This window comes from Symphodus melops (genome assembly GCF_947650265.1).
Source record: "Symphodus melops genome assembly, chromosome: 1".
In the NCBI taxonomy this organism is placed as follows: domain Eukaryota; kingdom Metazoa; phylum Chordata; class Actinopteri; order Labriformes; family Labridae; genus Symphodus; species Symphodus melops.
Genome location: NC_136691.1, coordinates 48,593,159 through 48,662,818, shown reverse-complemented (window position 1 = coordinate 48,662,818; position 69,660 = coordinate 48,593,159). Strand labels below are relative to the sequence as shown.

At 40.1% G+C, this 69,660-nt stretch overlaps 7 protein-coding genes across 10 annotated transcripts in view; 5 read left to right on the top strand and 2 right to left on the bottom strand.

The window, feature by feature from the left end:
- Window positions 1–2,202, top strand: part of rassf2b (Ras association domain family member 2b) — a 12,639-nt gene extending 10,437 nt beyond the window's left edge. Inside the window, exon 11 of the mRNA XM_079338521.1 lies at window positions 17–2,202. Coding sequence (XP_079194647.1) covers window positions 17–86 — 70 coding nt within the window. The 3' untranslated portion in view covers window positions 87–2,202. The remainder of the gene's footprint in view (window positions 1–16) is intronic.
- Window positions 2,203–2,425: 223 nt separating this feature from the next.
- On the top strand, window positions 2,426–4,818 carry sprn2 (shadow of prion protein 2). Its single transcript, XM_079338535.1, has 2 exons — window positions 2,426–2,646; window positions 4,265–4,818. The coding sequence occupies exon 2, from the start codon at window positions 4,277–4,279 to the stop codon at window positions 4,811–4,813; it is 537 nt and encodes a 178-aa protein (XP_079194661.1). The 5' UTR covers window positions 2,426–2,646; window positions 4,265–4,276; the 3' UTR covers window positions 4,814–4,818.
- Window positions 4,819–6,664: 1,846 nt separating this feature from the next.
- LOC306820177 (uncharacterized protein) lies at window positions 6,665–16,680 on the bottom strand. Its single transcript, XM_079337942.1, has 3 exons — window positions 16,590–16,680; window positions 14,530–15,951; window positions 6,665–10,708 (listed from the first exon to the last, which is right to left on the bottom strand). Exons 2-3 carry the CDS (start codon window positions 15,942–15,944, stop codon window positions 9,610–9,612), a joined length of 2,514 nt encoding a protein of 837 aa, XP_079194068.1. The 5' UTR covers window positions 15,945–15,951; window positions 16,590–16,680; the 3' UTR covers window positions 6,665–9,609.
- A 2,029-nt stretch (window positions 16,681–18,709) lies between these two features.
- On the bottom strand, window positions 18,710–29,647 carry letm2 (leucine zipper-EF-hand containing transmembrane protein 2). Its single transcript, XM_079338471.1, has 11 exons — window positions 29,374–29,647; window positions 28,660–28,728; window positions 27,114–27,660; window positions 24,439–24,582; window positions 23,431–23,574; window positions 23,081–23,284; window positions 22,609–22,728; window positions 22,323–22,442; window positions 21,650–21,736; window positions 21,303–21,371; window positions 18,710–19,780 (listed from the first exon to the last, which is right to left on the bottom strand). Exons 2-11 carry the CDS (start codon window positions 28,704–28,706, stop codon window positions 19,724–19,726), a joined length of 1,539 nt encoding a protein of 512 aa, XP_079194597.1. The 5' UTR covers window positions 28,707–28,728; window positions 29,374–29,647; the 3' UTR covers window positions 18,710–19,723.
- A 1,401-nt stretch (window positions 29,648–31,048) lies between these two features.
- nsd3 (nuclear receptor binding SET domain protein 3) lies at window positions 31,049–55,165 on the top strand. 4 transcript variants are annotated; one of them, XM_079361469.1, is made up of 25 exons: window positions 31,049–31,651; window positions 33,955–34,811; window positions 35,977–36,222; window positions 36,318–36,480; window positions 36,955–37,109; window positions 38,390–39,079; window positions 39,166–39,328; window positions 39,423–39,523; window positions 40,671–40,716; window positions 40,829–40,959; window positions 41,145–41,270; window positions 41,352–41,478; window positions 41,569–41,769; window positions 43,049–43,228; window positions 43,868–44,014; window positions 45,793–45,949; window positions 46,593–46,795; window positions 46,900–47,012; window positions 47,149–47,295; window positions 47,387–47,509; window positions 48,316–48,432; window positions 48,532–48,673; window positions 48,784–48,890; window positions 49,056–49,260; window positions 50,230–55,165. In XM_079361469.1, exons 2-25 carry the CDS (start codon window positions 33,999–34,001, stop codon window positions 50,505–50,507), a joined length of 4,881 nt encoding a protein of 1,626 aa, XP_079217595.1. In that variant the 5' UTR covers window positions 31,049–31,651; window positions 33,955–33,998; the 3' UTR covers window positions 50,508–55,165. The 4 variants fall into 4 exon arrangements, with proteins under 4 accessions (XP_079217595.1, XP_079217596.1, XP_079217594.1 ...); XM_079361470.1 differs by having other exon boundaries at window positions 35,974–36,222; window positions 43,991–44,014; XM_079361468.1 differs by having other exon boundaries at window positions 35,974–36,222.
- Window positions 55,166–55,869: 704 nt separating this feature from the next.
- Window positions 55,870–63,170, top strand: plpp5 (phospholipid phosphatase 5). The gene is made up of 8 exons (XM_079352137.1): window positions 55,870–56,031; window positions 57,296–57,441; window positions 57,554–57,662; window positions 58,763–58,853; window positions 58,952–59,015; window positions 59,116–59,240; window positions 59,544–59,714; window positions 60,167–63,170. The coding sequence occupies exons 2-8, from the start codon at window positions 57,371–57,373 to the stop codon at window positions 60,334–60,336; spliced, it is 801 nt and encodes a 266-aa protein (XP_079208263.1). The 5' UTR covers window positions 55,870–56,031; window positions 57,296–57,370; the 3' UTR covers window positions 60,337–63,170.
- A 736-nt stretch (window positions 63,171–63,906) lies between these two features.
- cdc45 (CDC45 cell division cycle 45 homolog) lies at window positions 63,907–69,014 on the top strand. Its single transcript, XM_079358417.1, has 18 exons — window positions 63,907–64,115; window positions 64,262–64,321; window positions 65,139–65,231; window positions 65,328–65,465; window positions 65,657–65,803; window positions 65,895–65,953; window positions 66,045–66,093; window positions 66,261–66,322; window positions 66,494–66,544; window positions 66,644–66,763; window positions 66,875–67,006; window positions 67,121–67,219; window positions 67,313–67,474; window positions 67,620–67,758; window positions 67,854–67,937; window positions 68,018–68,136; window positions 68,366–68,442; window positions 68,659–69,014. The coding sequence occupies exons 1-18, from the start codon at window positions 64,065–64,067 to the stop codon at window positions 68,721–68,723; spliced, it is 1,707 nt and encodes a 568-aa protein (XP_079214543.1). The 5' UTR covers window positions 63,907–64,064; the 3' UTR covers window positions 68,724–69,014.
- Window positions 69,015–69,660: the final 646 nt, after the last annotated feature.

The window sequence follows — 69,660 nt, the reverse complement described above, 5'->3', positions numbered from 1 at the left end:
CCTCTGCTTGTATTAGGTATACTTACCTGCGGTGTATAATTGAGAAGCAGCTCAGGTGTCTTCCAGAGGGGCCGACATGTATGTGATCGTCACATCCAACTGAAAAATCTTTCCCACATCCCCACATGCTGCCCCCGGACTGACTATAAACCAGCTGACAAGAAGTCAGTGTATGTGTTTCAACTTTTATCCTGCTCCGTGGAGCTCCTGCGTCGTACTCTGCATGGGTTTCTATTTTTTAAACCTTTCAACAAAACATACCAAACTTTCACAGGCTAAAATGTGTGCATGTTTCATGTGCCCCTTTCAGACTGGAGTTATGACAGCTTATACATTTTTGTAAAAAGTCTTCAGACCAAATGACTTTCTTCCTTATTTTTCACGTGTCAAACATTCCTCTCCTCCATTTTACTTTACTAAATGAATCTGAAATAAACGGTCCTGTTTGGTCTCTACCCTAAAGTTTGCAAGCTCACGTCCAAAATGAAGTCAAAGCACAAATTCAAGCGATGTGCGGCTCGTTGTAAAGTGCCTGTTTAAAGGTTTCTGAAAGCACAAAGACACACAGTGAAATTCTGTGTTTTAACAGGAGCTCCAGTGAAACCACAACAATCCTTAATGTGAAACAGTCGAGATCTGAGCAGTGGGTACAGTACAGCTCCCACATTGAACTGTGTGCCTTCATGTTCCGTTTAAGCATTTCATTATATTTCAGGGTAAGAAACTGAATTGACTCTCTTAAATGTATCTTGGCTTAGAAGTTCACAGCAGAGATTCATGCAGATTGTGTAAACAGAAATCCTGCAGTCATATTCTGAATGTGAAAGACATTTTAGGCATGAAGTTTAAGAAATGGTTTGATATTTTGTAGAAATTTCCTGACATAAATTAGTTCTCTGTGTTTGTTTTGTAATACCACCACCAGCTGGTTAGCTTAGCGTAGCACAAATAGTGGAAACGAGGGGACCCTGCTGGTTCAGTCTGAAGGTAATGACCAACACTTCGCACAGAGGGCGCACTCACACTAGGTTGTCCTGTACCGGACTTAAGCATGACTGTCCCCCCTCCCCTTCCTTTGCTGGCCTGCACTCACACTGCTCCAGGACTAACCGGGCCTGAGCAAAATGGATAATAATAATAAAGGGACCCGTGGTCGAATACGCATCCACACCTCGGAGAACATGACAGCTGCTTTGTGGCTTATTTTGAGTCATGTTAGTCAGATACAGTTATAACACTCTGGATGTCTTCATAATGAAGGCTGTCAGAGTGGTGCTCATGCATGAAGTGTACGGTGCTAAAGCACAGCTCTTCAAAGCATACCAGGCCAAGGAACTATACCGTGCTTGAGCACAAATCGGAGCACTCGCAAGTCAAACGGACTGGACGGTAGGGATTAATTGTGCTGAGTCATAGTACAGATTGTCTAGTGTGAGTGCGCACCTGTTCTCATCAAACTGAACAAAATGTGATGAGCTCATTCTTTTCAATGTCAAAGTGATTATTTTATAAAACCAAATAATCCGTCCTACATATAACATGTTACCTTTTTTTCACTGCCTTATGTAGAGTGTCATGTTGAGATTTTAAAGCAAAGAAAGGACGAACAGTTTTTTACAGTCCTTCACAGGATGACTCTGGGCAGGTGGGGAACGTTACGACTGGCTGTAGAAAAAAAAGGATTGTAGATAAAAGTGAATGAAAAGTGTGAACTCTTATCAGACTGTGAATAATGCTGCAGATCTTTGATGAAAGAATGTTGTAAGTGAATGAATGAGAAGTTAAAGCACAAGATTTTCCTCCTCGTCTGTTTGGTGGGTTGTTATTATCCAGATAAGTGACTGCAATATTTCAGACACAACCTTACGATTGACTATTGACTGGCTGGTAAATTTGATCACTTTACAAATTAAGTTTCATAACCTGGCGTACATTAATCCCTTCCGTTTGTTGTTTTACATACATCATTGTTGAAAATATCCTCAGGAGTGTGTGTGTATGTGTGTGCGATTCTGAGATTGTGCACGTTGGTCATTTTAGTGGCTCTTAAAGACTTGCCTGCTTTTTGTATTGTGTCTTTTACAAAATAATGAAGGAACTTTGGCCTTCAAGATGTGAGAAACTCATGCCACTATCTGGAAAATGTACAGGTTTTTTCCATCAATGATTGTTATTTAATAAAACAAAGTTATGATCAGTAAAGATGGGTATAAATATCTGTGTAATCTCCTTGTGTTTGTTCAGGTCACTGGGTTAAAAGCCTCCTGTGGCTCCTTTATATAATGATGGTTAAATCTGGTTGTATAATTTTACAGACCATGTTGTGGAAGCTTCTGGAGAGCTCGTTAAGTGTTCTGGACGATCCTCTCAGCGAGTGGTTAAATAATGGAGGTTAAATTAGAACCACACACTGGCAGGTATTTATGTGTGATGTGGTGAGTACAGAAGCTTACCATTCACTCAGCCAATGAGCAGCGTGAGACGCAGTGATCCACTCTGCCTAACAGAGATTGTCCATAGGACATCAGGTTGGCACTGAAACACACCTTTCACTGTCTGAGGAGTCTACGCTGTGAACGCACACATACAGTAGGTCTTTACTGTCAGAGGACGCATCATCATCATCTGAAGCACAACATTTAACAGGTGAGTCTTTTTTCTTTTTTCAACAGAATCAAATGGTTTACAATTATTACAGTATTTTATGTTTGTTTTATTAAACTATGAAAATGTATCCAGTTATTATATTATTTAACACACTGTAGTTACTGTATAGTGATAAGAAAATATAAAACAAGAAATCATTTTTCCTTTTTTTTTTTTCAGCTTCAGACAAATGTAACTATAATATTTTATAAGGGTGTTTCAAGGATTTTCAAGGGTTTTTATAATTCATGTAAGGACTTGTCCTCTTTTAAAAAAAAATGTTGCTCCATTTGTTTTATAAATGTTTGTTCTAAACGAAAACCTCACGTAAATTAAGATGGAAATATTTTTTTTTGTGAATGAATTTCTCGTATAATGGATATGATGCTTTTGAACATGTCTTCAGCTGCAGAAATGAGTGAAACCACAGTAATTTAAGAGTGAAGAACTGATGAGGAGCGCTCCATATTGATCAAATAGAATTAACTTAGTCCTTGAATCTTGTCTGTGAGTTTGACCCTGTAATCTGAGAGTGGCTGGATTATTCCCACTGACCCAGTGTAATTATAGATGTACTCATCTGTGAGGAGACAGATTAGACTGTTTGTTGACAGCACAGAAAATGATGTCATGCTGTTTACGTCAGGGGATGTCATAGGTGGAAAAGTATTCATTTTCATATTTTATTGATGAATATATACTTTTATTATAGAATTAGAGAAGAATTACTGTGGGGGGATTTCTTCGGGTGAATTCACTTTTTACTTCCTGATGCTGCTCAGCACTCATTCAATATTTTGTCACATTTTATAATAAATCGAATTTTGTCTAAAATTTAAAAGTGTGTGTGTGTGTGTGTGTGTGTGTGTGTGTGTGTGTGTGTGTGTGTGTGTGTGTGTGTGTGTGTGTGTGTGTGTGTGTGTGTGTGTGTGTGTGTGTGTGTGTGTGTGTGTGTGTGTGTGTGTGTGTGTGTGTGTGTGTGTGTGTGTGTGTGTGTGTGTGTGTGTGTGTGTTTTCTGGACATGTAAGATTTTAAAGATGGCGCTGTAGGTATTGTGATAAAAATGGTGTCTCTTCCGGGTGAAAAGTAAAAGTCTTGATATAATACCAAGAAATAGTCCCTTGTTGTTGCCAGTGTGTTTTACGCAGTCGGTCTCAATCTGGTGTCAGATCTCACAGATGGAGGGGCCTTTGAGGTTATTAAATCTGTCTGATCTCGGGTCAGCTGTAGAGTTAAACAGTGGCAACGCTTATGTTAAACATGTTTCTCAAAGCCAGATTAAGACTTAAGATCCGTCCAGCTCCTAACTCCTCAACAATGTAAAAATAACATGTTGCAGGACTAAAGCTGCAATGAGAACATCTCATCAGTCTGTCATGAGCACAACCTTCATATTCACAGTCTATGAATGTAACTACACTTCTATCTACACTCAGTGGTATTTGGGTTAGCCTAATAATGTGGGTCTTTCCATTTTATATACATTTCATTGTGTAGACCTACTTTCCCGTCTAGTTAACAGATTCAAAACTTTATTAACAAATAACAATCATCATTTTCTGTTTCAAAACTCTCCAATATCAAACTTCTTAATATTCCCCTTGTCTCTTTTTACAGGATAAAAACATCATGTCCCGCCTGCAGAAGCTCCCGTTCACGATGGCACTCTGCCTGCTGCTCCTCGCCACATTGGTACCCAACTCTGAGGCCCGACGAGGAGGTGGTGGCTTTGGTAGGGGAGGGGGAGGAGGAGGAGGCTTCAGCAGGGGCTGGGGCGGAGGTGGACGGCAGGGCTACAGACCTGTCCAGAGCAGCGGTCCAAGTGCAGGGAAAGTAGCCGGGGCTGCTGCAGCAGGCGCCATAGGAGGAGCAATGCTGGGGTCTGCACTGAGCCGCCCTGGGTATGGGTATGGTGGAGGATATGGGGGATTAGGTGGAGGGTACGGGGGATTTGGTGGGGGATATGGAGGAGGATATGGAGGTTATGGCTATCCTCGACATGGAGCTGGTTATGGCTACGGATCCAGGCCCGGATATGAGCAGGAAGGCTCTGGAGATATGGAGTACTATGCCGGGGCATCCAGTGGCCCAATCTACAACAGCATCATTGTGGTGATTGGCTCCCTGATGTCCCTGCTCATGGGACACTGGATGGCGCTCATGTAGAGCTGAAGAGAAAGACACAAGCTGAAACCCAAAACCTAACAAAGTTAGGCCAAAATTATGGTTTAAAGTAAAATGACCCTGGAATAAAGAAAAATGTTCTCTACACTCTATGACCCTCAATTAAAAAACAGGAGGCGGAATTAGACCTCTATCACCTCAGAGTGACCAAAGTTGAACTGAAGCACAAAGAGAAACTGTTCTTCTATAAACAGGATGAATAACGGCAGTTTAAATTACTATTCCTCCTTTTAATGTAGCTCAATTTTTTTGTACTTTTTAATAAAAGGAGCAATTGTGATTTATTGTGTTTTGTATTTCATAATCAACATATGAACATAGAAATAGAAATAAAGACTACAGATTAATTTGATTTGTAACCACATTAAGTCTACCTCAAGAAGTAAAATATAGCATTTAAGAGCAGCTACATATGATGATGCCATTTCTTGGTTTGTGTCATTAATAAAGCCCCTGGGAGGAACTTTTAGTTTGTGTTGATTTGGCGACCAGTGTAAGACCTTTCATCTTTTATTTTAAATGCCTGATAGAAACTTTACAATGAATCTTTGCAGTGGAAATAAAAAAGGCTATTCCAGCAGCATGCTGTTTATCATAACTTCTGACATATAATCTGTGTAGGCTTTAAAGGCACTATAAAAAATATTTAGTCCTCTCATGATGTTTTAGACATTTTTTTCATGCATTTTCAGTACATTGTTTGTAACTGTATATATAAAGTACACATTTGATGCCATTTTTTAGACTTTTATGTACGAGTTGACATGTGTTTCGATCTTTAATATCATCCACAAATAAAACAACTAAGTACAATCATTTGTAATGAATTTCCTTGTTTACGTAACAGTAAGAGCAGATTATCTGCACGACTAGTGATCCACTTGACTTGTTTAGATGCCTAAAATATATAAAGTTTAAGAAAAGCTGGACAAGTCTGGAGTCTGAAAGTTGATTTTGACTCAATTGCAGTTGCCTAAACATATTGTTGTCAAGAGCAAACTTCATTTACTACTGAATGCTTGTGAAACCAGACATTCAGTGATGTATTTAGCTTAGTTAGATGCATGCAATCACTACCTGTTAAATACGACTTTCAATAACAGTGTCAACATGCTTAGATCAATTGCTCAAAGGCTTTCACCCGGATCATCCGGATATGGAGATCCTAAGTTTGGCTACAAGGATCCGTCTTAACTTGATGTCCCTTTTTTCCTTCAAAGCTTCATCTTATCAGATCATTCTCGTCAATTCCGACGTTCAGGATTTCCAAGGTCATATCAGGAGTGCTCTTCATGAGACTCCATTTGACAGACGTTTACATGTCTTTACAGCATGCGGTCGCTATTCAAAAGAGCCGAAAACCATAATCGGGATCCATCTTCAGATGGTTGGTCTGACCACTCTTGGACTAATCATAAATGAATAAAAGCAAACAATTATTTATAATAATGTTGAAAAATCATATTGATTTGTCTAACAAGCAAACACCATCACATAAGACTGTTAAGATATTCAAAGATAAGTAAAGGGCAGTGTTTAAGGATTTAATTCCAAGCACCTTTAAACACTGTTTGAATCACAAGGTTTTTATTTTAGTTACAATATGACATCATCCACAAATTAATGGTAGGAGACACGTTTTCCAAAAATAAACCACATCATTTAGTAAACACATATAAGTAAAAGAAAACAGGGCCTTGGGGTACTCCACATAAAAGTGGTTCAGAGGAGAGGATATTTCAAAAAAGAAATTCTATCAAAGATCAGAACAGCCTGGGTGATAGGAGACAACCCCATGAAAAGCTTGTATCTTACTACCCACAACATATTTAGCCATCCAGATCCAGAGCAAAACCAAAATAATATCAAGCGTTCAAATCTTTAATAAAGAAACTTCCTTAAACATGCGTTAGAAAGACAAACGTTTGATGGACAAAATGCGGAGACCAAAAGTATTACTTTGTATCCTGAGGAAAAACATGGCTCTCTGAAAAAAACCTCATGGCAGTCCTTCAACATTTTTTATTTTCCATTTGGTCAATGTCATGTTTCTAACCTGTTGTTTCTGTAGCACTCAGAACAGTTCAATAATCACGCTTCATTACTCAGACCTTAATAGAGAAACACTGACACAGTCCATTTGCAGTTAATCATAAAGTAAGATCAAACACACTTGTTTTATTTTTTTTACTCCACATACCATATCCCCATTTTGATTAACAAAGGTTCATCTTGTCTTTAATCCTAACATTTATAAATGATAACTCAATTGAAGATTACACATGGATCATACATAAAATATTTCAAAACTAAGAAAAAAGAACATGTCAAGATGTATATCATGTGGTCTGTTTAATATAATAATCAGCTCTAAAGGGAATTCATTGTTGTCCATTAAAACCTTTAATGCACCTCTTTAGTAGTTCAGTTTTCTAAACATAATGAACACGTATCACCAAATAAAAAGTTTCACTCTGTATATTTATTTTACAATACAAACAAAAAGTGCAACTTTGACCCTCAGTATATCCAGTAGCATCAGCTAACAAATATGAAATGTTAATCGCCATCATAAAAAAACATTCCTATATTTTAAAGTGATACATATTCAAATACATTCAAAGACAGACACAAGATAATGCGATACATACAATATAAAAACGCATCAAAGGTACACTGTGGGGAGGGGGGGTTACACTTAGGGTCAGACCACTCTTGCGGTCTTGTGTTTGAGATTGTTCTGCAATCAATAATTACAAAAAGGGTTGTTGGAATAGTACTGTTGTGGTTGCTAATGAAATGAGAATCTTTTTTTTAATGCAACCATGGCTGCACACTAGGTCGATAAACCAAGAGAGAAATGTGGTATTGCTGAGCATAGGCAAAATACAAACCAACAAAGAGCTCGCTATTACAGCTTGTTGGGAAGTAATGTCGATGCTCAACATCTTCAGAGAAAAACTGGGTCTTGAAAAAAGTCATGGTCAAAACTATTACTAATCTAATGTGTTTTATCAAGAAATCTCTTGCATTAATTATTTTCTAAACTCCAGAGAGAACCTTCTGCTTCTGCCATTAGAGAAACAGAAGTACAACTCGAGGGGTGCAGGAAAACATTCAGAAAGTTTCAGAGATTAGTTCAGCTCAAAATTAGTACATTAGTTTCATGTGTTAAGAGCACTTCTGCAACCTCAAGTTAGACAGGCAAAGGAGAGGGAGGCAACACATCTGACAGAGGACAGGATGGAGCCACATACAGTATAAGAAAGACAATGAAATATATTACACTGTACAAAGAATGGCAGTACACAAGGAAAACTAAGAATAATGCACTTTGCTTTGTTTTAATTCAAGTGAATGATGTAAAGAGTGTCAGGACTGAAGCATGCTTATTGTCTTTTTATCCAAATAGAGTAAGTGTAAGAAGATATAATAGAGTTTCTATAGTACAACTTACCTTATGTGACAGAAGCTACACATACTAATTTTGTGAGTGTAAAGACTCTCAGTCTAAATATATTTTCTACAGTACATCAATAGGAATATTGGAGTATTTATAGTTAGTCTTGGATTCCTATTAGCTGTTTTCCAACTCTTGAAAAGGTCCTTGAAAAGCCCTTAAACATTCACCGGAGTTGATAGGATTGATAGCTTTTACACTTGCAGCACGAATCCATTATTGCAAAGCGGTTAACTCAGTTCAACATAATGACCGAGTGTACCAGACAAAAAGAGACGGCACAAACAAGAAGGGGACAAAAAAAGAAATATAACCTTGCCATTTCCCTGAACAAACCTTTATCTCTAAAACAATCACGCAGCGTCAACGTGGCCAGATGAGATGTTCAATTAAATCTAAAAGGTCAGGCTCCGGCTAAATTTTAATGAACACTCCATCTTTCAAAAGATGAAAGACTAAGTACCACTAATTGCAACACTGTGGATCTGAAGTCTGATTTGGCATTTACTTTCCTAATATTCCTAACTCGAGCCTACATGAGGATGAAATGCCTAAATCATAAGAAAACATGGAAGTAGAAAATCACATAACACAATTTTCACACAAAGTCAAATTTTCCTCTGATGGGAGTGAAAAGTGGGTGACTCACATGCTGTTATAATTTAGTTGTTGTGTGCATACTGTTTAAGGCAGAAAGTGGTATAAATGGCATGTTGTATGGTTCTAGGTAGATACGCTACTGAAATTTGGAGATACATCAGGCTATATTACAAGTTAAAACACAAATATTTGATACAGTTAATGAAATGTTAGCAATCTTCTACCAACCAGCTAATATTACCGTTAGCCAGGAAGTTACTGAAAGATAATACTACAATTTGGTAATTCTTTGTGATACAACAACAAAGGAGTTTTATGATTAAAATATTCTGGTGATAGGAAGGAAATTAATTTCAAGCCAACTAATGTTAACTTGGAATTGGTCTAATGCTAGCTGTTGTTTGGTAGCTAACGGGTTATCAAATACCGCATGTTGCTTTCCACTTTAATTTGGATTCCTCTCCAGACTTTTTTTCCATTGTGTTTTCACAAAGGAGCGGTGCAATTCTAAAGATTGTCGCACATCTTTAATTCATGCAACTTACCAACAGAAACACAGCAGTACAACATTATGATAGCATTTTAGATTCCCGACCTTAGCTTGACATCAGAGTAAATTGGCAGTCATGTCAATAAGGTAAATAACACAATTCAATAAAGGAAATAAATCATAATTCTGCCATCACATTCTTCATCATGTTTGCTGCGAATGAAGGCCTCAGTGCCGCAGTATTAGCATGTTGCTAATATGTAGCATCAGTAAAGTACTTGTGAACTCAGCTAAAAGCCCTCGCCAGCTCATCTTTAGTCCCTGCACCCCTCCAGACTGTCTCATCAAGTAATCATTAGAGTAGTCCATGTACAGCTCCAAACATCTCCTGGCCTTTATCTGCTCAATCAGCGCTGGGTATCCGATCTCTACAATGCCGACTGTATCATCATCATCGGGACTGGCTTCAGGCTGATTTATAAGACTTTGAGATGAAGGTGCCACGGTTGGGGAGTTTTCTGTTGCATTGGTGTTTGCGTCTGTTGTGTCATTGACTTTTCCGGTGTCTGGAGTTGTAGCGGCTGGTTTGTTGTTTGGCTTTGGATTCTCTGCAGGCATTAGGTCAGTTTTCTTCATGCAGGAGTCCATGTAGCTATCATAAGTTCCAGGGATTTGGCTGTACTTCTGTTCTCTGGCAAAGTCATTATTATGAGAAGACCTTGTCCCATGTTTCCTGTACATGTAGTGGTTGTAGTAATATTCCTCCTGGGGGCTGTGAAAGGGGAAGTGAGCTCGGGGGAATCTTCCTAACCCATAACCTAGGGCCATTCCTGCCATGGCGCCTCCAGCTGCTGCCATAACCGCACTGCGCCCAAACCCTCTGGACTTGTCACTGGGATACATGCCCATCTGCTGAACCGAGTAGGAAAAGGGAGAGCCACCCGAAGCCCTGTTGCCCATGTAACCCAAGGTGCCACCCAAGCGTGGGCTGAGGATTCGGTTATTTGGGTTGTGATTAATATATCCACCTGGATAACCTCCATAACTGCCCGGACCGCTGTAACCCCCACCATATGGTACGCCCCGTACTGGATACTGAGGGTATCCTCTGCCGGGCTGACGAGGGTAATCTCCAGGGTTTAGTGGTCTTGGCTGATTATTTCTCTGGCCTGTGTTGGTTTTACTTTGGGTGTTGCCTTTGTTGGACCACGTCTTCCTTGAACCAAAGCCTTTCCCAAAGCTTCCCCTCTTTGCCAGGGAAAAATGGGTACGAACCAAAAGAAGTGAAAGGCAGAAAAGAGAGACGGAAGTCAGCTTCATCTTTTCCCTGTGAGAAGGATCGAAGAAAGGGAGAAAAATAAGTTGAGAAATACAATACAACACGGCTCTTTTGTTTCTCATTTGTAACAATAAATCACTATGACACAAGTTAAAAAATGGGCCTGTAATATTGTCAAACAATTGAATTTAAACAAATCCCATTTTTGGGCAGAATTATAAATTAATGCATCATCGTTTTATGATATGACTGTTGTCAAGAACTCTGGGAAAAATACATACATTGTTTTACCCTGCTATGACTCTTAAGACACTAGTAACTAAAGAACGCTGTTCAACTTTAACTTAACAGCATATTACTTTTATTCTAAAGTTTTTAGTAGCACAATGTGTTGAGATCTCAATGTTACTGAAGATAATCACCAACTTAAACTGTTGCCAAGCCCTACACTCTATTTTAAATAGAAGGCATTAGTCTGTTACAATGAAATGACACTGAATTTATCAGCTCCACACAATATCGTATTATTATTATCATTATTCACTAATAATAAAGAGAAGAAACAGTTGGTGTTTATGCAGGTTATGACAGAATGCTGTAGCCATTAGGGTGGCTCGATTACAGCAAAAAACAATTATTTTTAAGATAAGATAATCCTTTATTCATCTCGCGAGCGGAGATATTCAGATCACGGTTATTGAACACGATCACTTGTTGATTTCACAACATCTGCATCACAAGCGTTTATCAAACTTAAAACACGACACTTTAACATTATGAACAATTTAAAAAACAAGCAAAAAAGAAAATAAATAGATGATAATGATGTAATGATAACAAACAAATAAACAACTAAATTAACTATTTTTGAGGTAGTGATGCTCTTGAGGACAGAATATAACAATCAACACTTTACCAGCACTTACAAAACAAAATGGATAAAATGAAGACACAATGGCATGCAGCACAGTCATAGTTTGATCTACAGTACATGATCTTATGTTCATGATTGCCAAAATGTTATTTGAAATGAAAACCACATTAATTGCCCAGCATACAGGGCTCTGGTATTTCTGGGTGGTAAAGATAGGGGGTTGTTATCAATTATTGCAAAAAATTAAGAGGAAATCAAATTGCATTAAATTATTGCAAATTAAAAGGAATGATTAACATTAATGTTTCTTTGTTGGAGACCACGTGTGATCTTATCAATAAGAGATCTAATTCGATTGCATTTTCAGACAGTATACATTTGTCTTTGACTTGGTGGTGCAATACCATTTAATACACAAAGCAATACATGTAAACAAGGTGGAGCATGAAAACCATTAAACACACAACATAGTCATAATGGATACAATGTTTTAAAAACCGTAGAAACAATAGAGATGCATTTAAGCATGTTACTAAAGATTTCAGAAGTCAACAAATAAGGTGAGATGCTTTAATGTGCAGGTAATACCTTGTTTAAATAATTTGACCTCACATAGAAAAACACAGTATGTAGCCTTCCAAAATAACAGGATGTCCTTTGGCACCTGCAGGCAAGCCAATCAAACGTAAACAAAAAACAGGTGTGGCAGAAGATTCAGGACATTAGACCTGTAGATGTAATAGTGATCGGAGAGATGATGTGTTGTCTGCAAAATGCAAAAATATCAACGCTTTACAAAGGCCAAATGACTGCTTCTCACGGTGCAGCGTCCACAATACTTGAGACAGACACAATAATGTCCTTGTTTTGTCATTTCCTTGAAGAACCCTGAAAGATGGCGCTGATCAGACTAAATGAACCGCGGAGATAGAGAGCCTGATGTTGCTGTATTAACACAGAGACATTGGTCCGAAGTAGGTTACCTCTAAGATGGTGCCAATATTTTATATTCCTCGCATTTAGTTTGAATAAGCTTACCTCAGTTTGTCACTGTTTATCTGCTTTCCCCGTTTAGTTCTGTTTCAGTTTCCCGCGTTGTCCTTTCTTTTGAATGTTAATACTGACAGGTTGTGATGGTTTCTGTTATAAGAATGAAAGAGACAACGGGATTTAGATGTGACGTAACACGTTGCGAGGTGTGACGATGGCATGGATGCTGATGATAGGGGGCGGGGCTTAATATAAACGAGCGCATCATCATCCTCCTCCACAATGAGATGAAGCCGACTTGATTCATACGGAAATACAAGCAGGGTAGTGAATGAATGTAAGAATTCATGGACATCCTCTACATGTATCCATTTACCCCCTAACAGTAAAAAGAAACATTTTTATTCATAGACATGCAATCACTAAAGAACACTCTTCACCTCCCCCTCACTACCATTAATCTTTTACCACGTTATTTCTTTGCTTATCAATATTTCACTTATAAAACATATTTGGAAATATCATGTTATGTTATGGTTAAAAAAAAAACAACTCACGATGAGTTTGATCATAAACCGCTTCTTTGTTAAGTAGATATTCTGAAAGGGGTCATTCTAAAAACAGTAGGCCTACTTTAACCTTGTTAATTAAATTATAAATAGCCCGATAGCTATTAGGAGCATTGTGATTGTAAACATACAGTATATATATATGTGTGTGTGTGTGTGTGTGTGTGTGTGTGTGTGTGTGTGTGTGTGTGTATATATATATATATTACTCCCATGATGCACACAAAGATATAAGCCTCTTGTTAAAAATATGAGTTGCTCACATTGGCGGCATCATGTTATATGGTAAAAGCTATAGTGTGAAGGGTTTCAAGGGGGTAACTGAGCTCTGGGAGAATAAATGAGAAAGGTTGCCTTTGGGTACCAGAATAGAGACGTTTGCATACAGTTGATACCTCCTTCTGGTCATTTAATGTCTTACATTCAGAAAATATGAAAGAAATAATAACCAAAAAGCATTCATGAAGTTTTAAGAATGAGCCATTCATTGTGAATTAAAGCATTTTCATAAACAGAATGCTACATTTTCCAATGCATATATACAGTATATTGTTTTGAAAATTCTTCCCAATACAATACAGGAGTGATATATGTTCATCGAAATAAAACATAATGTGTGTGATTTCACTTTCATTTATTTGTTATAGTGAAGGGTAGCATGACGTAAATTCAAGTATTGTAATAATATTGTAATAACTAGAAAATGTAACATTAAAATGTAACAGTAAAATGTTGACTGAAACACATCAGCTGGAGTGATGGCAGAGATGTGCTGAGGCACAGTAATATGTAGTATCAGTAACAACACAGACACAGTACTATTGTGGAGCTGCTTTACAAAAATGGCCACACATTTCTCTATACATGTGTTTAATAATAATTAAAAAAAAACCTCAATAACACAGATTATGTTTAGTATCAGTAAAAAGAACAAGAGAGGGACACAAATATAGAACAGTAAATGCCAAAACTTCAACATATAGTATTGACACAAAGCAGCCTGGTCATACAAACATAAGGAAACTGCATTCACCGCTTTGATATGAATACAGATGTGTTTGTGTACTACTCTGTATTTTACATATAGTGCCAAATAGCACTGAAAACAGAATATTTTTAAAAGCCAAAGGAACTTGAAATATATATAATTGGCTTGAACTAACCAACCAAATTGTCATTTAAACATGAAAGTCAAACATTTTGGCCTTTATTTGTTTCATCCTCTGGAGACAGGAGACACTTAAAATCTGTTGAAAATCCAATCAGCAGTTGCCAGGATCATTTCAATCTTTATATATGGACCAGCAGACTGGTGTTTTATTCATTATTCTTGGCTGTTCAATAAATTCACTACTCTAAAATGTACTTTGCTGTACACCTTTTAACTATTTCACCATGATTTTCACGGATGCAGGCGTCAGTGCAGCACCATTAACATGTTGCTGTTTAGCAGAATTAATAAAGTACTGGTGGCCCCAACTAAAAGCCCACACCAGCCCATCTCCAGCCCCTGCACGCCATCAGTAGGGCTAGGTTCGCTCTTTTTCTTCAAATATTTGTCAGAGTAAACCATGTACAGCTCCAAACATCTCCTGACCTTCAGCTGATTGATCAGTGCCGGGTAACCAATCTCAACAATGCTGACTGTATCATCATCATCACCAATGGTAGCCATTTCTTTGAGAACCTGTGCAGCTGGGGGCACAGAATTCGCCTCAGACTTATGTAGAGGATGAGGAGTTGAAGGTGCAGAAGTTGAGAAGTTTGCTGCTGCAGTGCTGTTGCTCTGAGTTGTGTTACTGCCATTAGTAGCAGCAGCAGCAGTCATTGCAGTAACAGGAGTAGTTGTGGTTGTAGCCGTACTCGTAGCTGGTGGTTTGTTGTTTGGCCTTGGATTCTCTACAGGGAGTAAGTCTGTTCTCTTCATGCAGGAGTCCATGTAGCTATCATAACTTTCAGGAGGTCTGCTGTACTTGTAGTCTCTGCTGTAGTCATTTTTATCAGTAGACTTGGTACCATATTTCCTGTACATGTAGTGGTTGTAGTAAAACTCCTCCTGAGGACTATGGAACTCAAAGTGAGGTCGGGGGAATCTTCCCAATCCATAACCAAGAGCCATTCCTGCCATGGCACCTCCAGCTGCAGCCATCACTGCATGCCCCCCAAACCCTCTGGACTTGTCACTGGGATACATGCCCATTTGCTGAACTGAGTGTGCAAAGGGAGAGCCACCCCCAGCACCATGGCCTCCATATCCAAAACTGCCACCATAGTGAGGACTTGGTATTCTGTTGTTTGGATTGTAGTTCATGTATCCCCCAGGATAACCTCCATGACCACCATAACCTCCTCCGTATGGGTAGCCCTGTGCCGGGTAATTTCCAACTGGATAGCCAGGCTGCTGAGGGTATCCTCCTTGGTTTGGGTATCCACCTTGATTTGGGTACCCCCCTGCTCTGCCTGGTTGCTGAGGGTATCCTCCTTGGTTTGGGTATCCTCCTTGATTTGGGTACCCCCCTTGGTTGGGGTATCCTCCTTGGTTTGGGTATCCACCTTGATTTGGGTACCCCCCTGGTCTGCCTGGTTGCTGAGGGTATCCTCCTTGATTTGGATATCCACCTTGATTTGGGTACCCCCCTGGTCTGCCTGGTTGCTGAGGGTATCCTCCTTGGTTGGGGTAGCTCCCTGGTCTCTGAGGGTTGTTGTTAATATTGTGTTTTGGAGTGGTCTTGGGGGTCTTCTTAAAAAGTTTAATTTTCCCCCCAAACCCACCGATTTTCCTGGCCAGGGAAACATTTATTTGAACCGAAAGAAGGAACAGACACAACACAGATATCACAGTCAGCCTCATCTTTGAACTGCAGAGAGAAAAAATAAGTGATGGGGAGAAAAGAAAGATATTTCATCATTACAGAATTTGGGAAACAAATGTTTAATTTAATTGCTTGAGATAAAAACATAGCACATATCATATACAATTAATAATAGGCTTAAATAACCACAATATATTTTGTAATGCTCTGCTAACCTGAAAAGTTCAAACAAATATTTAATAAAGTCATGTCCACAACACAGCCTTGATATTTGTTTGCACCACAAAGCCCAGTTTATCTATTACACCATGGGCTCAACATGAAGCTGTTGGAGGTCCACACATAGTTCCCAGGCTTAAAATAGCACCTCCTCTTTAGACTTTTAAGTTAGTGAAGGCGGACAAATGTTCCTTTGTAAATTTATGTTTATGATTTATAGTTATTTTTCTCTTGAGGCATCCATGATCAACACTGAAAGCAACTGCCTGTTTCTTTTAGCTTCTGTGTGAAACATAAACAAGTAACATTAAATCATGAAGCCTTAATCTAAACAATATTTCCATGACGCTCGGAAACTTCTAGGTTACTTTTAGACAGGCTGTCTCTTGAAAGAGACAAAGTTATTCCCAGTCGCCTTGCTCCTCCTCTGAAAAGTGAATATTGACAAATACATTGATACATACGCTTCTGTTGATCTTGTACCGTGGCCTCAAGTCTGCAGATCCTTCTGGACCATGTGATTTCCAAAACTTGTGTGTCCGCCCCTGACCAAACGGGGTCAACTATTTATATTCCCCCCACCAGAAACAAAACCTACGCACACCAACTACGCACCTATGAGTTTAAGTTACATTTGATAACAAACAAAAAAATGAAGAGCAACAGGGCAACTTCAGGGTTACTTTGTTGAAGTTGACTTTTTTGTGCAACTATTTAATATATAGTATACTATTTAAGTATATTGCAAGTAAGGGTATTTGTATTTGTTGTATGAAGGGTCCTGAACTCGCTGCATATTTCAAGTTATATTTTCATAGTCTGTAGGCCTAATATTAAATGACTGATTTGATTGCAGATGGCGAAGCTTTCAGTGAGTGGACCAACTCATTTTATAATCGTACGTCTATAAACTATTGACGGGGAAATGCAAAGCTTCCCAACCACTGTACGAAATAGGTATTCATATTTAATTTGATTTGGGTCCGGGTGTTACAAAAGTCTGTAGAGATAGTGTTTAGTCTGTAAACCTACCTAAAATACTTGGACTTGTACGCAGATGGATGGTGCCACCTGCTGGTCATGAAGAGACATAGCCTAAATTACTCTACTTCAATGAGCTTATTACCACGTCTTTAGAGTATAGAAAGTCATAAAATCAAGCCAACAGAATTCATAAAGTATATACATTTTTTCTTCTTCTAGAAATAGAATTAATTGTACATCTGCTACCTCTTCCTTCACCAACAAGGAGACCAAAAAGATTAAATAAATTCAATTTCACTATAATTTCACAGATGAAATATACAGAGAGATGCGACAAAGGTTAAGAGGGTTTCATGAATTTAATAGTGTATTCTTTTTTCATCACTCACTTGCCATGGTAAAGTGATGCATACATTTAATGCAGGGTCAGAAGTAACTGGACAGCAGTGCAATTTTAAACTGCATGAAAATAAGCCTGAAGACAGAGGACACATCATGATGTCTCTGATGTATGAACCATAGACAAACACTATCGACACACATACTTCAGGGCTGATGAATTAACAGGAAACAGACTGTTCAGAAACCAGGGAGGTTGTTTAAGATGCCAAGATGAAAATGAATTGTTCCCATATATCTATGTATGGTAAGTCATTAACCAGTCTAGTCATTCCTAGTATTTAAACCAATTCTCTAATCCTTAAAACAGTCTGTACTAGTTAACTGTTTTATTGACAAACACCTTCCAGTGGATCAAAACAGTACATCTGGAAACTTCAGCATCAACAGGTCAGTGACCACCACAGTGTAGCATAAATCAGTTCACTCCTACTCAAATGTCTTAGACTTTTTATAAATAAGACAACATCCCTAACCAGAGGATAAAGCAACTATTCTTTTTCTCTCGATTTCAGAGAGACAATTGATGTGAGGAAAGAATTCATTTTTGGTTTGGATTGATAGTCGAATCGAATGTGGGGAGGGAAAGAGGAGACATTCAAATTAAAAAGCCAAAACATGTGCGGCTGGAATCTTTCAACACGATGAGGTGAAGTTTCAAAACACAAGATGACAAAGGGTACAATATAGAAAATCTGTTCTCTGATGAAAATAACAACCACAATCACCCTTTAAAACTTTAGGCACATATGTAAAACACAATATAAATCTATGTTAGCAATTTTTTGCTTAAAAAATATTCTTTATGTAATCCTTCTGTCGGCTGTCTGTGGACAGATATCGATGAGAAACAAAAAGCATAGAGACAAAAACTTTCATCCAGATGTAATGAAATCAGTTACTCCAAACTTGTCAAATATGGGCCGGAGGATGGGAGGGTTACAAATCTATAGCATCGCCCAACACACAGAAACTGGATTAATAAAGTTTATGTGTTCAAATCTAGGCCAACTTTATAGGTCATATATTCAAATGTCAGGCGAAACAGTCTTAATGCTATATAATTAACTCTTGCCAACATTAACATTAATCTCAACTGTGGCTTTAGTTTCTCTCCAACATTGACACGTCAAGTATTTTTCTCTTTTAACTTTCAAGAAATTGTCGCGCCATAGTGTCAAAACACAATACATATACTCTATAAGCACTAACTCTGATTTTTATTGGTTTTACGGGTTGTTCATTCAGTGGTTTATAAGTGGAGGCAGAGTTCACTCTACCACAGTCACTTCTGGGTTTAAGGAGTGAGTTCTCTCTTAACAATAAGCACCTCTGTTTACAGATTACAGCAGAGGAAACAACACTTCGTCACCCTGCTCAGAAACAGGAGCACTGATAATCTGCAGGTCCACCTGCTGTGAAAATAAGATGACCTGTCTATATTTTTTTTCTACAGGGGGTTTCTGGGTCTTCCCTCTTGTGTTGGTTGTTTCAGCACATTAATCTGGTCTCAGATTACGGAGTAAAAATGAAGTTGGGACTGCAACTGAACCAAATGTTGAAGAAAAAAAAAAAAAAGATCTGGACAGGGGTGTCACTGTATCAAAGTAAAACAAAAATAAAACTGCTATAAGAGAAAAACTCTTCAGTTCTTGAGAGAAAATATGCCTTTGCATAGCAAAATGTACAACGCTGCTGCTGCTCTGATGACACGAACAAAAATATACAGGGTATTTACAAATTTACAGGAGGAGGAGGAGGAGGAGACCACCGGGACTGTAGGGAGACAACATAAGTTGAACAGGCTCTGCAGTGGGGATTCTGGGTGCAGCTTTCAGGACTGCCAATCAGACGAAATCTTACACTGGTTAGTTCAGCTGTAATGGAGAGTTACAAAGAACGGAGTGCACAAATGTGAAAGCAAAAAAAAAAGTAGATGTTAGAGAGAAAGGGACAAGGGACGAGCGGGACCCCTGGATGAGTGTAATCATCAAGCCAACACAGCGCTAAACGGAGACGCTGATGTCTCGTCCTCGTCATCCAAAGAGAGGCATGGCTTTTATGGAGGCGCTTTCAAAACTAATTCAAAGCTACTGAACTGTGAACCATCAATGGTCATCATAGACCACTACACTGTCTTCCCCTTTTTCCCCTCTGTAGGACACAGGTCTGTGCAAGGCCATCTACCCTTTAGTCCAAAGGTTCCAGCTCCTCTTTAAACACCGTTGGCACTCATCTTGCTCTTCTGGGACACTTCGGTTGCTGCTTTCGCCTGATGGGAGAGGTCACAGGTGTTAGTTTAACCTCACTGTCTCTTTGTTTAGCAGCTCGCTCACAGCATGTAAGTGAGAGACATTATGGCATTATGGCAAAGTGAGGGAGGGAGATAGGGTGATACAAAGGTCATCAGCGAGGCATGAACCACAAACAAGGGTTATCACAGTCACATGTTACTAGTCTCAGACTGTTCAGTGACACAGTCTCCATGCTGGCTCTTCTGAGTGCAGTGTTGTGTACATAAATGCAGAACACGTCTTTTCTTTGGTGCTTTTGTACATCTGAACAAGTTAAACAGGCATTGGTGCGTCACTTGACGGACCTCATTTGCCAAGTTAACTGAGCTCTAAATGAAAAATCACTGTATTGTCAGTTGCCTTGTAAACATTCAGGCGTCTCAGCAGGGGACCGATTTTAACTGTTTCATGAGAGAGACGGTATTCTGGAAATTGATTAATTTAATAACTGACTTGGAAATGCATTTACTCGACTCCTTCAGCCCGTGGAAAACAACCCATCCCAGCGAACGAGACCCATGTTTGTTTCAACATGTGCCTTTAGATGTGTACATAAAGGAGGAACACTTTGCATAATAGAACTGAAAGCATGTGAGATCAGGTCATTGTCAGAGTATTTAGTAAAACGGTGAAGCTTTGTTTATATCTGAACATAAAGCTCTGTTAGGTGTGTGTGTTACTTTGGTGCTTCTCTAAGAGACACTGAATCCCTTTGCATCGCAAATGCATTTATTGGTTGATCATTGGTTGATCTATTGATTTTGCTAGACGAATAATGCTTATCATTTTTTTTCTATTACAGATTGTAGAGTTCGGTTTGCTGTTGCGCTCTGAGTTCTGTTTTCTAAAAACACAATCTTGTTAATTGAGTTTAAATATCGTCTCTTTGAATATTTTTTGGTTGAGTTTTAAGAAGTTGAAAAAAGGCCCTTATAGGAAAGTTGTGGTGTTTATTGGTTTGCATACTTCAAACTTGTCACCTACTATCCACATTACTGTCTGATAAAAGGTGAGTGACATGGTAACAAAGTGAGCTTTTTTTATTCAAATCACTATGACTAAGCATTTGAAAAGTTTCTATATTCCATGAAGAACAACAGATTTAGATGTGGTGTCGTATTTCTTTCAATGACTCGTCTGTTTAAGAAGATCAGTGAGATGCGTGCCTGAGTGAAAGGTCTATATTTATCAGCTCTTTTTAAAGCTCACAGATTAACTTGAGACGACTTGTTCTAACTTTGCTGGAAGCTTTATGTTTTTTTTAAAGCTCTCTTTAATAACATCCACCGTATGGTTCTTTACAGATTCTCTGTTCGTACTCTGCTGCATTGAAATACCTTATGATTGGCAGATTAGCCGCTTTTCCATTACATAAAATGAGTCCTACTGTTAGAGATTAGCGTGTCATGTGAGAAATATCCAAGCCAGGAAGAACTAATTGGATTATCAAAGTGTGCGTAGCATCAAACCCCCAAGATGTCAGGAACAATGAGTGCTCACCTGAAGGACTTCAGCAGGAGTCAGAGGTTTTTCTGTGATCACAGGAGCTTTGTCTCTCAACTCCTCCACCTACACAAAAAAACACATGAACAACACTGATAATTAGAAAGTAAGGCTTTAATGGATCCTGCCTCTTCTCCGTGTGTATCTATAGCGTGTCGTTCAGAATTCATCAGTGTCTTTGAGTCATTCTTTCCTGAACGAGAGAAAACAATGCATCTTCACATGTTCCAGTGTTCAGAGGAAAGATTAACGCACACGATGAGGGATTCAGGCAATACTGTTTTGCGTGAAGTATTACTTTTGTGTTTTTGTGGAGACTTAGGTGTTGTGGTTTGAGGGCTGACCTGTCTTTCTTTGATGATGATAGCAGGGTCCACTAACACTGAGGTGGAGTTGGCTCCTGGGTTGTCCGCTGGAGGGGGAGTAGCTTTCTGTAAAGATAATTACACATCTGATAAGGTTTGTTTCCTGGTCAGTGGCTGTAGTTGTGCTGAATAAGGTACAATTTTGTTTGTTTTGGTTTATAAAGGAGGCGGTTTCTCTGCACTCGCTCTTTTGAAACTGACACAGAAAGATGAAGTACTACTATGTGACCACACAGGACATTTATCGTTTAGAATATAGGATTGTTATTTTTTTGCAGTTATTTTTTTACTTGCTTGATTTTTTTTTTTTTTTAATCATACATGATGGAAAATAAAATATATTTTTTTAATGACTTTTTTACTTTTGGCCCTTGAAGCTGTAAAGAGCATTTTAATGTAATGAAAATCATTTTAATTTGTCAGTATGTTAAGTTCTTTTTTTTTTAACAGGGAAACACAAGGACTGGTTTTAAAGCACCATGCTCCCTGTAAAAGATCTAACACAGAACGGACCAAAAATCAGTGACCCACATACCAGCTACTTAAACAGCATGAATGTTAATCTGAGCACAAATGTCTCTAATCTGTACAATCAAAGTGAATCTGTTACAGGGCGGTCTGTATGATTGAAAGCAAACTGTGAATGTCGAACCTCTAGCTTTGGAACTGGTGGGATGATAGGGGGTTTTGGTTTGATTTCGGTCAGATACATGGCTCTGGAGAGCAGCAGCAGTGATGGAGGAACGTTCTCCTTCAAGTGAAGATCCAGCCACTAGAGGGAGAAGAAGAATTACAGTATGAGAAAAAGCCACAAGATGTGACAGAATTATTTCTTTCTTTCTGTCTTATTCATGTGTGTAGAAATGAAAGTCTTCAAACTAAACTCGCTGTAAGTCAGGATACACACAACCAACAGAAGATAAAGAGCAGCTGCTCACCTGCTGCATCTGCAGGCGTAGCTGGTCGGTGGTGAGACCCAGAGATCTCATTCCACGACTACGACAAGCAGCCTGCAACTCTGACACACTCATGGCTGCGACGCTCTCTGCTGCAATCATCTGTGAACACACGGAGAGGCCAATCAGAAAACTGATGCACAAGGTGACAACACAATGGTACCTCAGAATCAGGAGGGATTGTAATAACCTCCTCCTCCTTGAGCATCAAGTAAATTAACCACAAATACCAAGTTCCTATATCTGACCAACAGAATCCCTGACTGTTTCATTTCACCAAGATATTAAAATTAAAAATTGGAATGTTGGGAAACAAACCAATATTTATACAAGGAAATACAACTTAATTAATTAATCTTTCAAGTATCTAAAAGTCAGTGTGGTGGTTTGTAGAAAATGTGTTGACCATCTTCTATTCCCTCGACCAGAGACACAACCCGGTCCTCCCTCTCACCTCATCGTCTGACTTGATGGTTCTGAGTTGCATCATCAGCTGAAAACGCAGCAAGTTATTTGTGCCGATGGGCTGCAGCTCCAGCAGCTTACACAGAGCCACCAGCTGCGGGCGCTCCAGATGCTCCAGCGTCAGCTCATCCTCAAAAAGCTTCGAGAAGCGGACGATGTCCTTCGTGGTGGGCTGCTCACCTGTGCCTCGAACCTGACAGGATCACACACGGTCAGAAAGTAGAATTCATGCAGATACAAACCTTCACTCTTAATGGTCAACTTTACCAAGGTACAGTCAAAGAAATGGACGAAATCTGAATTCAAATGTGCGTGGGCTACTATTGACTTTTTTCCTACCTGCTGAACATAAGTGGAGAAGCGCTGCGTCTCATCTTCCGTCAGAGCTTTTGCTTTATTCCTTCGAGCCATCTCAGCAATGGTCTCTTGGAGAAACTTGGCCAATTCCAGCTTAGCCGCCAGACCTTTCTTCTGCTTCTCCTCCTGCAGGACGTGAGGCATGGACACAGAGAAGTTATAAACCTAAAACACCTCAGAAATGGTGACAGTCTGGTGCTTTAAAATACAATGACTGGGCTCTGCACTACTGAACACCACTCAGAGTCCTTTTACATGTCACACCCACGCATTGATGGCAGACGCTGCTGCGTAAAGTGCTCAAAGTGCTGTCAGTACTAGTCCATTCACATGTCGCCGTCTATGCAGCGGGAGCAGTTTGTGGTTGAGTGTCTTGTCCAAGGACACTTTCATATGTGACTGCAGGAACAGGGGATCAATCCTCAACTACCAGATGAGAGCTGACTGACATGATCTACATTTTAATGCAAAAGGACGGTTTTATCTCCCACCCTGATTTAGTCACTATAATGCCGTCTACCATCACAACATGCCTTCCTAAACATTTCCTTCTTATGTTCACTCATATTTTCAGAGGTCGGACTCGCTGTCCAGAAGCACAAGGGCATATCTTTGAACCTTTCGACCAGAAACATCAGAGCCGACAGGCGACTGGACCAAGAACAGAGACCTGCTGCTTTTCTGTTACAGGAGATTACAAGTTAACAAAGGGAACGTCATGATATTGGTATATTACAATTATGGCAACAAAAGACTGCTTAATAAGCAGCTCTGAAAAGATCTGTTCTGGGGCTTGTGAGGCCTTTTGCATGTATGTTTATATTGCACTAATCTAAACAAGTAAATCACCTAGATTAGATAAAGTCATGTGCATGGACAGAGCGTCTCACTTCAGCAGCCTTATCTGAGAAGTTATATAATCATAATAAACTCTAGTGGGAGGTCATTCAGACGGCGTGTGTGTGTGTCTTTGTGTACATGAACACATGCCTTCTTGCTCTCTGTCTCGAAGGTGGATGGCAACATTTCTGGGAAGAGTTTGAGGAAGACTGGAAGAAGGAACTCCATGAAAGGAACGATGATGAACACGATGAAGGGCACCAGGCGGAACAGGTCGGCGCAGGTCCTCAGCAGCTGGAAACAGAACAGAAAGTCTTTGGTAATGACACAAACTGGGGACAAGAAAACGGACTGGCGTTCTCGTCCTGGCACAGTTATCAGCAGAAGACTCATACGAGGCGTGTCAACATGAAAGATAGATTACACGTGCGACGAAGTTCTGCCAGTTCTCTTTTAAAATAGACCTGATATAAATGTACCACAGCATGTGCACAACTTAGGTTACGCACACACACATATACATGATGTGCACGCCATGAAGTCTTTGGGACATGTATGAGAAAAAGCAATCAATCGATTGTCAATCAATCAAAGTTTATCACATTTAAAACAACCTTGGTTGACCAAAGTGCTGTACAGGCAGAAGTCACACTGTAAGAAAGACAATGATCAACCTGTGTGTCTTGAATAAAGGCTCAGAAACTCTGAGTGTAGACTATTTAAGAGGGCTATTCAAAATCAGCTCTCAGTTTTCAAGAATTAGATCAGCCGAGCGCAACATGTGATCATAGCTGTAACGTGCTTACATCACATTTCTATGCTGGCTTTCTAAAAACTGTTGAGTGGAAAGACAGAAGAAGCCATACTGAGGCTAGGATGACGCACTTGCCTCAGTAAGAGAGGACTTACTGTATCAAGTAACTATTGTGCTGCTATAATGGTTTTAACAACTGAGAAAAAGACAGGTTTTTTGGAGTTCATTAATAATTAATGACTAAATGAATCATTAAGGTGATAAGGTGACGTTTGCAGCCCTCATCCAAAATAAACGTGTTTGTTTACAAAATGTAAAGAAAGGCCAACAAAGCAGCATTTTAAGCCTATTGATTTTGAAGTTCTTTAAACAGGGCAGCTTGTACCAGGAGCAACACAAGGTGACCGAGGCAACCAGCGAAATCACTTTCAGTGTTGATTCTGGTCTTGGCGCGACAAACAAACGTGTAACTAAGATACTTGTCTATAGCTAACAGCTGCATCTGTAAATGTTCATTTTGGCTCTTCGAAAGTACCAAATCAAGAGACATTCAGTTTTCTATCACCTGAGACCAAACAAAGAAGATAATAAAGGGACCACCGAGGTAAATGAGTTTTATAGCTAACAGTTGCGTTGTGCATGGCAGCTGTGAAAATAAAACAATAAATAGTATACTAGTATACTATAAATAATAAACATCTGTCAACTGAATTATAAGATGGCCATAATTGATGTGTTACTCCTGCAGCACAGCATGCTGAATGGAGGGTTACATTATGACGGGGAACTCACTGTACACATTCCTGATTGACAGGTGAAGGTGTGAAACATACAAAGGGAACACTTAAAAGTCTGTGTGAAGCCTCACTTTTACAATGTCTGACTGCTGTGTGCTGACATCTTTCAAACTGAAACAGGAAAGAACCAATCACAAGATAGAGGGCGGGACATAATGTTGGGATGAATTTGATTGGATGGTTAGCGATGACAAAGCTTATTAAATGAGTGCAGGATGAGTTATCAGACATTTGAAACTTTTTTTTATTTTATTAAAAAGGTAGAGAAAATGTTTGTTGATTTAAAAATACAAAGAGATGCTATACTGGAATATATTTGGCATATAAATTAACATTATAAGATTGGAACTTAAACCGGGAAAATGTTTTTGTCATTTCTTGGGAACTTTAAGCCATAAATGACGTCCTGCTGATTTACTGTCCGACAACATCTTTAAAAAACGGGCTTTTGTCATGATAAACAGGAACCAGACAACTGTTAAAAAACCAGACAGACACCCTACTGTGATCTGAGGGCAATATAAGATCAATACAGAAGACCGGACCACTAAAACAGCCAAGATTTTAAATGTGAGTGTGTGAGGAAAGATAGTTCTCTGATGTTTGGGATGAAACTAAACGATCATATCTCATCAAAACTTCAGCAGGAAGGAACATTAGCCAGAAAAAGCCACAGTGTGGGGAAAGTCTCTTTATTTGTGATTAGTTCTTCTGGCTGGATGTTCAGACGTTACGTTATGATTTTCAGGAAAATCTGCTCAAATGTCACTGATGTGCTGCCTGTAACTTATACACATTTTTATATGTATATTTTTTTCATGTATAAAATGAAATCAAAATTCTGGAAAATGCTCCTCACAAACTCTTAAAACTTTGTGTGACATTCAGGGCTGTTGGCCTTCTCCAATCAGCAGCTTTAAACCTTCAACTTACACACGAAAACGATTCAAGATTTTACTTAATTAAGGTCAAAGTTTTATGGTCAATACATGACATTTAAAGTAATGTTTGAGTTAAATATCTAACTTCTGATGAGCTATTCTGAAAAGCCCTGAAATGCACAAGCAGCTGTGTTCTCGTCTGACATTTTACGCCACTGCAGTTTGGATTTTGGTCTTCCAAAGTCATGCAGGCACGGACCTTGTTAATGTCTGACAAATAACTATAAATAATTTTAAATCCCTGTTCATGACACTACAGAGGATTACTAAATCATTTAAAATCAACGGACTGAACACTGTTGATCCATATAATGTATATTTAGCTTCTCTTACCCGTCTCCTTTCCCGGCGTGTGAGTAGTTGTCCGTGCAGCAGCCTCCACACCATCCTGCCTGCAATCTTGATGTCAATACCAAGTAACCGGAAGCCATTGTAGTAATGCTTTAACTCGTCCACAATTCTGTGATGCAGAGGCTTTTTTACGACCGCCCTCTCCTGCGCTGGAGGGACGGCGGCCGCTGTGGCGGTGGAGGCGGTGCTTGACGTTGGAGCGGGAGCTGATGGCGGTTGGGGCTGAGCTGCAGCAGCAGCAGCAACAACAGAGTCCGTTTTTGAAGCATCCTGTGTGGCGGCTGGCGAGGCTTTAGTTTCCTCCTGCTTTATGTCCTGGAGCCAAGCACCTGAGCTGTGTAGAGAGCGGGCGAGCAGGCTGGCGTTGTGGTTACAGCTGAGGGCATGGCCACGGTAACAGTGTGGGTAGCCATAGCGGGAGTGCCGGAGAGTGAGTAAAGATGAGTTGTGACGAGGAGGGTCGATGTGGAGATACGCTTTGGAAGACAGAGATGAGCAGGTTTGCCTCTTGGATAACAAATATGATCCCCTACAGACAGAGACATGAAGAAGGTTGGTTATGACATCAAGTCCTGAAGGGAGAAAAAGTAAGGACAGTAAAACATGGTGTCTTTAATAAATGATTTGTAAAAGGTAAAGGTTTCTGTTAACAGCTTCTTGTGTTTCCACTGTAAACATCAGCTTCAAACATCATTCTGTGAACTGTTTTTAATCTATCAAACACTATGTGCCGGTTTCTTTATAGATTATCTATCAGAGTGGGTAAAGTAGCGTCTGCATAGTGTGAGCATCATTCATCATTCAATAAAACAGACCGCCTCACAGACCGCAGGTGTTTCACTTGTATGATGAGGTTACGAGGATAGCAGGTGACAGACATCATAATATAAGAAATGATTTAATCAGCTTTCTATTCAGGGGGAGTCGAGAAACATTCCTCTCCTTACTCTCCCCCTACAAAACTTAGGCGGAGGCTTCCACCTTAACTGTGTCTCAAAGAGCGTTTTTGTTCTTTTCTACAGAGTCATTGATCACATTGTTTATGAGTGGTTGATAAGCTGACGGTGAATAAGTAATCAGACTAAAAATACAAATGTAAAACCACAGAGTGCCTGACGAAATACCAGCAGCTGTCAGGGCTCTTTTATGCTTTGAAAGAATATTTTACTGGAGAGTCTTTTGTTTAATTGTATCTAATCTTTGCAAACTGAGCTGCCTGGTCTTATAGTGGACTCCAGTTTTAAGTCTTACATCATCAGCAGAAACCAGTCGAACTATTTACCTCACTGGAGTCACGATGGGATACAGTGAAGAGGGTTCACTGTAGCAGACACTATGTAAACAAAGACAACCAGCTGCCTCACACTAATCACAACTGCATCCAAGAGCCTGGAACTACAACCAGTGAACTTTAAGAAGGGAACCAGTTATTCATGTAATTAAAACTCTGAAAGAAAACAAATATGTATTGCCAGACCTCCTGTTTTTACCTAATGACATGCAAGTCACGTATGTGCTGATTACTTACCTTGATCGTGTAACTGCAAGGAGCACCTGATGATTAAAGACGGCCATTGCAGGGGCAGGGTGCAGTATCCTGTTGAACACACGTGAAGAAAAAGAGAGAGAGCGAGAGAGAGCGAGAGCAAGCAGGTGTCTCATTACATTTTATTCGTAAGGTGCAGCAACGAGAAGCACAACAAGACGTACAACCCAAACACATCTCTACCAGAAAATAAATAAATAAATAAAGGCCGTAATGCTTGGACAAGATTATCATGAAGGATATTTGTTTATGTCAGAGATAACCTGATCGTGAAGACAACAGGACAGCGTGTTAACTTTAGCTCAACGTTATGTAACAACACAGCAGCGACCGGCGGAGCTCATGTTACATGTCATACAGTAGAACCACCGGGCCCATGTGACACTTCAACATTTTATTATAATCTGAAGTACTACCTTTTTTTTTAATTAAAAACAAAACAGGACAAAGGAAATAAACTCACACGTTACACAAACAGTCAGTGTTGTCGTTAAACGGACGTTACTGTTAACTAAGTGGGTAAATCGGCAGCAATTTGCCAGACACCCAAACAAATATCGTAATCTGGCTGCTGTGGAAACTTCTGGAAGCAGTCGGTATATAAAGGTTCATTCGCACAATGCATGCAGTTACACCAGTTAGGACTCTCCGGTAGCCTAGCCGGTTAGCTTGCGGTTAGCTCGCGAGCTCACTAACCTCCAGCGTCAATGACGGAGCTATGGCTGCTGCTGCTGACGGGGCGTTGTTAAGGCTTCGTGGTGAAACGTGAATAAAATGATCCATCCACAACAATCACTCGGAGCAATCGGGAGTGACGATAGTATCAACTGCTGCGGTAAAAAACCCATTTACGGTGGGTTAATGTTGATGAATCGCGTCCAGCAGCGTCGTGTTTCAATTCACTCGGCGCTCGCAGCCTTGCCCAGGCAGCTGCACTGTGAAAGGTCACGCGCTGAACATGCGCGAGTGTTGTCTGCGTACCCACCAAAGATCGTGTGTTCTGACAGACGAGTTACACGTTATATGGATCGAAACGTCTACAATAAATAAACCCAATGGGGATATAATATTTTTCTTCCTACACAAAAGCTAATGCAGTTGTTTTCACAATTTTCAAAAATGTAAGATTAAAGGGCAGAGATTAACTTGTATTTGTCTAACAAATTGGTGCTCGAAACCAGAATTGCAGTCAAATTGGGACCTGTATTCATTAGTTGGACTGCTGCAATTTATAGTTTTACAATACATACAACAAATGAACACAAATCGATGAGCATGCCACAAACAACATTTAGTCAGCTTTGTGGTAAACATGCATGAAAAAAATGTGAAACAAATTTCCAAGGTATAACACAGTACCTCTGATACCCCTTTTTCCTCCCTGAGCAGTACTTAAATGTAATTTTGTTAACATGTTTACCATCAACCGGCCAAGGCATTATTTACTGAAATAGGGACAGTGCACATTGATAAACATAAACATTTCAATATACCAGATTATAGCCATGAGCGGTAGAAATTATTGTACAGCTTAATTGTGTACAACGGGACAAATATTTAGGTATTGTATAGCATGTATAGTTTTCAGGCACAAAAAAATCACCTGTGGAAAAAATATTTTCCATTTGTACCCGATATATGGGTCATTTACTATTTTCCCTGAGGCCTTTATTTTCTCAAGCAGTTGTCGACAGATGATCTTAGATCTAAGTATGGAAATGCAATTGAAAGTGAAGAGCCCAAAGCAAAAACATTGAGGCCATTAATCAAGATATTTTGTTAACTATATATATATATATATATATATATATATATATATATATATATATATATATATAGAGACACACATCACACAATACATACATATATGTGTGTTTATATAAATAATATTGTTATTCTCTATAGTCGTTTAAAAAAAAAATAATATATATATATATATATATATGTGTGTGTGTGTGTGTGTGTGTGTGTGTGTGTAAAATGACTACAGAATAACAATAGTGATATAACTTTGTACTTGCGCCAACACCCTAAACACTAGAATTGGGAGTATAAAAATTGTGATATCATGAAAAAGGGTCAGAGTGAGAGCTCTGTCTATTCTTTCTTTCTCCTCTCAGCTACAGATCAGGCGAGGAGGCGGATATAAATCCCAATCAGAGACTTTGCCGTAAACGTCACTTTACAACATCTGCATCGCGTTTTGGTTAGGGTGTAAAAAAATCAAAACTTTTACGCATTTTATTGTATTGTATGTATGTGTATTTCAAAACACAATCATGGTACTTTTAAAATTGTCAATGGAGATTTTTTTTTTATTTTTTAAATCCATCTTCCTGAAAATGACATGCATTTCCTGTTTCACTTTAGTGTCGGTGTCACTATTATCACTGGCGTTTAATCCACTTCTCTTTTTTTGTTCCAAGTTGAATTAAAGTAAACTAGTCCTTCAGGGGGGTTGCTCCTGATCCTAAACCCCCCCTCCAGAGTCCAGTCCGGATCTGTGTGCTTTGGCGCTGAGCTGGAAGAACCCGACTGAGCAGCAGCAGGCCTGCAGGGACTAAAAAAAAAAAAAAAGGAAAAAAATCTGGTCGCTTTTGTCAAACAAAAGGAAGAGGGAGCTAGAGACTATTATTATTAAGAAGAAGAAGACTTGCACACTGAAGAAGGAGGGGGTCGACATTTGGATATATATCTGTGTTAACGCGAGCAGGGTTTTCTCTAAAGTCTGCGGCCCCCCTTTACACTGAAGAAGAAGAAGAAGAGGCAAGCACTGGGATTGGGCAGCGAGCAGATATCGTAATAACACCCTCCTCCTCCTCTCTGTGTGGAGAATTGCGTTAAAACGAAAAGGAAAAGGCCTGCGCTTTACCTAAATCACAGGATTTTGTTCCCCCCCATCCTCTCTTTTTTATAGATTAAACGAGGAAGCGTTGCTGGTTGGTGTATGTGTTTAGAATGGGACACGCTGAAGGTATTGACATTTCTTTTTGCATTCATCTTATTATTATTATTCTCCTGCATCTTTCGACTCGGCATCCAAATCTGAGCTGCTCCTTTTGCCATAGCCTCGGTTCATGCATGCATGTTGTTGAACCCCCCCCCCTCTTCTTCCTCCTCCTCCTCCTCCTCCTCTCTGCACATATTTGTTTGCTCGTTGCTATCTTTAAATCCAGGCACATTTTCCTTCAATCCGCCTGAGATGGAGGTATAATCACTCAGAACAATTTGATTTAAAGGGGGGCAAAAAAAGAAGGCAGCCATATTGGCAGGGGGAATGTTAGCCTAGTTAGCATTAGCTTCCCCCCCTCTCATCTTCCTCCATGTGTGATGCTCATAATAATAGACAAACAATAAGACAACCGCTGGTCGCGTGAGCCGAAAAGACAAATGACGGTGTCCTCGTGCTGTGTTTTTGTTCCCCTCGTGCTTAATAAGTCAGGATATTTCCCTTTGATGCCAGGTAGCTTCTGAGGCTAACATCGCAGAAAGCTAAAACATCATCCTTTTTGTGTGTGTGTCTGCGCAGTCTTTATTTAAATATATTAAATCAGCTGTCTACCTCTGCAGACATAAATACACTCACATAGAATCAGCGGTTCTAATAGGTAGCAGGTGACCGATAGTTGACACCTTTATGGATGTTTACATCACCCACACTTCAAACTACAGTCTGTGCAATAGTGTCTCCACTGTGGGCATGCAAGTCTCCACACCTCCAGTTGAATTCATCACACAGGGATGTTCGTGTTATTAAAAGTAAAAGAGGACAAGAAACACGCTGGTATCTCTGCCTTTTGTTTTGTTTGCGATTGCAGCAAGCCACCGTGTGTTTGTGTTGATGGAGAAAAAATATCTATGGCTTTAGTGGGAAAGAGGTAACATAAAGCAGTCTATCAAACAATAATAAGATGCACTCTATAATTTATTCTGTGTTGTGGGAGTGAAGACTAGATAATTGAAGGGGATTATGCCTGGATTTTGTCCTGTTTTTTGGGAAAGAATCTGATAAGAAAGTTCACTTTAGATCCACTGTTATATCATTATAAGAATAATAATAATACATTTATTTGTAGAGTACTTTACTTTAAATAATCTCGAAGTGCTACAGAGTTTAAAAGACTTACAGTAAAACATGTAAAACATCCAAAAGCTAAATTAGCAGAAGGCTTTGCTAAAAAGATCTTAAGGCTTTGTTTAAAAGCATCTGTAGTCTGTGGGGCTTTCAGGTGATGTGTGTATACATATGTCTTCTATTAACAGCTAGTTGAAAATAAACTGTGGAATTAATTAATTTTCTGAATCAAAAAACGTTTTGTTATCCAATTGTTTTTTGAGTTCAGCTCAGAGAGAGAGAGAGAGAGAGAGAGAGAGAGAGAGAGAAGGGCATCTGAGAGAGATTCTTGATGAATTCTCAGTTTGGTGCTTCTTATTAAAAAAAAAAAAAAAAGGCTCCAAACACCACAGCTTGTGATTACCTGCCAGGCAAGGCGTGGGATGGCTCACTTCCTTGCTTGGCGGTTATTTTGTTTACCATTTGTGCAAATTTGTTTGCAAATATGCAACACCAAAGTGCAATGTTCTATTAAACTGTAGGATCAGGTGCTGCATCTTTACTTTGCATTTATTAAAGCTGGATGTTGTTATGCTCTGGCCTTCATTGTAACACTTGACACTGTATGCAGATTGAATAAAGGAAAGATAACGTAGAGATTCTTCTGAACTAAAAGCCAACAGAACACCCTCTAGTAGTTGTATAGTGTAAACATGACATTTAATTTGATGATTGTTCTCTCAAAGAACATAGTCCAAAACATGAATGTTTCATAAAATGAACACAAACTTAATGATACACAGGAACTCAAGGCACGATGGAAAGCAAGGTTGGTTGTTTGGCCTTTTGCAAAGGTATAAATTCATTAATGCCCAGGGACTGCAGATGGAAATTAGCAAAATGCTATAATTTGGTACGAGGCATCTTTTCTATGTGACATTAATGTTATTGTTTGTACATAGTCCCTGACAACTAAACTAATAAACTAAACATGTCCTGTTAAAAGCCTTCAGTATACACTTCACATGTCTGATTCATACTATGAGTCAATGGGGGGGATAATAGGGGTCATGCAGAAAGCAGATTTTGATCAATGAAATGTTGAGCCTTCTGCTTCATGTTCTATTATTTTGAGGGTTTTCTAAAGAATAAATGAGGAAATGATTTGAGTTATTTGAAAGCCGATCTTTGTCACATGTACACATTTACATCTCTATCAACAGGTCCAGTCAAAGAAAAAGACAGTTAAGGATGCAGGAGCCCAACAATGGATTTCTCCTTCTCTTTCATGCAAGGGATCATGGGAAATACAATTCAGCAACCCCCTCAGCTCATTGACTCAGCCAACATCAGACAGGAAGGCACCTGTGACACCGGCAGTGACCCGGGCGAGGATGGTGGACCCTCCTACGATGCTGCCCTGGATGAGTTTTCCTACCCGTCTTCGGCTCCAGAGGACATGTCACAGGTCTCCAACGGTTATCCGCCGGGCCTGGGCATGTACGAGCCGCAGGCTAAGTTCTCCATGTACTCGCAGTTCCCCAACGGCTCGGCTAATGGCTATGGGGCGATACGGAGCTATGCAGAGCACGGCCTCCTGCCAGGGGAGGCGACAGTCCTGAGAGGACCAGGTCTCCAGGAGAGACCTTTGTCCCCCGTGTCCCCACCCCTGCCAACACATCACCCACATCTCCATCACCATCATCATCATCACCCGCATCACCACCACCATGCGCACCTCTTCCACTCAAACCCACCTCACATACAAACCCACTCACACCCACAGAGTCCTCCTCCGCCCCCGCTGCCCCCCCAGCACCACCTCGCCCAGACGCCTCACATCATGACCCACACTCTCCCCCCTCCTCCTCCACTGCACTTGCCTTCCTCCAGTCCTCCCCCCTCCCTGGTGGACAGTACCGCTTCCCCTCAGTCCTCCCACGCTCCGTCCATCACCCATGGTGGGGTCCTGAAGAAAACCAGCTCCCCAGAGATCAAGCTGAAGATCATAAAGACGTATCAGAACGGAAAGGAGCTGTTTGAATCTGCTCTGTGTGGAGACCTGCTGCAAGAACTGGAGGTAATGCATTCATTACCAAATAACAACACACACACAGTTCTGAATCAGTAAAGACACCACGTCGTGTCCTCTCTTTGACATGTCTTTTAAAGTTTTCCACTCATTCTTTTCATGAATGAGCAGATTTAAAAAAACACAAAGTCTGAGTGGATAAGTGGAATTATTTAATGTTTATGTTGGAGACATTTTTCTTCTAAATATTAAACATGCAAAACTTCGTATCTCCATAAAACACAATAGATAAATAGATTTTAGACTTCATTGATCCTTTATTGGGAAATTCAAGATTAAAAATTCAATTTGCAGTTTCTCTGTTTCGTTTCATTGTGGATTACATTAACAACCAGTTTAAAAGTAGTTTTCGAACTTTTTTTTCACATGTCAGGGTTTCCATCAGTGTACCGGTAATATATTCTTTGGTTATAGTTCTGCTATGCCTGCACGTTTTTAGGATTATACACATCAACATATACACACTTATCTTTTTCATTGTGTCTGTATTCATGTCTGCAAATGAACAAAGGTTCCCGTTAACACATTCCTGCAGTCAGTCTTTATACATGATTCAAGCTAAATTGGAAGAATTTAAAAAGCACTGCACTCATGTGAGCTTTCTTATTTTTACGTATTTCAAATAATTTAATAATAGCACTATTTAAAGGTTACAGAAGTCTTTTCATCAAAGAAAATATGAACACAAACTAACTGCAGAGACTTCTGAGTCCTTACAGATCAAGCACATGCTTTGTCTCCTCATTTCTGTTTTTTGTTGATACCAAATGACAAAAAGCGAAACTAATGTAAATGACAGATTATAGATTCCTTGTGATTGAGGTGATTGTCATAATGCAGAAAAGTAGGAAATGTTCCCATGAAGAGGTGGAACAAGCATTTTCTGGCTTTCCTTTGAAACATATTTTTGCATATTAATTTTCTGCTCTACATACAATCAACAGCTTGTCTTATGTAAGATAACACGGCTCCGTACCGAACCCTCGAAAAATGAGATCACACACCAGAAAAAATTGTGATCTGTCCATTTGAAATAGAAATATGGGAATGTTAAACTTCAAGCATTTTGTTTACATTTAATCATATTCTTAACAGCAGTTAAGAGGCAGAATTTTTTTTCCCCTGATGTCTTTTTCTTTTTAATCGTCAGAAGGAGTCGCAGAAGAACGAGGACGCTCAGATGCAGCCCAGACATGAGAGGAAGAAGGAGAAGAGGAAAAAGAGTGCGCGGCTGCAGCTGCAGGTCCAGGAACAGAAGCTGGACCAGAGCCAACCACAGACAGGTACCACGGACCAGACAGAGGACAGTCACATCCAGCCCCAGCCGACAGAAACAAGCCCAGTTCAGACAGAGAAGCCTCAGAAGACCGTCATCAAAACAGAACCAAAGACGCCCAAGGCAAGAGCCTGACTGTTCTCTACCGCACAGCAGTTTGAATTCTCTGCACACAAATAACTTCAGACAGTAGTAACCATTGACTCATTCATGTTCAGGTTCCCAAGGTCCATCATCCATCAGTGATCCAGGAGACAGGCTTCTGCAAGGAGTTTGTGATAGGAGATCTGGTGTGGTCCAAGGTGGGCACATACCCCTGGTGGCCCTGCATGGTCTCGTCTGACCCGCAGATGAAGGTCCACACTCGCATCAACACCAGAGGTACAAACACACATGCTGAAGTGAATCACTTAAAACACCCTAAATCCACCCTTTTTTCCCTCAAATATATATGTTTTATTTCATTGTTCACATTGTTCATGTTACTGACTACTGTTTTGCATTCTCTAGTTTAGAATACTTGAGAATTGTCTAGGGTTTTAGATAGTCTCTGTTACTAGCCTCATTTGTTTTAACTTGATGTTCAGGATGTTGTTCCCGGGAGCCTGAGAATGAACACAAAAAAGACCTGCATGTTAGATGTGCAGGGGGCGTTGGTGGCCTGGTGGTTGGTGTGCACGCCCCATGTACGGAGGCTGTTGTCCTCTGGTTGGCGGGTCTTACCTGTGGCTCCTTTCCTGCATGTCATTCCCACTCTCTCTCTCTCTTCCGTATTTCTGACTTTATCCTTCTGTCCTGCCTTTAAATAAAGGCATAAAAGGCTGAAAAAAAGGTCTCCTTTCTCTGCTGGCACAGGTCACAGGGAGTATCATGTCCAGTTCTTTGGCAGTGTGGCTGAGCGCGCCTGGATCCACGAGAAGAGGATCGTCGTGTACCAGGGGAAGAAACAGTTTGATGATCTTCAGGCTGAGACACTTCGCAAGACCTCAAACCCTGTGGAGAAAAGCAAAGTATGTCTAAATATATCCACTGATCTAGTTAAAAGTTTCGATCTACTGTAGATGGCAAACAGTCGTCTCTCAACCGGAAGGTTAAGGGTTCGATCCCCAGCTCCTGCAGTAACACGTCCGATGTGTCCCTGGGCAAGACACTTAACCCCGAATTGCTCCTGCTGCTTGGTCTGCTGCGTATGACTGGATTAGTTACTTCTGATGGCCACTTTACATCGCAGCCTCTGCCGTCAGTGTGTGAATGTGTAGGTGTGACATGCGGTGTAAAAGCACCATACAAGCACAAGTCACTTTACCATCAACATCCAGAGGGTGAGATTTTTAACCTGGCCTTTGAAACCAGGGATACTTAGCCATGTATGTACGTTATTCGGCCAGTCAGATAAACATCCACCAGAACTCAACCACCCTCACATTTGTTGGTGTCTATATGGCGACTCTGCAAGGTTAATGACATGCTGTGTCCCCCGCCTGTACCTGTATGCACTACTATGTCTGGACATGCTCCTGATGAGTCGTCCCACGGTGTCCTCGGGGATTTCCTCCTAGACATGGATCACGGCATCACTGAGCTACTTGACAGTCTGTGGTGGGACTTAATGTTGTAGAATGTGTCGGTATATAATGTCCCATTGGTGCACAGTTGGATTAGAGTCAGGGGAAGGAGAGGGCCAGTCAGTTGCATCAGTGCCTTCATCATCCAGAAACTGCCTCCACACGGTGTGCAGCACCAGCATAAGGTCTGACAAAACCTCCGAGGATTTCATCCCAACGCCGTCCGCCAAAACCAGTCGTGCTGGACGATGTTGCAGGCAGCACAGCATTCACCGTGGTGTCTCCAGACTCTTTCACACCTCTCACATGTGCCCTGTGTAAACCTGCTCTCATCTAGGAAGAGGATGGGACACGCACGGTGGACCTGCCATTTCTAGTATTCCCTGAAATATGTCAGACGATTCGCCGGGTTGCTGGGCTGTGAGCACAGAGGCAGTGGGCCCTCATGCTGCCTTCATATTCTGTTTCTGATACAAAGCTAGACGAGGATCAGTCTTTAGCCAGCACATGCAGAACTTTCCCTTTTTGGGAGGTCGTGCCTCCTAAAAGGACAGATTGATATCTCTAAAGTTTAACTGACTTGGTTTTGACAATTGAGTGTTACTTGAAATTTGTTGAGGAGCAGTTTATTTCAAAAGTCAATAGATAGTTAATGGTTAGATTGTTTCTTTGTGTTTTAAGCTCATCGGATTCTTTGTTAATATTTTGGCTGTTTTCCTTCCTAGCTTCTGAAGCCTATTCCTCAGAGAGAGCGTTCTCAGTGGGAGGTGGGAGTGGGCCACGCTGAGGATGCCTTTGTAATGACACGGCAGGAGAGAATTGACAACTACACCTTCATCTATGTCGACCCAGAGCCGGCTGAAGCCCCGCCTAGCAAGAAACCCAACATCAGAGCTGAGAAAAGAAACCGCCGCTCCAGTGGCTCATTCAGCAAGAAGGAAGACAGAGGAGTGAAGTCACCTGAAAGAGAGCAGCCGCCACGTAGGCAGCTGCCACGCCGACAGTGTAGTATGTCGAACACAGACGACAATAGAAACTCCCAATCCTCGAACGAAGACAAGAACCAGCAGAAGGGGGAACACGTTAAGACTGGCTCTCCGGATCAAGACTCTGGTGGCGAGGCTCGAACACGTCAGGACTCACCGCCTCCAGTCAGAGCCTGGAAAACAGCGGCTGCCAGAAAGCTGCTCCCTCTCTCCATCACCATGAAGAGGCTGAACGTGGAGATCACAAAGTGTGACTGGCCTCTCTTGCAGAAAAAAGCTGCTGCGTCTCCAAAGAAAGACAAAGAGGAGGAGGAGGAGGAGGAAGAAGAAGAGGAAGAGGAGGAGGAGGAAGAAGAAGAAGAAGAGGAGAAGGAAGAGCAAGTCGAGCAAGAGGCCAGGCAGCCCGACCTGGGATACTGCTCGCCTGAGGTTTGTGAAACTGAGACAGACGGGATATCTGTACAGAATAACTCTGTGTGTGTATGCATGTTTTAATTCGTTGATGCGTTAAGCAGGACCGAGCTAAACCTGAGCCCAGTCCTGAGGAGGAGGAGGAAGATGGGGACGAAGGGGAGGAAGACGGGGACGAAAGGAGAGGCTCCCCCGCCAGTCGCAGGAGTGAGGAGGGAGGAATGCAGCAGACGTCCTCTCCTGGGTCACACCACAGTAGTCCTCACAGTGAGTTAAACAGACATGTAGGGGGCCTGGTGTGTGTGTGTGTTTTTTTTTAAGCCTGTTAGAGATTCAGCTAAATTCATTGATGTGTTTTCAGGTTCTCAGGAGAGAAAGCTGCAGCGACGGTCAGTCAGGAGTAGGTCTGAGTCAGAGAGAGGTTCAGATCCCGTCCCCAAGAAGAAAACCAAAAAAGAACAGGTACAAGTCCTCCCTTCATAAGCCCCTGTTCAGACCAAAAACCAGAGATGCACAGTGCTCATCCTCAAGAAAACACAACTACATTAAGGGTGTCTTTAAACTTGGGTTCTTTTCTTGATGTACTGTTGAGTTTAACTGACTAAATTATTTGAACAAATGTTTTTTGGATCGCTCCAGTAGAAGTCTGCAGCAACTCTAGACTTAAATGGCTGCATTTTAATCCTGTGTGGGTAACTGTGCCTAATCAAAGCAGAAATGTCTCTTTTTGGCCCCTGACGGGCTCACGTAGTTATTTAGAATATTTAACACAACAATAACAACAAAGTCCTTTCCAACTCTGTGTCTTGTCTTCATTGTCTTCATGCAAAAAAATCTCATAGCGAAACTTCTCAGTGATGAAAACAAAAATGTCAGTTTCTAGTGAAACAAAAAAAATAAAAGATCTTACAAAAAAACAATCTATTTATGTGCAGATCCTTTCCCGTGTGTTGGCAGACACCAAGTATGATAATGTGCGCTTGTTTTGTTGTCAGACAAGAAGATCAATACTACTCATGTCTGTGATAAATCCTGCACTGGAGTCTGAAGGCGGTTAGCCTATCTTAGCATTAAGTCTGTAAACAGCCAGAAACCGCTGGCCCTGCACTGTTCAAAGATGTCTGCCAACTGAGCTGATTTACTGTTTCATTTGCATTTTTCAGCCATTTTGAGCCAAACAATTGTTCCTGTTTGAAACTACCACATTTCTTATTCAAAAACAAGCAGTGCAAGCAAAACGTTTGACTGCAGTTTGATTTCAGTTCTTATTTTTGCATTGTCAAGGAGACTAAATATACTAACTCCAAAGTGTGTAGTGAAGGTTTTCCTGGATTTCTGAGTTTCTGCAATGTGAGGGCAAATGGAAAGGCTTCACAGGAGTCTATTATTATGAGAATAGATTATTTTACTTTCGAAATGCAATGGTCATTTACCTCTGCATGATGTACGTCGTCTGCTCATTAGTGCATTGAAAAGTTATGTCAGATTCACGTCTTTCTTTTCTTTCTGATATAATTAAAAAGTATATAATAATATAATATAATAAAACTAACGTAATGAAAGTCCCCTCAATGACAAAACAAACTTTTATGTCAAACTCTCTTCACAGGCTGAGATGGCTCCTGAGACCATGCTGAGGACAGGTTCACAGAAAGGTTGGGGATCCATCATTGTCTCATGATCTGAACCTTTCTCTTCTTCCTCCAAATACTAAGAAGAAGTGAAATTGATCGTCGTTGTTCATCATGCTCTCTGTGATCTTTGTAGGGGCCAGTGAGATCTCAGACGCCTGCAAGCCTCTGAAGAAGCGAAGCAGAGCTTCAACAGATGTGGAGATGGCTTCTTCTCAGTATAGAGACACGTCGGATTCAGACTCGAGAGGTCTTAATGACCCGCAGGTGAGATACGAAAACATGCATACATCAAAAACAACGCACAAAGGGAGGAAGCCACTGTAACGAAATCTGGCAAAAGTCAGAATATACACCCATCTTACAATTGTGCAATCATTATTTTTGAATTTTGAAGCTGAATTCCATCTGAAGAAACAAGTCCTCAAACTCACTATTCTTTTATCTCTCAGGGTTTGTTTGGGAAGAGTCTTGATAGTCCAGCGGCGGCAGATGCAGATGCTTCAGACACTCAGTCAGTGGACTCTGGTTTGTCCCGTAAGGACAGCAGCACCGGCAAAAGAGACACTGTCTGCCAGGTAAAGGCTGCTAGTGATTCAGATGTTTAATTTCTCACTCATAAATGTTTGTTGTAACGGTCTTTGTGTGTTTGTGTGTAGATCTGTGAGGCGTATGGGGAGGGGTTGGTGGTGTGTGAAGGCGACTGCAGCCGACTGTTTCACCTGGATTGTCTCGGTCTCTCGTCCCTACCTGAAGGCAGATACGTCTGTTTGGAGTGTAGAAATGGTGAGCCAATCAGAACACAGCATCATTTATACCTACATGGTGTTTTTCTCTTTTCTAACACAGTCTCTCTCTCTCTCTCTCTTTTTGCAGGCAGTCATCCTTGTTTTAGTTGTAAAACGACGGGCCGGGAGGTGACGCGATGCTCTGTCTCTGGATGTGGTTGCTTCTACCATGAAGACTGTGTTCTGAAACTCCCGGGAACCACCAGCAGTCAGGGTGGAGGCTTCTGCTGCCCTCAGCACAGCTGCTCGACCTGCTGCCTGGAGAGAGACCTACAACGAGCCAGTAAAGGTAAACCAGCGTCTGCATTTGGGGGGTTTTTTCTCCTCCTTTGATTTCCTGTTTCACTCTGAGGTGGCAGTGAGGCAGTCCTGCTGAATCAGCAACATGCACTCAAACTTTCATTTTCTATTGCATTTTAGGCTGCTGGCAGACATTATTAGCCAAAAACAACAGAACAGTGCTCAAACATTAAAGTGTACAAGCACAAAGACTGAACCCACCCAGTAGAATTTGACAAAGAGAAGCTGAAAAGAAAGAAATAAGACGACAAGTCTTTTCATTTCCTCACTAACATCAGAATGAGAGACAGAGGACACAGCATGTGCCTGAATGACCTGCACAATGGGAGAAAATATATGAGATGTGAGTTAACGTTGTTCAAGTAGCGTTAATAGAGAGTGATAAATAAACAAAAGTTAAAGAATGCATATTAGCCAAAACTGGCAGTTTATTTTTCCATCTTCTGTATCTTTATGTTTTACTCGAGACCTGTGTCTGCTAAAACAACCCTCTGAAATCCAGTTATTTTCAGCACTAAATTTGCACCAATTAATCTGTGAGTAGCTAATAGAGCTTCATCTGACAGCATCTGAATGGTGCAACAGCAGGGCCATTACACCCAGACTCTCCTCCAACAGGTGATATGTATGTATGAGTGAGGAAGCATTGCTTTTATCAATCCATTAAAAATACTTTTGCAATCCACATAGTCCATTCTCAGAGTGTGATAACTGATAGTGTGATTACCTGCACAGCTACATCGACTAGGCTGCATCTATTTTTTGTTGTTGTTCTTTTTCAAAAATATTAAGTTAAAGGCAAGTCGGGAAGGAATGCAAAGAGATTTTAGCAACGTTTTAAGTTCCTTTTGACTTTATTTAAACCCCTCGGGGTCTCGTCGTGAATAATATCGTAAAGCCTTCAGCTTTTCTTTTGTGTCCCTGGCCTACCACCGGCGACATCAGTCGCGAGTGTTCAATGTCAAACCATATTGAGGACAAAGATAAAAGAAATCTTGATTCTCTTCGCAGCCAAAAAAGAACAAAGTTGTTGTATATTTCCCTCCTGACTTCTCTTAATTACAGCTGGAAACCATAAAGGAATCTGACCTAATTCATTATAAAACTCTGCAATGACAGGGATTTGTGAGTGTGCTCTATTTTATCGTTGTTACATGGCTCATGAGACGGAGTGAGAAGTTCATAAAAACTTGTCCTTTGCATAAAAGGTCATAGGACTCTTTTCTGAGTCTTACTTATTTTATTTTTTTCCTTCACTTCCTGTCCAGGCCGTCTTATGCGCTGTATCCGCTGTCCGGTGGCCTATCACACAGGAGACAGCTGCGTGGCTGCGGGCAGCGTCGCCCTCACCCATCACATCATGATCTGCAGCAACCACGGCAGCACCAAGAAGAACGGCCTCCTCAGCTCCCCCGTCAACGTGGGCTGGTGCTTCCTGTGTGCCCGAGGTGAGCTCTCACAGCAGAACACACTTACCGCCCATGTCTCCTGCAGTGTGGAACGTTTTCCATTCACCACACTTGATCATTGAGTCTTCAATAGATGATTCAAAAGCACAAGATAAATTTACATTTGGGCCCCGACGGCTCCTGTTCAGCTTCCAAGATTGTATTTTTTCTTCTTAAATTTAAAATATTACCATTTATGATGCTGTCAAGTTGAATATATCATGCTAGGTTCTCATATTTCATGTTTGGGCTTATTGTTTATGGAAAGCCGTGCTGTAATTTGTAATGGTTTGTTTTCCATCACAACACTAATTGTATGAATCATCAAGGCTGCACTTCCCTTTACACTGGATGGATTGCACTTCATTTAAAGTGGTTTAGATTTGATGTTTTGCCTGGTAAATATTAAGTCGAGTGCCCCGTTTGGCCTCTGTGTGTTGGGCCAAACGTGGTTTTACTTGTTTCTACTGTGTGTGTGTGTGTGTGTGTGTGTGTGTGTGCGTGCGTATGTCTGTGTGCGCGTGTGTGTTTGAGAGAGAGACAGAGCGCATGTTTTTGTTCTTTCTCTTCTGTGAATTTCTGGGTAATTTCGAGTTTGACTGCGGCTCACCCCCGTCTCTTCCTGTGTGTCTTGTGTAGGGCTGTTAGTGCAAGACCTTACTGACATCATATTAAGTTCATATGCCTATAAGTCCCACTACCTTCTGACTGAGTCAAATCGTGCTGAGTTGAAATTACCTATGATTCCCTCTCCTTCGTCAGCTACCAAAAAGAATGTTGGGAAAGGTAACTGAACAGTTTTTCTCTTACTCCCTTTGTCCCACTGGTCTGTCTTTGTGTTGTGCCTGCTCCCTTTTCTGATTAATTTGCCCCTTTTTTTTTTCTTTTTTGGTTACGCATCTTTCATTTCAAAGCCTTGAAGTGCAATGTCAATTAACTGGTTAATCCTGCAGTTAATTCTAAAGCAGAGTGGCCCAAAGTAACCTCAGCTAAGTTCCCTAACACATGAACAGAAAAACTGTGGGCCTCGTGCAAACAACAGATGTGTTGAATCCAGAAACACAGATTCATTGAACTGAACTGGTTGTAAATCTGCCCTTTTCAAAAAAGTAGGGGAGCAGAAATACAGGATAAGATATTGTATGTGCACCAAAGTAGACTGTAGAGGATTCTTTTTGTCTTCATCTGTTCCAGATGTTAATCTTGCATCAAAAAACCCAAACCTTTTATCTTTAGCAACCTCCATATCGCTACTTTTCAAATGTGTCAACAACAAACGAATCGTGCACAGCAAAACAGTAACAAGTCAAATTAATCCGTTTGTTTTGGTGGTTCTTGCCTGAGGCCCACTGTCACACTGGTTTGTGATGTGCAGTAAACTTTCAGTCTTGGTTTTTATTGATGCAGTAAACAAAAATAGTTAAATGTCCCTCTGATTTCAAACTAGGACAACTGTAGGAAAATGTGACTGGTTCTCAGACCTCCAGCACTTTATCTACAGTTTGGTACCGTGATGCAGGGTGCTCTGGATTAGGTCGGGTTCTGTCTGTGGTTGGTGGAGCTTATCGCTGCTGGAGTCCCACTGCTTCTCTGCCTCAGCACTCTGGGCTTTCTGTTTTATTTGAAAGGACTCTTTCCAGCCTCACTCCCTTAATGCTGACTGAAACTTTTCTTCTTTTTTTTTCTTAATTTTTGACTGAAATTTTTCAAATGAACTGACTTCTTTGTTTTGCCTCTGACCTGTCTTGCATGGAATATATACCAAATCAGAAACAGATTTTGTGTACATTAAGCAATACATGCAACAAATAGGGGAATTGACCTCTTTTAAAAACGATGACGGTTGTATCATTAAGGACTAAAAGTGCGAGCTGCAATAATGTAAAAGTATGATTCCATGCAAGCTGGTCTGTGCAGGGTGTGTGATGGGAATAGTTTGCTTTACTGGCAGGACTGCATGCCTGCTTTTTCGCCAATGATTTTTATTTGAATATAACCCACATTCATTGTTAACCCCCTGGCTGATTTCATTCCTGTGCTGCCGCATGTATTTCCCTCAGGCTGGTCTGGGTACAGGGCTCTGAATCTGATTGCCAGACATGCTGCTACTACAATAAGACTTGTAACTGATGTGAGAATCCAATGTCGGGGTTTACAACCCTGTTTTAGTATTGCTGATGGAGTATCACAGTAGCCTTTACTCAAATAATAGCTCCTCCCCTTAGTATTCAAGATAATACCCAGTTATTATATCTTTATCTTAACAAGGACAATATATATTGGCATCATACAAGGGGCTGAAATACCATGTCTAGATGTTGTGTTTGTAGGCTCCCGAGTATTTCGACTTTTCCTTTTTGGCTTGTCTGCAAATGAGATTCAGAGTTTGTCCAGGTATAAAGGTGCATCACCTAATTATACACTCCTCCTCTCTTTGTATACCAATGACCTTCAACGCATGCACACACGCATACTCACAAACACACACACACACACACACACACACACATATACTCACAAACACACACACACACACAAACATGTGTACATCCATACAAATGTAGGAGGCAAGTTGCTGTGCTGCGACTCATGTCCGGCGTCCTTCCACCCGGAGTGTCTGGAGATTGAGATGCCGGAGGGGGCGTGGTCCTGTAGTGATTGCAGGGCAGGGAAGAAGCCTCACTACAAACAAATTGTCTGGGTCAAACTGGGCAACTACAGGTACGCAATGGGAACTGACGATGGACTGCTGAGGGTTTTTACAGCCATCAGTAAATTGTTCTGTTACATTTAAAAATGTAATATTTTGTGTAGTTTTCTTGTCGTCAGAAATGTGAAAACTCTGAAATATTGACCCTTGACTTTACACTTACTACAGTGAACATCATGCTCTGAAAATGAACAGCTGTTTTAGTTCTTTGAAATTTTAGAAGATTCACTCCCCAGTTGGAAAAGTGGGATACAGACTAACATATTGTTGGTTTAAGTTGTCGTAGCATTATTTGACCTGAAAGAATTTTAGAATAACTCTTCTATTTTTAGTTTGGGGTTTATTTGTGACCTTATAGTTAACCTGCTTAGTACTACATCAACAGCTTTTAATGAGACCCAGTTTAAACTATATTTCCATGGGCCAAACATGTTCATCTTGTTGATCAGAGTTCAATAAACATGAACTTTTTGCTGGATTAATCAAAAGTTTCAGAAAACTTTTTTTTCTCAGGCTTTAAAACTCCAACTAAAAAGGTTGGAGAAGCTTTTGAACAGATGTTTCGTGATCTTTTTGGGGGGTTTTTTAATAACTAAACTCTTCCTCTACCTAATGATTCTCTCCTTCATTGTCCCTGGTCCTTTTTCTTTGCAGGTGGTGGCCGGCTGAAATCTGCAACCCTCGCTTGGTGCCATCAAACATCCAGAGCCTTCGCCATGACATTGGTGACTTCCCCGTCTTTTTCTTCGGCTCCCACGACTACTACTGGATCAACCAGGGCCGTGTCTTCCCCTACGTGGAGAATGATAAAAACTTTGTCACGGGTCAGATCAACATCAACAAAACCTTCAAGAAAGGTAATCAGACCTTTTTAAAAAAAAAAAAAAAAAAAGTCAGCATTATTTTAAGGCCAAATCTGTTGGGAGGATGACTGACTGAGATGTTGTTTGGTTGCCTCCAGCTCTGGAAGAAGCCGCCCGGCGATTTCAGGAGCTCAAGGCGCAGAGAGAGAGCAGGGAGGCTTTAGAGCAGGAGCGCAACTCCCGAAAACCTCCACCGTATAAATTCATTAAGGTAATTAAATCATTTTATTATCTTGCTTTAAAAAAACTTGAAAAAACAAAAACTTGTGAAATGCAAAGTTTAATTAGCATCTGACAAGTCCTGCGGTGTTTTAACTTATGGTTGTTGTTTTTTTTTTCTGTATCAGTCCAATAAACCAGTGGGGAAAGTCCAGGTGCACATAGCCGACTTGTCAGAAATCTCACGATGTAACTGCAGACCTTCAGATGAACATCCTTGCAGTCTCCACTCGCAGTGTTTGAACCGCATGCTGCAGTACGAGTGTCATCCACAGGTCTGTGGGCCTATTTCATTTATTGTTTGTTATATAACTGTTGAGAGAATCATAACTTCTAACCTTTTTTTTTTGTTGTTGTTGTTGTTAGGTGTGTCCTGCAGGAGACAACTGTGAGAACCAGTGTTTCTCAAAGCGGCTGTATGCAGAGACGGAGGTGGTAAAGACAGAAGGCCGGGGCTGGGGTCTCAGGACCAACCAGGCTCTCAGGAAAGTACGTTCAGCTCAGTCCTTCAGAACTTGTCCAATGTTACCTTTGCTCTTTTGGATTCAATTCAATTTTAAATGTGAACTAAACCAAATTCTTAGTCGTGAATAACAACTCAATCAAGCTTTTTTTAACACCTTAATGCAATAAAACGATAATCCAGAACTGATTCATCAACATATGTCTAAAATGAAAACATCAGTTGCTTTAGGCTCTAAAAACTTCAAAGTAAAAGTACTTTGAACCTTGTTTTGTTTTTTTGTTTTTTTTTAACTGAAACATCGAAGGGAAATGTAGTTCTTAAATATTTGTTTGTCGGATATCTTTTTAAATCTCACATCAGAATAGCCTTTTCCTAGCACAGGAGGAATCTCGAGTGGTGTGCTATATCTCGATTCAGCTAGATGTAGCCCAATGTTGATTCGTCAAACACATAAGGTTCTGTCACTTTTAAAAACGTATGTAACCTTAAAATCAGACCAAACAAGGATGAATGGAACAACAACGAGATCCAAGCTTTAATGTCCCATTATTATTATGAAACCTAGCACACAAACTGTCTGGTCTGATAATGGATAAAGGTTTGGGTTTTTTTTTACATCACATCTTACCTCAAAAGACCCCTCGCCACCCCTCCTGCCTGAAAGGGATAGCCCCTTGCTGTGAGGTGCATGTGAACTAGGTCAGGAGAATATCTGGAGCAGTCCTCTTGAAATAATCTTCATATTTATCATTTGTAGAAACAGCTTATGTAACACTGTCTGTATGATGCCTAAAACTATGTTGCATGTGATGTTTGTTGTTTCCTCCAGGGTGACTTTGTGACCGAGTATGTGGGAGAGGTGATAGACTCAGAGGAGTGCCAGCAGCGAATCAAACGTGCCCATGAAAATCATGTGACAAACTTCTACATGCTCACCCTCACCAAGGTAACATCAGAGAAACCAAACAACATGTGATCAGAGGGGATTCATCCACCGAGCACTTACTTCGACCCTGTTTTCACTTTTTTTGTTTTGTCCTTGTAGGATCGTGTGATCGACGCCGGCCCGAAAGGAAACTCCTCTCGGTTTATGAACCATAGCTGCAGTCCAAACTGTGAAACGCAGAAATGGACGGTAAATGGAGATGTTCGCATCGGACTCTTCGCCCTCTGTGACATCGAGGCCGGTAAGTTTACATGGAAAGAAGACGCATATGTTTACTGTTACAGTGCGATTGCGCTCAGAGAAAGCTTGATGGTCACTTTGATCCTCGTCTTGTCCCTCGATGTCGTGCAGACACGGAGCTGACATTCAACTACAACCTGCACTGTGTGGGTAACAGGAGAGCGTCCTGTAACTGTGGCTCAGACAACTGTTCGGGGTTCCTCGGGGTGCAGCCAACGGTGAGGATGCATGTTTGGTTTTTTTGTTTTCACTTTTCATTGGCATGAATCCGGTTTCAATTCAATTCAAAACACTTTATTTGTCCCCGGGGGGCAATTCAGGGCAATTCAGAATTATTTTGAACTATGTTTAACTTTGGAACCCGTTCTTGCTTTTTCCTTCAGAGCGCTGTGGTGATGGAGAAAGAGGAGAAGGCGAGGAATGCCAAGCTGAAGCCGAAGAAGCGGAAGCTGCGACTGGAGGGCAAACACACGCATGAATACTTCTGTTTTTGGTGTGGAGAGGGAGGGGAGCTGGTGATGTGTGACAGGAAAGACTGTCCTAAAGCGTATCACCTGCTGTGTCTCAACCTCACCAAGCCGCCATACGGTAATGACAAGATGAGCTTGAGAGTTTGAGCCCATTCCAATCTATCAGAATTATTGGTGGGGACAAATAATGTGCTATGCATCCATTGAAGCAAACAATAGGCTGTTATTTCATTGACAAGCCATTTCTTAAACCATTCATATCCCACCTTTTTAAATCTTTGCCCCTAATTACAGACAATATGTCCTTGCAGTTCCTGGTTGGTTGTAAGTCTCTGGTTGCAAATGTTATGTTGTTGTAAGAACTGTTTTGTTTTTTTTCTTGTTTAATCAGAATAAGCTTAGTCAAGTTTATTTCTGTAGAACATTTCAAAAACACAGCAAATCAAAGGTCTTCACACAAACATCAAAAACATCAACAACAAAGGGAAAAAAAAACATTGAAATAGAACATTTCAAAATCACTTAAACTGTTCACAATCACAGAAAGATTTAATGTGGAAATACGTCAGGAAAAAATAGAGATGATTATAGTTTGAGTAGTCCAGTAATACACCAGATAAGTAGTCAAGGCCAGCCATTCATTCATCTTATTAATGAAATGCAAGTCTATTATTGTATCGATCTGCTGACACAAATGTCAGCTCAGTTCACGATCTCGTCAGGATTAATAAAGGGAACATTCAGTTCTTGGTCGGAGGTTTGAAAGAAAATATGTCTTCTGTGTTTTGGCTGAACTGAAGCTCTTTAACCTTTTGAAGGAGGGTGTTTCAGCGTCACATTAAAGATGCCATACTGTTGTACATATTGTTATAAGACACATATTTTAGAATGAAACTACTGTGAATTACAACAATATTAGTTTAATTTCTGCTGGTGACACCCTCAAACCAAATGTAGTACCACTTGTTTGTGGCTGAACAGTACAGACCAAGCCCATGTTCATTTTATTTTTAAGCCTTATGTCCATACTTGATGACTTTGAATCCGATGCTCTTTCTCTATCCGCCCTGCGTGTCTCTGTCTGCAGGACGTTGGGAGTGTCCTTGGCACGAGTGCAGCGTTTGCGGCTCCCCAGCCTCCTCCCTCTGTGACTTCTGCCCTCGCTCGTTCTGCCAGGATCACGAGACGGGGGCCCTCAGCTCGTCCTCCATTGAAGGACGCCCCTGCTGCTCCAGTCACAACCCTGCCAATCCCCTGGGCTCTGAGTCCGGCCCTGAGTCCGGCTCGACCCAGAGGCGCCGCTCCGCTCTGACCCCCGTCAGGGTGAAAGAAGAACCCGAGCAAGAGATGCCGGACACAGAGTGACGCTGCAGCTCCCTCAATACCTCATTCCCTGTAAAGTGTACGTCTATTGGCCTCCTCAACTCCAATCCACCTGTGATCTGAAGCAGTGCACAAAAAAGGGAAGACAGTGCTTTTTACCAATGTGATGGCCCTGTTCTAAGAGGAGACAATGAACACCTCAGTGCTGTTTGTGGTGAGAGCAGAGCGATGCAGTGTCTGCAGAAAAAGTGTCCAGGCTTCAGTGTGCGCCATCATCACTCCTCTTCTTAGCATCAAACACCACTCCTGGGCTCTACAGCTCTCGAAAGCCCAGACACCCACACCATCATGTTTCCTTTTTGTATTTTTTACAGCGGTGGAAAATTTTAAGTGTTGTCACATTGTCAGAAATTGGCACTTTGAAGAACTCAACGAGTGAGGTGGAGAGAAGAGGAAGAGGACGCAGGGGGAGAACCTCTCCACCACCACGCTGCTCCTCTCCGTGTTTACCTGCTGTATGCTGTGACCGGCATCTCTCACACACACACACACACACACAGACACACGCACACACGCTGGCTGTATGGAGAGGAGTCGACTATTTCTCCTCCTCCACAGCAGATCTTCACTCCTGACATGGTCTGTCATTGTATTCATCTCTTCTTCTTTGACAAAAGGAAGCTGGAGGAAATGACCAGTTTAGTGCAATTTTTTTCAGGACCACACTACATTCCAATCTTCCTTCGACATGGTTTAACATACTTATGGGTATAGATGAATATAATTATATACAGTATCTATGTTTGTTAATGTTTACAGACAGATTCTCTCACTTCATCTTGGTGAGTGGTGTATTACGTTTGTTTGTTTCGGTGTTTAAACATTACACAGACCTCCTTGTGAAAATAGTCCTCTTAAGGTGAAATATAATGGTATATAGTGTAATGGTATGACATTACAGAAGTACTTGTGATTTTCATATTGCCAGTCTCACTCGCCATTGTGTACATAATTGGCTCATAATATTGTAAAGTACTTCAAGATCAGGAGGGACGAAGAAGGAAAACACTTTTTTAAACAACAAACTGGTTCTTTTTTTTTTATTTGAATCTCTCAGTAGTTTTTTTTTTCTTCTTTTTTTTCTTTTTCCCCTCTGAGCAGTTTTTGTTGTTTGTATGGTCGACGAGGAGCTCAGCTTGTAATCACTGGTGCTGTCTTTAAGTATTGTTGATCAGCCTTAAGTTGAGTTCTGTCTGTAGGAGCTGCTGCCCCCATGCAGTCTGTTCTCAGTTACTTCCTGTACTGTGACCGTTTTCAGGCTTGTTCTTTTTTTATTTCTAACTCCATTTTTAATTTTTTGATTGCCAAACTTTTCTGAAAAGCACTTTTACACAGCTTGTCGCTACACCACTTAGCTAGGTCATACATTTACGAAAATGTAAAGTAAAAGAACATAAGACAAGTGTTTCAAATGGATACCTCTTCTTCGTGTAGTAACGTCGGAATTTAAACTGTGTTGTAACTTTTTTCCTCAAGGTCAGAAACGTTGATGGGCGTTTTTTGGAGGGGGGGGGGGGTTGAGGAAATGGCCTAAATGCTGGGGTGTTTTTATTTTCTTATTTTCTGTTTTTGGGCACAAGATGGATAGACTGCCAGCCTGGGTTCAAACAAAGACTCCTGGAAAGGGGCTTCTTCATTTCCCACCTGAAGAACATACTGAAGGCTGGGCTTTTATATAACGACGTAACGGTGTTAACAGTCCAGTTCAGTATAATGTATAAATTCAAACTTCTGTACAGTGTTTTTAAATCTCTCATCTGTCAAATCTGAATTTTTTCTATTTATAGCACCACATTTTATACCTGTTAATTTCTCAAACACCAGTGCTGTCATTTTTCTTCCCCTTCACCACGTTGTAAGTGAAATAGACTATTAAAAAACATGGGGAGTTATACATTAGGCTATATATATATATATATATTTATCTATCTGTATTTAGTCATTGCATATGTTTTTGTTTCTATACATTTGGTGTAATGATTCCACATTTGGTGACAGCCACTGCTCTTCGCCCTGTATCGTGACTCACAGTAATCGGTGTGTTAAAGCAGTGTGAAGCAGTTAAATATAGGGGTGTCGAGATTTAGTTTCTTTTCTTCATTTCACTCTGGACTCCAGTGAACATTTCAGGAGGAAGTTTATCTGTCAGTCATGCCTCAGCCTTTTTCTCAGTCACATTAATGTTTCTCCTTTAGTGGTTTCTGACCCCTGTTTTATTTTTTTTTATTACAGTGTTGTGTGTGTGAAAATCAAAGCCTCTAACTGAAACGATGCCAATATTTCCAAATGATTCGTTATGTGTAGGGTCTTTTTTTTTAAGTGCATTGACTTTTACACGAAGCTGCTGATTTATTTTGTCCACCTGGCTGAAAGTAATGCAGTCTAACACAACAGTCCTGTTGGAAACCTTCAAGAGTCCAGACGTCATTTGAATTAATGTCGACGTTAAATGACTGCATTATTAGTGGAAGTAGGATGTGGTGTTTTTGAATAGTTTATCGTCTTTATATCATTGAAGGTGGGTTTATAAAACAACAGTGTAATGCATAATGGCCTCTGAACCTTCAAATCACCTTTTTAAACCGTAAAAAATGAAACCTACCTATTTGACTGTAGACTTGTTGGCTGTCCTATTGACCAGCATTACTTTTAATTTAATATGTCTCTAAATTGGCTGCTGAGGGTAAATATTAAGGAATAACAGACTTAAGAAATACAAAAAAAGAGGGGCCAATGAATCCTGAAAAGTGAACATTATTCCATTATTAATGTAGGAGGACATGTTGAGCTGGAATAGTAATGTGTCTGATATGATTATTCCTAGTTCTAAACGCATGAAAACACATATATTATACACTTCTGGGCAAAGGATATCTTCTGCTCCTCTCAACAGTCTATTCTTAGTTTTTCTCCATTATTGATTTTTAACTTCAATAAATAGATAACTCTGATTTGAGTTGAGCACAGAGAAACCTCCTTATTTAGGGATGGGGTTCACTTCTGCTGTAATTGTCTGCACAAACATTCTTCTGCACAGTTGGGGTCGAACATTAAGGTGACATAGAATTTGGCTTGGATTGGAGGAGTGTGTTGATTTGAAAAACATCCCCTTTTTACATAATTTATATTTATACATAACACATGCACTGAAACAGGATGGAAAGTTTTCATTTTTATCAAATGGTCTCACTTTTCTGCATTCACAGGCTCCCTTTTTTTTGCCCTTTCTTGGATTACGGACCCTTTTAGGAAAGTGTTTTTTTCTCATTATGTCCTGGATTCTGACCTTTGTTCTCCCACATTTGCAAAACTGTTCGTATTCAGTGATGGGTTTTTTTCTGCCCCCCAGTAGTCAGTCCATGGGCTTGGGACGCTTTAGTACTTGTTCAGTGTCAGGATAGGTGCATCCTTTAGGCCCCGTTACTTATTTGTCATTTACAAACTCAAAGAGTCAAACTTGAATATTGTTTCAGTTGTTAACAAAGATGTCATACATGTGGGATCAAAAGACTGCAGGACTCCTTGACTTGTGTATTCTTTTGGGAAAAATAAATTCAGACTGATTTTTTTTATTTTTAAACTTTCCACCTCTTCAAGTCTTTTTCTTTCACTTTGAGTTGGCTGAAATGCATGCTTCCAACATCAGACACTGGTTTTGTTGACTTTTGTGATTTGTTGGAGAGTCTTAAACTGCCTGATTTAATGCCAATGTTTGTTTTTATTTTTGTATTTACCATGTTGCATAGAGATTGTGCTTAACAGCCTTTATTTCCTATTTGTTTGCACCTGCAGATCGCATGATCATGCATCACCTTGTGCCAGTCTGTCCTCTTCTGCCCGTGTCAGCAGCAGTATTACATTTGAGTGTCCGAGCTTGCATCATTTCCTTCACTTAAAAAAGTTAACTGATGTGTAAGTTTGTTAGTTTGTCAAGATAGTTCCCACATTTGTTTTCTTGCAGAGACAGCATGTTTGTTCTCGTTTGAGTGACCATCAATCAGTCGAGGTTTTTTTCTAAGTGTACAGGAATTTGCTGATTATTAATATTTTTTGTACACACTTAAAATTTAGGATGGACCACCACCTCCCTTTGTTTATATAAGAGTACGTTTCATTTTCACTGTGACGTCTTTTGGTTTTTGTGCAATGTTGCCGACTGTCGTTACGTTTTCAAATTGACATGCTGTCAAAGGAGAAATAGTGTTGAAATAAATAATGATATTCACCTCTGTGAGCACTCATCATCTCTTTTTTACTCGTAGTAAACTTACTTACAGTAACTCTAACTGGGGTCATATCTAGCTCTCTTGGTGTTGCTTCAATGAAAATGTGGATGAACACAAAATACCATGTTGATTACTGTTTAACCTGTGTTACTGCATACTGCATATTGTTGAAGAACCTGTAAATAGTTTGCATTGAACTTGCATAGGATCATGTTACTGTGGCGTGCTCTTTTTGCCTGTACATTTCTGCTTCTAAATGTGTGTGACTGTTGAGACGACACTCTTTTTGTACATGACTGTCTTTTTATTTGAGAATATTGATTCTGTCCTTTTTTCATTCTAAAGTTGAGTTTGAAGAGTTCAGACATGCCTGAAGTTTGACTTTAATAAAGCTGTACTCTGTCTCGGTGAAAAGCTCTGAGTATTTGATTTTTTTTTTTTTTAATTTAAAGTTTGATGAAAACACATTACATTATTGTCGGATAGTGCCGATAGTCAAATACGTTATGAACTTCTCACGTTATAAATATTAATTTTTGCCTGTCATCAGATTTCTAAATATTGTGCATTTGTTTTTTTTTAAAAAAGCTACAAAAATAAGGAAATATAGTACTATGACTTTAAGTTCAGCAGAACTTTAAAGCGGCAGCAGATTACATGATGAACAGCTTGTGATCAATACTGTGATTGAGTTTGTTCTCTGTTCTCATGTTATTACACACTTTTCAATCAAATAAAAGTAGTCAAACCATCAAAATGAAAAAGTCCCCTTTTAAAACCACAGCAACGTCGTTCAAACTTCACTGTTTTAAACTCTAGGTGGCAACCTTTAACGTGACGTGGCTTCTCTCATCCTCATGTCAAGTTAGATAAAGTCAGCCCAGCTCCGTATCCTGTTTATACATCACAATAAAGCATGGTGTTAAAAAGCCAAACTGTCCTGTCCGGTCTTAAACGTATACATTGTCAAATTAACGTGACTTTTATTTTAAATGAGTTGCGTCTCACTTTGCGAAAAAATATCATAACAAGCGGAACTGTAAAGTACTTTACTTATACAAAATTCGCTCTCTTATTTTGAAAACCATAAACCGGACGTATCCGTTGTTTACGTTTTAGCCTGACGCGTCTCATCCCCTCCATCCCTGCTTCTCTGTAAACCCCACAAATGTTCTTCAACCCTCGCCACTGACAGAAGATGTGGAGGCCTGGTTCATTTTAATGCAACATGAAAACACGGGGATAAAGAGATAAAAACAAAGAGACTTCACGTGTTTAAAGTGAGTGACGGGTTTGTGAGACTTTTTTTTGTAATCGCGGAAATGGCCCAGATGTCTTCTTGTACAGATGTTGCTAGCTAGCATAGCATAGTGTTGGTGCACAGTGCAGCTTGTTTCTTCAACTCAGGTTGTTCATGTGAACTTGTTTGTTTTGCTCTGTGTGTTAACTTAAACGAGCGTGCATTTATTGCCTGTATAGATAACGTGTTTAATGTTGTATCCAGCTGAATAACATTCACATAAAGGTGCAGGTGCAGTATGTTGGCCTTTGTATCAAGTTTCAGACAAGACTGAGAGATTACACAGAGAACAAGATATCAGCTAAAACAACAACAATTTATACCAGGTATTACTCAGAGGTGACACAGTGTAGGGTGGAGATCTACATTTATCTTCTTGTTATAAACATGTAAAAAGTCCTGAACTGTTGAGGTGTTGAAAAAATATATCTACCTAAGGTTACTTAAAGTGTTAATATTGACTGTAATTCGACACTGGATTTGTTTCCACAAAACTCCTACATACATGTTCATATTCAGCCACAATCTTTTTTTTAGACATATCAAAGTTAGTTAATCAAGAAATTACATTTACAGACCATTTACTGCAAATTCATCCAATATTAATTACAACAAAAGCCCATTTAGGCAACGATCAAAAGAGGAGGGGGGGAAATCTTAATCAGAGGTACAATTTTATCAGAAGATAACATTTGGCCGACAGATTCTGAAATGAGTGTAGAAATTGGAGTAAGGGATAAATTAATGAAGCCCACGAAGTGATGACCAGATGACAGGGATTGATTCAAATAAAAGCTGGTTTGACCCCTCATTGGATTTTTTTTTTAAAATCTTACCAGCACGGTACATCCAGTCGAAACCAATCCAGTATCAGTTGGGCTTTTCAGGTATCTGAACTACATCAACAACATAACCAAAGAAAAAAAAACCCTGATCTGCGGGAAGTTGCTGCAGGACAGGTTTGGTGAAAAAGACACCTCTTTGGTAGAATCTATGTTGGCAACTGTTTTGGTGTTTAGGTATGTTTGAATATAAAAACTGTGGAGACAAAGCAGGAACAGTTGATTCAGTTTCTCAGATAATCCATCAGGATTGTATAAGGCTGAGTAAGTTAGTATGTTTTTTGAGTGTTCACAAATTAATAAAATGTCCTTTTTTTTCTCTACCTAATGAAAACTCCTTTTTCTCTAAACACCAGAAATCACATCACAAATGAGATCGTAGTTCTTCATTTCTCTTTCCAGGCCGAGTTAAGTGATATAAAATGGAGTGATGATGTTTGCTGTTGACTGAAGTCCTGTTCCAAAAACAAAAAAAAGATGAAGAGGAGGCTGCTTCGTGGTCTCCTGTCGGAGGTTTCCGTCAGGATGGCGCTGTTGGTTGTCTTCCTGTAAGTTTGACTCATTTGCATGGTTGTTTTATTGATCCATAATTTATAAGGCAAGCCTTATTTGAATGATGAGCAAGCAAACAGAAACAATATTCTCTCTCTCTTTGTGTAGTGTGACAGAGCAACTTCCGCCTTTCTTCCGTGAGATCCAGCCTGAGGAGATGTGGTTGTATAAATTCCATCGTGTGGAGCGAGACCACGTCCCAACATCGCTCATGTTTGTAAGTCATGTTTGGTCGTCTTCAGTTTAGTAAATGGATAATGGACTCGTGCTTTGCTAGTCTTCTGACTACTCAAAGCGCTTTTACACCGCATGTCACACCTACCCATTCACACACTGATAGCTGGTTGCTATGTATATTAACCATCAGTCAGAAGTAACACTCACACACTCGTGATGCAGCAGGGAGAGCAATTCTCACAGGCGCTGGGGATCGAACCCTCGACCTTCCGGCTTAAAGACGACTCTACCAACTGAGCGACAGCCACCCCATTTAGTTTAGTCAGTTTAGTCATCCCTGTCAGAAACTAACGTCGGATATACAAAAAATAAATAAAAATACAAATGTAGTGAGACTGTCTTCCGCAGCAGACATCACTTCTTTAAGGTTTGCCACATATTCAGTGTCATTGTGTCACAAAGCTCCAAATTAGCAGCATTAACAAGAAGAACAAGTTAAAGAAGAGTTTATTTAGCAAGAAGCCGATCAAGAAGAACTATTGTGGCAACCGTTGTAATATTAGTTTGAGCCTTGGCGTCCTCTACTAAGAAGAAAACAGTGAAATGATCTCGTTCTGCAGTGTGAGGTTAACTGATTGAGTCATTCACAGCACAGGAAGACGTAGTTTATATGTTACAATTTGACACATCTGACCTCAGAACTGTTACTTGAGAAGTAAGACACAAGCTGGAAAAGAAAAAGCTCCTTCTGTCTGGAGCCTGTTGGCAATAAGCGGTTTATTGACTTTAATTCTCAGACAATATTGGTCGCTAAACATGCAGTTTTTTGTCGGTTGTGTGACAATATCTGGGTAGAAATGTGTACAGAGCAAATGAAGTTGACAGAGTGTTCCTGTGTTTGCATCCATACTGTCGCATCCTCCATATGTGCAGTGGTGAACACAATGAGCTGGATGGACTCAACCCAAGCATCTTAAATTAACTAATGGGCCTGTCAGGAGCTTTTTGTTGTGTCACAATGTGGCACATATTTTTTTTTTTTTTTTTGTGAAACGTATATTACTGCTTAAAGACAAACAATAATGAGGCATTAAGCGGATTCAGTTGTTATACTTGTGGTCTTTTTTTGCTTTGCATCAGAGTGTGGCAGTTTTCACCCCGTTGATTGTAGTCCTGGCGTTCACCTTCATGAAGAGGACGGAGAGAGGCGATCTGAAGGAGGCTTCGCTAGGTAAGAAGCAAGCTTCGTACAAACGTCCCATGGTTCATAGTAAATGCTTAATGTCGATTGGTTACCTCAGTTGACTCATACGTTGTGTTTCTTTTCAGCTGTCACTCTGACTCTGGTGCTCAACGGAGTTTTTACAAATGCCATTAAACTTGTTGTTGGCAGGTAAAAGTGGTTCACAACAGCCTTGCAGATGATTATGAAACTCAGTGTTACAGCAGATAACAGCCTAAGTGTGTCCTCTCTGTGTTTGTCGCTGCCTCAGGCCACGACCAGACTTCTTTTATCGCTGTTTCCCGGACGGTCAGATGAACCTGGAGTTACGCTGCAGTGGTGACCCAGATGTGGTCATAGAGGGAAGAAAGAGCTTTCCGAGTGGACACTCTTCCTGTAAGAGCCTTTAATGGTTAACTGTGCCTCAATAACTGCTTCATTTTCACCAGCAGGCATATGAGAAATAAATGCACCAAGTGGGGCAGGAGGGCACGAGATGTGCAAGTAGATGTATTGAAGTGCATTTTAACCTCCTGGCTCTTTGTTGTTTGAACATCTTATGATACTCCAAAAGAGCACCTCTCTGACTTCTAACACTGTCCTTTCTTTGCAGTTTTTATTTCCTGTGAGTTCTCTCTGTTTCTGTAAAAAAAAAAGAAGGAAAAAAATCACCCTCTCTGTCCTTTCTCGTGGTTGTAGTTGCCTTTGCAGGTTTAGGATTCACAGCGTTGTACATCGCAGGAAAGCTGCGCTGCTTCAATACAGTAGGCCAAGGCAGAGCATGGCGGCTGTGTGCCTTCCTCACTCCTCTACTTATTGCAACGGTGATCGCCCTCTCCAGAACCTGCGACTACAAACACCACTGGCAAGGTCAGAATCACAGAAGTGTCTCAAATGGCAAAATGATTCATGTAAAAAAAAAAAAAAAACATTTGCATTACTTTGTGACAGAGAGCAAGAGATGGTTTAGAGGTGTACCATGCCAAAACGCAGCTCTGCTGTCAGATATTCATAGTTCCGCTACAGCTTAATATTAGTTTCACATTAATACCGTTAAGACTTGCACACACACAGTGCAACGCCAACCCCGTCTCTCCCCTGTAATACCTCTTTGACTGCTGCACCTCCAAAGAAGTACAGAGGAGGGATACTTAACCTAAAATCCAGTGTGAATTTTTTTTTTCCCCTAAAAAAGAATGTAACATTGACACATGAGCAGGAGATATAAGAAAGCTTAAATGTGCAGCTGCAGACTCAAAACCCTCATCTGTGTGTGTGTGTGTGTGTGTGTGTGCGTGCTTTCTCTCTCTCTCTTCACGTAGATGTGTTGGTGGGTTCTCTGCTGGGTATGGCCTTCGCCTGGCTGTGTTACAGACAGCACTACCCTCCTCTTCAGGACCCAGACTGCCACAGACCTCTCCGTCACAGAGACACTGTTCCCGCCGCACAGGAGCGCAAGCTGGCCAACTCCAACTACATCCTGCCCCTGTAGAACATCTGTAACTGGATCATACTGGTGTCGTTAATACTGGGTTACATGGTAATCCTTCTTATTCTAGTTTTTGTCTTTAGGGCTGAATATTTATTGTTTCATCCTCAATCATTGTGAGCGTATTGTTGGATATTATTTTTGGTGATAAGGGACACATGGTTTGATTTTGTAACTTAAAGGACACTTTATTCTTCTGACTGGTTTCTGAGACTTGACTGTAGCTGTTTATAACTCCAGTTTAACAATCCAAAGAGGTTGAACAACAGCTACAATAACAACCTGAGATGTTGGGTTTTAAACCCTTAACTTATATATACACTCACAGAATTGATCAATATTGGAGGGTTGGTAATTATCAGGACATTTACCTGTGTATTGTGCCTATTGATCACTTTAAAAACATCCGTTATGTAGGTAAACTCTTTGCACTGAAAGTCCACTGCCCATCAATCTCTGGATCAGCTGCTGTGAAACACTTTTCATGTAGGCATCACTGTTTTCTGAAAGGTTTTCTTAAATGCAAGGAGACAAAAGAGGAGTTCATTCTTGAAGACAAACATACAGGTGATGTTTGTTCTCCCCCCTGATCCTGACCTGGTGTCCAAACACTTGTGCAACTAATCATTCGGTTATTAAAGGATCCACAACACTTTTTTAAAATGTTTTTGTGTATGTTTAAAAAAAAATCTGTTGATTGGAGCTCCTCGAGTAAGCGCTGCTTTTATTAAAGAGAATATATAAATGTTGGACTGTCAGCAGGAAAACAGAAAAAACGTGATATGATTTTCTGACTTTTCTGAAACATACTAATATTAATTAATCGCCTGATATTGAAGGAAGTCATGACATAAGACAGCATTATAATCATCAGTTTCAGCCTGGATGTAAAGGGTCTACTTTTAATGATTGAGACAATTTGAACAGCAGCTCAAAGTTTTCCTCAGAGAGGGAAGCAGAGTCAGGTGTTATCACATGAGCCACAACGAGAGACAGTTTAACACCTGACTGAACCATTCAAGGCATCAACTATAAGGACAGCCAAAGAATGAATGTTTTCATGTAGATATCTGCATGATGCCACTCAATGAGAAGAAGACTGAGATGAGGTTCAAAGCTTCAAATATTTATTCAAAGTCCAATCATGTACATATAAAGTAGGAGGAGTTCATTCTTGGTTTTGGTCTTTCGTGGAATTATTGACAATAATGAGGGAAACAAATGAAAAGTACATGATATCATTAGATTGATCTTTTAAGGGGATAGCGGTCCCATGATTTTACTTTACCTCTGTCATATCAACATTTATGTATTCTCATTGTGCATAGAAACGTAAAATAGGTTAAAGAAAACGACTCATTAAGCTTCATGTACTGGCTCTTTGAAAGTCTGCTCATTTCTTTCTGTCTTCCTCTCATACAGTGAAAGTATTTTCATTCACAGATTGATAAATATTTTGAAAAGGTTCATATTGTGTGCCTAGTCCTCTGTAAATGCCGTAATGTAGCAGCTTATCATCATCACTGATCATCACAACAAAGCAGTGAGTGGTCAGCACACAGCTGATCACAAGTTAACATGACAGTACAGAACTATCAGATGCATGTTTCAGTGGTCTCAGGCTCATTAAAGGTCTGCTTTGAATTACTGTTCCGAGGCCATGCTTTATGTAACCTCTCCAGGTGATGGTGCTAGCCTCCCAGTGTTCTTGCTGGTTAGGTTTTCTATCCTGCTGATACTTTCGTTCACTTTTTATTTTTGGTTTGTTTCATTTAGGAATTAACACTTCAGTAAGTTATTTAATTACTATTTTGTGTGCGCACTTAATGCATCATTAATGCTTTTTCATTGGAAAAAAAGAAGTTTTACTCAGATGTGACTGTTTTTCAAGTTGGAATAAAAGAAAACAGACGACTTATGTTTCAGTTTTTAGTGTGAAACCAGCCAAAGTTTTGCAGGGTCAAAAAAAGCACTTTTTGCTCGTCGAGCTCAAATTAGCTGTGTCACAGCGCTTTAAAGACCAAACTTGGCAGAAAAAAATGAAGAATTTGTGCCTTTGTTTACTACATTACGTTATTGCTTTTAGATAGTAAATGAAGTATATGCTGCACGTTACAGTATATGTTCACTGTCATGTTGTGGAAACAAATTTGTTTCCAATCTTTGCATTGGTTATCATTTACACTTCTTCAGACACTTTGTGAACAATTTGGCATGCAGCCTCTCTGAACCTCTAAAAAAATCTTTTAAGTTCTTTTCATACTTTATTTGTTGGTGGATTAAAATGTGAAGTTTTTAAGGTTGAATCATGTTTAACTCGACTGCCAATCTTAAACAGGTTTCTGTGATGGTGTACAGTTCAAAGTGTAGTCTTGATTTGGGGGCATGTAAGAGTTTACTTGACTTTTGAATATGTGTTTACCTTAAATGTGATTATTTTATGTCTTGAAAGTAGTCAACATGTTTTTAGGGCACACAGGTCTTAGCCAAACAACAAATGAAATGTTCATCAGTTTGCTGCATTTTTATAAAGACGATTCTGCATGTTTCACACATAAAGTACACAATATTTCCTTCAATACTTCAACCCCACCACACATTATGCACATGTAACTGCATCAGATCTCCTTCAGATATACTGTCATGTCAAGGGATTATACACACAATTGCTTGTCTGCTTCATTGATGTCATCATGATTTGCCTTGGCTTGCAGGAGCACATAGTAGCAGTTCATGCTGATACAGTTTCCTGATTGTACATGTTGTGATGCGTTTAATGACTTTTGTGACACAAGATGTTTCTACATAATATTACAATATACGCTGTTTTTTGCTTATTTTTCTGTGAGTCAGCAGTCATTGTTTATTGTACTGTCAAGACAACAGATTCTGTTAAGATGATGATCCCTTATCAACAAGAAAAAAAAGTGAACTACAAATGATTTAGTAGAATTATGAAGCTGTTACAGCTAAAGGTGTGTGCAGACTTTATTTTACTGTGATTAAAAAACGGTCCTGTAAGTCATTATAATGACTTAGTTTCTCAATATAATGACTTAGTATCTCAATATAATGACTTAGTATCTCAATATAATGACTTAGTAGCTCAATATAATGACTTAGTAGCTCAATATAATGACTTAGTATCTCAATAAAATGACTTAGTAGCTCAATATAATGACTTAGTAGCTCAATAAAATGAGATAGTGGCTCAACATAATGACTTAATGTTAATAATAATGATCTTTTTTTTCATCACAGTGGCAGAAATGGGTTTCCATAAGCCTGATTAAAAAGTTGCAAAAACATCTAAATGATAAAGCATATAATATAACTACTTGAGTTCACCAGAGACAGACAGACGTATATAATAAACCCGAAACAAGATTTAGAAGCCCCCCCCCCCCCCCCCCCCCCCCCCCGATATGACTAAGAATAAAAAAAAATGCAAATTTCTCTGTACCATAACTGTATTTGTACAGACTTCCCTGGTTCTTTTTGTGAGAGCGACTTTGGGGTTTTTTGTGGGCGTGGTCTACTGTGAGTGACGTACATCAATCTCCTCGCAGTGATTGGTTGGGAGTGACGTGTGGATTTGGCGCCACATTTCCAACAAGGAACGCAGAAGAAAAAGCTCCTTGTTTGACAGCAAACCAAAAATACACGGCCGTTCATGCGACTTCAGTGCCATAGTATTTAATTGTAAACGTGTTTAGTCGACAGTTTTAAGGATGTTTATCACGGACATACGGAAGGAGTTTTATGAAGTCGTTGCAAACCAGGTACGTGGTCGAGTTAGCTGTCACACCAAGTTAGCTTACTTTACTCCATGAACAACTGTTTGCTAATGATACTAGAGGTTACTTACCACTGTAAGTCAGCTGTTTAGACCTAAATGAAGTATTGTTTTTGCACACTTTGCTTTCAGAGAGTGGCTCTCTTGGTGGCGTCAGACATCGACGCCCTGTGTGCCTGTAAAATACTGCAGGTAAGAAATAATAATAATCTGTTAGCAAACATTAGCTCAGTAAACCTCTGTCCTGTCCTTTAAGAAGATCTCATTCAGTGACCTACATTTGTATTGAAATATATTGAATCTGCTCTGCTAGTGTGTTCCCTCATTGTTATGTGCTTCAGTCACATTATTGTTAATATTAGTATTAAATACTCTACAGCAGGGATTCTCTCATTATGTTGATCTGAGTATATCAATACAATATATTCATGTACTATGGAGTACTTTGCTATTATGGAATTAACATTTATACTTTCCAGAGTAGTTTATTTTATAAACTTTGAGAAAAGTTTTATTCTGAGTTTTTTTTTTCTTTTCTTTGTGACTATGAAGTGACAGACGTGTCACAGTGATCAGAGTTAATCTTAGTATTGGACTAAATAGCTGATTTTATTAGTACAAGAGGTCCCAGTTTGTAGATATGCTTTTTTAATAATCAAGCACATGTTTACAATTTTTTATAAATTATTCTGCGGACCCTCAAACTATAGTTTGTGGACCCCTGAGGGTCCTGAAAGCCCACTTTCAGAATCACTGATCTACAGTGTTGTTTCGTTGGGTAGTTACATTTCTAGGATGATGTCATATTCACAGGTTGTTTACCTTGTTGATTCATAGTTAAAAGATCAACTTAATGTCTATTATTACAATCCTTTCATATTTGCATGTATAGGTTCTACATGTTCATTCATCGTTACTGTGCCTTACTTTGTCAGTGAGACTAATGAGGAGTAAATAAGAGAATCATTGCTGAAACTGAAAGTTGTTTTTATTTTTTTGTCTCTACCAGGCTCTGTTCCACTGTGACCAGGTCCAGTACACACTTGTGCCAGTTACAGGCTGGCAGGACCTCGGTACTGCCTTCCTTGAACACAAGGAGCAGGTAAGCTCAAATCCAACATTAGCGTCCTGCTTGACGTAACGAAGGCAGAACATCGTTTTCACTGCTAACGAAATGTCATTCTTTGATGTCCCTTAGTTTAAGTACTTTGTCCTCATCAACTGTGGGGCAAATGTTGACCTTCTCGAGATGCTTCAGCCAGATGACGACGCCATCTTCTTCATCTGTGACACTCACCGGCCTGTAGATGTTATTAATGTCTACAATGACACCCAGGTGATGATGAATGAATTCAGTTCAATCAATATAAACAATTAATATTTTAGTTCTCAACCCGCTGCACCGTCTGTGTTTCAAAAACAGTTTCTTGAAGTTTGTTAGGGATACATAATGTTTAATCACATATCTGTTCTTTCATGCGGTCACTAAAGCGATTCTTCTTACAACCCTTGCCTTCGCATTCACAGATAAAGCTGCTGATTAAACAGGATGATGACCTCGGTGTGCCCTCATACGACGACATCTTTAGAGATGACGAAGAGGAGGGAGATGACTCTGGAAATGAGAGCGATGAAGGCACAGAGCCGTCTGGGAAACGCAGGAGATTTGATGAAGTATGTGTTCAATGGGACAAGAATTCAAAACGGAAATGAATCCGCAGTGTGTCGACTTGACCTGTGATTGTGCGTGTGTTTGTTATTACAGGGGGCAGTCGAGAGGAGAATTGAAAGACAGAGAGCGAAGAGGGAGTGGGAGGCTCGAAGGTAACATGTTCAGTAAAGTAGATGTAATAATGATGTTTGGATTATAGACATCATGTTTCTTTATGACGCTAACGTTTGACTCCATTTTCAGGAGGGAAATCTTGTTTGACTATGAGCAGTATGAATATCATGGGACTTCTGTGAGTATTATTCTTTTTCTTTTTAGTCATGTCTTGAAATCAAAGATGAGTACACATTATAAAGGTTTTAAATTAAACATATTCTTTATTTCTATCAACTCACTCAGGATTTTGTTATTATTGTTCCTAAATGAAATCATGACTGTGTGTTCTATTTTCTTTGTCAGGCTGCCATGATGATTTTTGAGCTGGCATGGGTGTTGACTAAAGACACCAAAGACATGCTTTGGTAATATATCTGATATATCCTTGTTCTCTTTATATATATATATATATATATATATATATATATATATATATATATATATATATATATATATATATATATATATATATATAGATTGTGGAAATTCACTGTGCAGACTTTTTGATTTAAACTGACTTTTTTTTTTCTTTTCAGGTGGGCAGTCATTGGCCTGACAGACCAGTCAGTTAATGATAAAATCACACAGTAAGAATGCCCTAATATAAGATGTAATTGCTGTGTTTTTGCTGGATGTTGTTGGTCTGATGTTGCACATCTATTCTTGCCTGTCTGCTGTATTTTCAGTATGAAGTATATAACGGACATCGCCACAATGCAGCGTCATGTTTCCCGCCACAACCACCGAAATGAGGATGAGGAGAACTCTCTTTCCATCGACTGCATGAGGATTTCCTTTGAATACGAGTATCCTAAGTTATTTGACGAGTTATCACAGCAGGTGTTTACATCACGAATCCCTCATTTAAACACTGTTGCTCTTTTCTTCTTCAACTGTTCCTTAAATCTTGGCTTCAGCCTCCGTCTAACCCTCTACCAGCATTGGTCCCTGTACGAGAGTATCTGTAATTCATGTTATACATCATGCAACTTCAAGCTTTGGACGTTAAATGGCCAAAAGAAACTCCAGGAGTTCCTAGCTGACATGGGGTGAAGTGCCTAGAAAAGGATTCTTTTACCTTACAAGTGCAGCATCTTTCAGCAAGAGTACAACTCATTTTAAGTGGACTTGAAATAAAGCTGTATCTCCTTTCTTAATAACAGACTCCCTCTAAAGCAAGTGAGACAGAAATTCAACTCCATGGACATGTCAATCAAAGAGAACCTAAGGGATGTCATTGAGGAGTCATCAAATAAATACGGGTATAAATCTTTAAAACTGCAGAAACAAAGAAGGTTTTCTCTTGCTCCTACACTTGAATACAATCATTTATTTTATTTTTCACCCTCTATCAGTATGAAAGACATCCGCATCCAGACATTCGGGGTTCACTTTGGCTTTAAGAACCGCTTCCTGGCCAGTGACATGGTCCATGCTACCGCTGCCTTGCTGGAGAGCACTGAGAAAGACGAGACTGATGGCGACAATTTCATCAAGGCACTGGACTCTCTTTCCAGGTGTGTTGTGCAAACTTAAAGTTAGTTTAACTCGAGGCTCGAACGTGTGGATATCCTCAGGACGAGTGGTTTAAAGCTATAAAATCTCAGTTATTCATCAGACTGTAATCATTTGAAGTCTGCTCGTGTCTTTCATTCTGCGCAGGAGTAACCTCGATCGTCTGAATTCAGGCATTGACCTGGCGAAAAAGAAGCTGATGGCGATCCAGCAAACTGTAGCCAGCTGCATCTGTACTAACCTCATCTTGTCTCAGGGACCCTTCCTCTACTGCTACCTCATGGAGGTATGAGTGTGTGTGCACGTGTTTGTGTGGATTCCTCTTCACAGTATACAGTATGTCCGCTCAATCCTTTCCTTCTCCCGCCGTCTCGTGTGTAGGGAACACCGGATGTGAAGGTCTTTTCTAAGCCCATGGCCTTGACTCTGCTCAGCAAATACCTCCTGAAGGCCTTTGTCCATTCTGTAAGTATCACACTGAATTAAAACTGTCAGAAAAAGATCCTGATATTCACTCTTTCATTCATGCTGTTATTTCCTTGTAGACGAGGAACAAGCGCTGCAAACTGCTTCCTCTTATCATGGCTGCTCCAAAGGATGTGGAGAAAGGAACTGTCATTGTTGTAGGAATCCCACCTGAGTCTGAAACATCTGACAAAAAGAAGTAAGACTTTGTACACAGAAATTGATATATTTCCATAAACTATGAGCTGCAATTTTAGACAAAGAGAAAATCCTTCTATTTGTGAAGTTGACCCCAGAGAAAATGTTGTTTTATCTAATGACTAAAACAAAAATCATTTCAATAAAGTGATTGATTTGATGCTGTTCTCATATGTCTAAATGTGTTACCTTCAGTTTCATTTCCTCATCTCTTCTCTTTGTATCTTCAGTTTCTTTGGTCGAGCGTTTGAGAAAGCTGCAGAGAGCACGAGCTCCAGAACTCTTCATGACCACTTTGACTCTTCAAGTAAGAGATTTGGTCATTTATTTTTGTTGATGTTGTCTTTTTATGTCCTTTTTTTAAAAATGTTTCTTTATGTGGTAGGTTGTACTTCTCTGCTCAGACACAAGGTGGCAGCCTTGTCTTCATTTCTACTAGAGCTACTTACTAAACAGACTCACAGATGTGTTCAGGGCTACCTGAGGTGTTTTCATTCTGACCAGTTTTCCTTTTTCTGTGCAGTCATTGAGCTGAAGATGGAGGACAGGAGCAAGTTTCTGGATGCACTCATCACTCTGCTGTCGTGAGAACGAATCAGTTTCGAGGCAGAGTTCTTCTTTTGTCTCTGGAACAGCGTCGGTGCTTCTGCTCTCCACACTTCACGTCATACATGACCAAAACTAGTCAGTCCCAACAGACCGAAACAGAGTTTGAATTGTTTTTATGTGTATATTATTGTACAGTCTTTGTAAATGTATGAAAGTCTTATCTTTTAGATGTTCTTTAGCTCTGTCTTTTTATCCTGTCCATGTATGTAAGTGTTTCATCACATTTTAACACTGTTTTAACATGTTTAATAAATCAAAGTATTTGACTTCTTCATCCTGTCATGTAGTTTGCAACAGTTTGTTGTTACTCATAGTTCAATGTCAGAGCTTTGAAATGATGGAAGTGACTTTCATAATGTGAATTTATGAATCAGCCTACCATCTTTAAACTGATAATATCCGCAGCAATCTTATTCCTTCTTAACTTTGTTCGTTTTAGCTAGGCTCAATAGGAAATCCCATGGCAGATGCTTGCTGTCAAAGATTTTTGCAAAGTTGTTTATGATGTGCTCATTTCAATTTCTTAACATTGTCCATTTTTTTAGGTGCTCTAACCATTAATCAGTGACTCTGAGTAGAAGAGATCTCCTAATGAAAAACATCAAACTACTCACATGACTATATGCAATACAAGTTGAAATGGACACAAACCTTTCTGAGGGATGATCATATCTCACCTTCTTAAAGAAGATGATTTGGTGGAAATGTGAGAAACGTGAAATATGCAATATGACGCTTTTTGCATCACATGAAGAAAACTTTCAAGCAAAGAAAAACACATTTTTCTCGTCTCAGGGCAAAATGAAGGCTGGATTCACGACCATTCAACACTACTACCATGTTTCTAATGATACAAAGCTTCATGTAAATGGGTGAAGTATCCCTTTAAGAGCCATCACTGGTTGATGTGACAAAA

What these genes read in the sequence shown, in the direction of transcription:
- sprn2 (XM_079338535.1), top strand. Translation starts at nt 4,277, where the DNA reads ATGTCCCGCCTGCAGAAGCTCCCGTTCACGATGGCACTCTGCCTGCTG.
- LOC306820177 (XM_079337942.1), bottom strand. Translation starts at nt 15,944, where the DNA reads ATGAGGCTGACTGTGATATCTGTGTTGTGTCTGTTCCTTCTTTCGGTT. An exon ending in ATTCTGCTAAACAGCAACAT is followed by an intron (nt 10,709 to 14,529) that starts GTTAATGGTGCT and finishes TCCTTCTCACAG; the next exon opens with GGAAAAGATGAAGCTGACTT.
- letm2 (XM_079338471.1), bottom strand. Translation starts at nt 28,706, where the DNA reads ATGGCCGTCTTTAATCATCAGGTGCTCCTTGCAGTTACACGATCAAG. An exon ending in CACGCCGGGAAAGGAGACGG is followed by an intron (nt 24,583 to 27,113) that starts GTAAGAGAAGCT and finishes TTCTGTTTCCAG; the next exon opens with CTGCTGAGGACCTGCGCCGA. An exon ending in CCATCAAGTCAGACGATGAG is followed by an intron (nt 22,729 to 23,080) that starts GTGAGAGGGAGG and finishes GTGTGTTCACAG; the next exon opens with ATGATTGCAGCAGAGAGCGT.
- nsd3 (XM_079361468.1), top strand. Translation starts at nt 33,999, where the DNA reads ATGGATTTCTCCTTCTCTTTCATGCAAGGGATCATGGGAAATACAATT. An exon ending in AGTACGAGTGTCATCCACAG is followed by an intron (nt 47,296 to 47,386) that starts GTCTGTGGGCCT and finishes TGTTGTTGTTAG; the next exon opens with GTGTGTCCTGCAGGAGACAA. An exon ending in TCCTCGGGGTGCAGCCAACG is followed by an intron (nt 48,891 to 49,055) that starts GTGAGGATGCAT and finishes TTTTTCCTTCAG; the next exon opens with AGCGCTGTGGTGATGGAGAA.
- plpp5 (XM_079352137.1), top strand. Translation starts at nt 57,371, where the DNA reads ATGAAGAGGAGGCTGCTTCGTGGTCTCCTGTCGGAGGTTTCCGTCAGG. An exon ending in GCGCTGTTGGTTGTCTTCCT is followed by an intron (nt 57,442 to 57,553) that starts GTAAGTTTGACT and finishes CTCTTTGTGTAG; the next exon opens with TGTGACAGAGCAACTTCCGC. An exon ending in TCTGAAGGAGGCTTCGCTAG is followed by an intron (nt 58,854 to 58,951) that starts GTAAGAAGCAAG and finishes GTTTCTTTTCAG; the next exon opens with CTGTCACTCTGACTCTGGTG.
- cdc45 (XM_079358417.1), top strand. Translation starts at nt 64,065, where the DNA reads ATGTTTATCACGGACATACGGAAGGAGTTTTATGAAGTCGTTGCAAAC. An exon ending in GTGCCTGTAAAATACTGCAG is followed by an intron (nt 64,322 to 65,138) that starts GTAAGAAATAAT and finishes TGTCTCTACCAG; the next exon opens with GCTCTGTTCCACTGTGACCA. An exon ending in GAGTCATCAAATAAATACGG is followed by an intron (nt 67,220 to 67,312) that starts GTATAAATCTTT and finishes ACCCTCTATCAG; the next exon opens with TATGAAAGACATCCGCATCC.